General features: G+C 38.3%; 1 pseudogene; it reads left to right on the top strand.

Moving 5' to 3' along the window:
- The first annotated feature begins 24,210 nt into the window (after window positions 1-24,210).
- On the top strand, window positions 24,211-60,573 carry LOC141549018 (density-regulated protein pseudogene; annotated as a pseudogene).
- Window positions 60,574-72,089: the final 11,516 nt, after the last annotated feature.

Here is a 72,089-nt window from a genome sequence, read left to right as displayed (position 1 = left end):
CCAATATGTGTCAGAGGTGGGGCTTCTTGGTTTTGAAATCAACTCTTTACCCATTATACCCTGCTGCCTTTCTGGAGAGCATCATTGATCCACAGGACTGGAAACTTAAAGGGACCTTAGAGGCCGTGTGGTCTAAACCTGTAATTTGTCATATGAGGAAACAGGATCAGACAGGGCAGAGGTCTGCACAAGAGACACAGAACTAGAAGAGACCAAAGTCCACATTCCAAGTTAACCACAGAGCTGAAATTAGAACCCAGGTCTCTCAGTTCTTGATCAATAAGTATATTTTCCACTCTGCCAGGCTGACTGGTGCTCTTGCTTTTTCTTCCTCATAAATCCAAGCACCTTCCTTTCTTCAAAATTGTACTTAAATGCCCCCTATTCTGATTGCCTCCCTCCATCAATGACCTATTAATTGGACTATTTGATGCTCTCTCGAGACGAAGGAATTCATGATTTATTATTCATGCATCTCTACTTTGCTCTGTAAATATGATCTTACTGGTTTCTACCTCTATCTCCTCAAGATACAGATTGATTTTTGGATACTGTCAATATGGGATTTGGTTTTGTTTGATTGCGAATATTTTTTGTGAGGGTTTTCACTTCATAGAGCCATACAGTCACCAAATCTTGTCACTTCTACCTGTCCCCTTCTCTCCTCAAACAGCCACCGTCATCCACGCCCTCATCAACCTGACCCTCCATGGCTTTTCATTGGCCGTCCTCCATGCCTGGTATACACTTCCTTTTCACTTCCACCTTTAAGAACCCTTAATTCCTCCAGTACTCTCTCCAAACATTACTTTCTACATGAAGCCTTTTCTAATTCTTGCAGCTGCTAATGCCTTCTTCCCCAAATTACCTTGTATCTAGTTGGTCCACACCATGTCTGTACCTGATGTCTCCACTGGCTAGACTGTGTAAGATTGTAGATTGCCCCTGAGAGTAGAGACTGCTTCATTGTTTTCCTCCTAGCCAAGAACAAGAACTACTGGGAGGGGTATTTAGTACAATATGGTTGAGTGTTATGGCAGAAAGGAAATAATCAGTTAGTTAATAAACATTTGTTAAGCACTTATGGGCAAATCACTAGGCTAATAAGAAAGAAGGAGAATGTCTGATCACAAGAATATGACTCAGTGAGACCCATACTGTGCAAACAACTCAGAGCATAGGTCCTAATGTGTGCTCTACTGCCCCTTCCCATTATTAGCTTCCCCCCTATGAATTTCCCCTTTGGTTTTTGCACCTCTAGAGTACTATGATGTATTCAGGATAATCTACTTTTTTGTTTTATCCCTCTACTGGACTGTGAGTGCTATAAAAATAGGGAATACTATCTCTGAAGGGACCTAGCACAATTCTCTGCACATGATTTTGTTTTTCAATCATTTTGATTCCTGTCCAACTCTTTGTGATGCTGTTAGGAGTTTTCTTGGCAAAGATATTGGAGGGGTTTGCTATTTCTTTCTCCAGCTCATTTTACAGATGAGGAGCTGGGGCAGACAGGGTGATTTGCTGGAGAGACGATGGTATTTATGGTCCATTCTGATATTTCCAATCCATTGGTAGGGCTGAAGTGACACTTAAGATTGGAGGAAATCTCAGAAGCCATTTAGTCTAAATCAGACTTAACTGAGAATATCCTTTCAGGGATGCCTGACCCCTAGATTTCAAGTGATGGATAGGTTTCTCTCCATCTTAAGGTATCTTAAAGACAACCCATTTCGCTTTGATCTAACTCTCATTCTTAGGAAGTTTTGATTTAAATCAAGCTGACATTTATGTCTCTACTTCTTCCACCCATTGCTTTTAGTTCTATCCTCTCCTACATGAAGGTCCTTCAAATATCAGATGCAGCTTCACCCCTCTGGCCAAGTCTTTTATTTTTTTCTGGGGCAAAAGTACCTTATCCCTTCACTCATTCTTTATATGACTTGTTTTGGAGTGTCCTCATCAGCCTTCTCTAGATGCTTTTAATTCTGTTAACATTTTTCTAACATGGCCAGAAAAGAAGCCAGGGCTTCCAAAGACTTTGCCATTAGCTTTGAAGTCTGCCAGATCTCACCAAGTTAGAAAGCTTTCAAATATGGACCCAGGGATGAATTGTGTACCCGGCATTCAAGGACCAGCCTGGCTAAGTGTCGTAAGGCTCATCACTAGAGAAAGGCCAACCCCTTTGGACTACGGCACTTTTCTGAAACCTGCCCTGTGAGGCACCCAGAAGCAGAAGGCAACAGGATCATTACTTCTTCTGTCCTGGACCTTGTGCTTTTCAGAATTCAAATTAAGTTTGTGTCAGCTTATTTTGATTGCCGCATTACATTGTTGGCCTTCGAGGCCACTAAATCCACCCTTACGTTCCCCGAACCTTTCCACATGAATTCTTTTCTAGCACATTTTGGGAAGTACTCTCCCACTATATCTCCAACTATGCCATACTGCCAGACTTACAAATGATTTCACTCCATGCTGGTAATCCTGAAATTTTATGCAACACACATTCAAACACACATACGCAATACAGTCAAGTATATTTCTAGAAAAGAATCTGTATTCTTTGTGAATTATATTATATTTTATTATATATTATCTGAATTTTATATTACGTATATGAATATATATTATATTCTGAATCACAGAATCTCAGAGTTGGAAGGAATCTGAGCCCATCTACTCCAATCCATACCTGAATAAGAATTTCCTCTATAGTATATCAGGAAAGTAGGCATACAGCCTTTGCATGAAGTCCTTCAGCAATGGGGAGCTCATCACCCCCTGAGTTAGCCTATGCTGCTTGTGGATGACGGTAGGCGTTTGGAAAATTTCCCTTCATCTCCATCTCAGCCTCCACAACTGTACCCAATTATGAGACAATAAAATCAGTGTATACAGAGATAGGGGGCATGTAGGAGATCATTCTGTCCAGGTATTCTCTATCTCTTTTGTTAAGGACCCTTTAACTATATAGGTAAGTCTATATAGATGGACCCTTTGCAGAATACTGTTTTTAAATGCACAGGATCACAAAGGAAACTAAAGGTTAATGAAAACAAAGCTCTAATTCTTTTTCCTACCCAGGTTCATGAACCTTCTGAAACCTATATATGTTTGCAGGTTCCATAGGCCTCAGCTTAAAAAACAAACAAACAAACAAACAAACAAAAAAGATCTAGTTTGATCCTTCATTTCACAGATGAGGCAACTGAGGCTCAGAGAAAGGAAAGAAGGAAATTGCTCATGGTCACACAAGTAGAGCCAATAACATTATTCAGGTCAAATTTCTTTCCTATTGAAAATAACAACAAAAAAGAAACCAACTCTAGCATTTAATCTTAAATGTAAGTTTCTTGGAAGCCCACTACAAAAGGTGATGCATTTTTATAAGGTTTCTTTATCACAATAGCTCCTCTTTTTATATTAATGTATAGCTTGCAAAGTACTTTTCCTTCACAAGCTCACCACTCCCATAAAGGGGGGACTGCAAGTGTTATTCTTTACACTTTTGTTGTTGTTCAGTCATGTCCAACTCTTGGTGACCCCATTTGAGGTTTTCTTGGCAAAGACGTTGGAGTGATTTGCCATTTTCTTCTCCAGAAGAAAACACGTGAGGAAACTGAGGCAAAATTAGTTAAGTGACTTGCCCAAAGTCACACAGCTAATAAATGTGTGAGGCTAGATTTGAATTCAGGTCCTTTCGATTCTGGGGCCAGCCCTCTAACCATTGAGCCATCTACCTGCCCTACTAGCATTTTATAGTAACTTAAACAGGTTCGACTGACCAGCAACTGTTTTGAGGGCTCAAACCCAGGTCTTTTGGCTCCAGGCCCAAGCTTCCCTTTATTCTATCGTCTGGCTCTAATTTTGTGGTCTTTTTTCTGATACCATGTCCCCATCTCACCTTCCTCTAGAGGAAAGAGCAACACTCCTTACATATATTTCTTAAGTTGCTGGTGGATATTCCAAGGCAGCTGCCTCAATAATCTGCTTTTTAAAATTGCCTTAAAAACAAACAAACAGGCTTTAAGATGTCAAATACCAATTGAACAATTGTTCCCAGACTTACAGATCTCCTCTGGGAAAGGCCAAATGCCCAGGAAAAAAATGAAACAATGGATGAAGGTCTTAGTGATCTGTTCCCAAGGCAAAATAAGCCAAGGCAGGCAGACAAGCAGTGCGTGTCCGGCTGCCTTTCCTCTGGCCTAAAGCATCAGTGCTCTGCTCTCCCCAGGAGGCAAAGAGGAGCTTCTTATTCATTGGCATTTATACACAGCCATTTCCCCAGTGCCTGGAGAGCCACATAGGTCTCCCCAGCTTTCTAGGCCCAGGGAGTTGGATCCCTGAGTAGCATCAAAGGCTTGGAAGAAAAGAGGCAATTAAATCTCCCCCTTCCTCCCCTCCCCACCCCAGCCTTCTGCCACACAGAGTTAATTGCATAAAAATGGAGCTTCTTCATAATTTCTCACCCCCCCCAACAAACAGAAAACCTTCCCACAGGAAAAAGCTGGATTGACAGAATATATGATAATAGGGATGGGAGCTGGCCTGATAGCCTTGCACCAAATGTGAAAAACAAGTTTGCTAAACAAATTAACAGCATAATCAAGATGGAGAGGGCGAATGTTAACTCACCTTAAAGCTGAATGCAAACTATGGAAGCATCATGATGTATTAGACTAAAAGTTCTTAACCTTTTCTGTATTTTGGATGCCTGGAGCAGACTGGTAAAGTCTATGAATCCCTTCTCTCTCAGAACTGTTCTTGTAAATAAATACAAGAAAATACTTAAGAGACCAATTATATTGAGATGTAATCTCATATGTATATGTGGATATGGATATCTGCATATATATTTTAAGTTAAAAAACCCTAGATCCCAAATATTAATTATAAAGACCATGGGATTTAAAGAGAGAAGATCTGGATTTGAATACTGTTTATCTAAATCAACAAATGTTGGAGGGGCTGCTGGTAAATAGGCATACTGATGTACTATTGGTAAAGCTGGGAATTGGTCCAGCCATTCTGGAAAGCCATTTGGAACTAGGCCCCAAAAGTCACTAAACTGTATACGTTTTGACCCAGTGTTGTCATTACTAGATTTATACTCTAAGGAGATCAAAGAAAAATAAAAAGGACATATATGTATAAAAATATTGGTAATAGGTGTCTAGTAGTACACTAAAGAGCGACACATCATTTGGGAATTGATTCTTTGGGTAATTTAGTTCACTTTCCTTGGTCTCATTTCTATCTTCTGTGAAATGGGGGCTGAGAGGGTAGACTTCTAGGTAGAGAAGGCCTTTTCTAAAGTCCTTTCCAGGTTTAAATGCTATGGGACCTGGTCCTTTTTTGTTAAGCACTTGTAAAAACAATTTAGTATATCTAGTTTGCATACGAGATGTGTGTTAATGATAAATAATTCTTACTGAATAAGAGCCATTCCTCAATTGATAAATGATAAAAGGCCATGAACAGGTAGTTTTCAAATGAAAAAAAAAATCTAAGCTCTCCAAAGCCATATGTAAAAATGCTTCAAATGACAAATAATTAGAGAAATTCAAATTAAAGCAACTTTGAGTTCCACTTCACATTTATCTGATTGCCAAAGATGACAAAGAAAATGACAAATGTTGGAGAGGCTGCTGGCAAATAGGCCCACTAATGTACTGTTGGTAAAGCTGGGAATTGGTCCAGCCATTCTGGAAAGCCATTTGGAAGTAAGCCCAAAAAGTCACTAAACTGTATCCCCTTTGACCTGGTGCTGTTACTGGATTTATACTCTAAAGAGATCAAAGAAAAAGGAAAAGGACATATATGTACAAAAATATTTGTAATAGGTATTTTGTAGTAAGCTAAAGGGCTACCCATCAATCAGGAAATGGCTAAAGAAATTATGGTATATGAATCTAAAGGAAGACTAGTGTGTTGTACTATATGATGAAAGGAATGGTTTCAGAAAAATCTAGGAAGACTTGTACAAACTAATGCAGAGTGGAGTGACAATTTATTCAATAACAACAGGATAAAGGCAGAGAACTTAGAACTATCTGGGAAATCTGTTTAATTCAGTGACCAACCATCATCCCACAGGGCTGATAAGAAAACATATTACCCACTTCCTATCAGAGAAGTGATGAACCCCAAAGCAGAATGAGGCATATATATTTGGATATGGCCAATGTGGGCATTGTTACCAGGATTTTGTTTTTCCTTTTTATTTTCCAGTAGGGATGTGGTTGGGAGGGAAAGAAAATTAATTCCTGTTAATTTAAAAATAAGGTGAAACAAAAATTTCATTTTTAAAAACCAAATTAGTTTAATCTACTCCTGAAAGGCAGATTGATTTAGTGGTTGGAGGGTCAGGAAGATCCAAGTTCAAATCTGCTTCTGATACATACTGAGTATATGACTCTGGGCAAGTCTATTTATCTCTCAGTGCTCCGAACTCTCTAAGACCATAAGTTGCAGAGTAGGCGCCAACCTACATTGGAAGAGGGAGTTTCTTCATCAGAGAGTTCCTTATATCCAGAAACTCACAGGTCCAATCCCTATCCCTAATCCTTAAAATATCTGTACTGGGGAAAGCTTCCTTGGTCTTTTTTTTTTCTTTTACTTGTCACCAATTGTATTGAAATGCAGTTAAAGGTAGGGGGTGGATGTTGCTGGATGGAAGATTTGGGCTAAATGTTAAGAAAAACTTCCTAACAATTAGAGCTGACTCCTTTACCCTATGTTAGCTCTGCCTCCCCAGATCTGCCCATCGGATAAGCATGCCATCTCTGCCTTCATGTTAAACAGCACAGGACCAGGCACAGATCCCTAGAGACGTCCTTCCAAGTCAACACCAAATCATGACTGATTACTTTTGAGTCCAGTTATTCAGCAAGTTCCAAATCCATTGAAGTACACCAGAGGTCACATCTCTTCATCTTTTCAAATGCTTTACTAAATTTAAGTAAATTATATCCATGTATTTCCCCACTCTATCAGTTTAGTAATCCTGTCAAAAAAAAAAAAAAAAAAGGAACTAATAGCAGCAGCAAAATGGCACAGTGGGTAGAGTATCAGCCCTGGAGTCAGGAGGATCTGAACTCAAATCTGGTCTCAGACTTTTAATACTTACTAGCTGTGTGACCCTGGGCAAGTCACTTAACCCCAATTGCCTCACAACAAATAAAAATAAATTTAAAAAAAGAAATAATGTTCATTGGGCTGTGGCTTAATGGTCCTTTTCTTATTGTTCACTAGTCATCTATTTCAGGATCTCATTTAGAATTTTCCCTTGGAATAAGATCAAGTTCACTGGCCCAGAACTTGCAGATTCTATTCTCTTGTCTTTTTTTTTTTATTTGAAACCCCCCATCAGCATTTCTCCATTACTGCACTATAGATTTAATTCTCCATTATCTTCTAAATATTACTTCTAATTCATCTTTTTAAAAAATTAATTTAAAAAATTTTTAATTAATTTAATTAATTTTTAAACTTTTATTTTGAGTTCCAAATTCTTTCTCTCCTTCCAGCTTCTCTGCCACCCACTGAGAAAATAAGCAACATGATACAAATGAAATCATGTAAAACATATTTCTATATTAGCCACGTTGCCAAAAACAAGAAAAACAAAGTGAAAAACAATATGTGTCAAACTGCACTCAGAGTTCATCAGTTCTCTTTCTGGAGATAGATAGCATTTTTCATCATGAGTCCTTTGAAACTGTATTGAATCATTGTACTGATCAGAGTAGCTATGTCTTTCACCAGTTGAGCATCATTGCAACATTGCTATTACCGTGCATAATTTTCTTTTGGTTCTATTCACTTCACTTTGCATCACCTCATATGAGTCTTATTGGGTTTTTCTGAAACCACTCCCCTCATCATTTTTATATCATAATAGTAATCACTCATAATTTATACCTTCTGATTTGTCTTGTTTTAAGGAAGAACAGATTATTGTCAGACAGGCATGTCTTCCTAAAAGAGGTAGACTTTGACTGTATACTATTTTTTATAGATAATGCTTTCAAGTTTATAGACTACTTTTGTTACAATAAGATGAGTATTAAATGTATTATTATCCCCATTTTGCAGATGAGAAACTTAAGGTTGAGGGAAGTTTAATGGCTTGCCCAAGGTAACATAGTTGCTCTGAGGAGGAGGAAGGAGCTACTTGTCCTTTATGCAACGATCCAGTTAAACAACCTAAACTTTCAAATAAGAGATTGCCTAGTAAGAATCAGCAAGGAGAAAAGAATAGTAGTGGCTGGTGACTCCCCCGGTAAAGCAGCTACTTCTTGACCTGGTAACAACAGAGAGGTCTCGAAGGTACATGGGAATGGGAAGATCTTCCAAAGACTAGTCAGACTGACTGACTGCTATTTCATTTCTTGTGGGCACAAATGATAAAAGTCAAAAGGATTCTCAAAAGCATCGTCAAATATTATAAGGTATGTTATAGAATTTTGAGCAATGATCTAAAGCTCATGGGGCACAAGTGTAATTGTCATCATCAAAGCTCTTTGAAGAGTTGCAGAAGAGAAAAGTTGATTTGGGAAGTTAATCGCTAGCTGTTTAAGAAGCTAGTGCCCAAAATGTTTGTGGCAGTCCTTTTTGTAGTGGCAAAAACTGGATTAAGTGACTTGTCTAGGGTCATACTGCTAGTAAGTGACCAAAGCCAGATTTGAATTCATGTCCTTCTGACTCCAGGTTCAGCACTATATACACTGAGCCATCCAGCTGCCCTTGCATAGTGAAGAGCATTTTGTTTAAGAACAGTGAAGGAAGAAACAAATGACATTGTCAGAGTTTACTGTTTTATATACCTGAAAAGGAGGAGGAAACAGATAAGGAATTTGAGGAGAATGATCACAAGCCTAGTACAGGAGAATGATGTATTACTGATAAAAGTATGACATAGTACATATGCTAGTGACGTCAAATGTGTGTGTGTGTTTGTGTGTGTGTGTGTGTGTGTGTGTGTGTGTGTGTGTGTGTGTGTGTGTGTAAACAGCAGAGCACATAACAGTTTCATGACTTGCCTCAATAATAATTTCTGTTCAATGTAAGGTGAAGGAACCAAGAAAAGAGAAATCTTTTCTGCATCTTAATCTTGCCAGTTGGGCGGGTGGGCTGGTAACTAGCATGGAAATGATAAGATTCTTGGGAGGTTCCAGCTATCATCCTAAGTTTGTGATAGATGGGAGGAAATCCTGACATAATCTGGCATTTACCTAGCAGATAGTTGTCAGACTACATGCCATGGAGAATGGCTACACAGAAGAAAAAGAATATTGAGAGTCCTGGAAGTTGGGAAAAACACATTTCAAAGGGTTCTGAGGAAGGATAGGGTAGGATGCCCTGGATTAACATTCAGGGAAAGTCAGCCAAGGACAGATGGAAGACTTGAAATTCAGGAGGCAGAAAGAGAAATAATTCTGATGAGGAAGAAAAACAGAAGTTGTCTAAAGAGACTAATGTGCATGCCAAAGGAACTCGCCAACCAACTAAAATTCTTAGAAAATTGTACAAAAGTTGGAAGAAAGGGCAGGTAAAAGAGAAAGAATACAAAGCAATGACACTATACCATAAGGACAATGTCAGGGGTGCTAAATCTCAGAATGAATTGATTCTAGCAAGAGCTAAGGACACCAAAAAGAGTTGTTTACACTTGCCTTAGCAAAAAGTGGACAATCAAAGAAGGGATAGGATTGCTGCTCATGGTGGCTGGGGTGATGACAGCAGAGAGAAGAGCAGAGAGCTATTTTCTTCCTCCAAAGAGAATGATGATATGTGGGCTGGAAGGACAGAACAAAGACAGCAAACAAGATAAGCAAGGAGAAAATAAGAAAGTTTTAGCTCTACCTGATGAACTCAAGTCACCTGTCCATAGAAGGACTGAATCTTCCAGTACTAAAAGAACTGGTGGATGGGATTGAGCCTGAGAAGAGCAGCAAGAAGAGAGCAGTTTCAATGTGGTCCCAGTTTTTTTAAAATGGAAAATGGATAAAATCTGCAAACTCTAGGCCAGTGATCTTGACTTGATTCTAGGCAAAATTACATCACTAGGTGGTTAGTGAATACCTAGAAAAGGAAGTGATGATTACAAAGAGCCATCAAAGACAAATCATATCAAATTCACCTTCCTTTTTAAAAAAATTTATGGACAGGCTTACTAAAGCATAAATCAGGAAAGTGCCAGAGATAGTGTTTATCTGGACTTTAGCAAAGTATTTGACAACCTGTCCTATGTCATGCCTGTAGAAAAGATGGATTGAGCTGGAACTGATTGAAAGGATAGACTCAAAGAGTGCTAATGGATGGCTTGATGTCAGCTGGGCAACTTTCCAGTGGACTGTCCCACAGATCTGTACTGTTTAACATTTTTATCAATGACTTAGATAAAGGAAAAGATGGTAGGTTTATCAGTTTCAGGTGACAGATGGGAGACATGGCTAATGCACTGGAAGACAATCTATTCAAAAATGGGCTAGAACAGGGACTACAATATTGGGCCAGAATGAACAATAAAAAGCAATAGGGATAATTAAAGTCATAGACTTTGATTCCCACAAGAGACCTCACATTCAAGATTGGAAGAGGTACATTTGTTTAACAATTTGTCTGAAAAAGGTTCTGGGGACTTTGGGTGGACTGCAGGCTCAATATATAAGTCAACAGTGTGACTCAGCAGTCAAAAAAGCTAATGGGATTTTGGGCTGCGTCAAAAGAATTTTAACTCTTGGGAACAAAAAGCTATCTCTGTACTCTGACCTAGACAGGTCACAGCTGGGATATTATATTATATCACTTCTGGGTACCACAGTTTAAAAATGGCATTGTTAAGTTGGAGAGCTTCCAGACAGGGCAAAGGATGGTGAAGGAACTAGGGATGTTTACTCTACAGAAGAGAAAAGGAATATTACTAGACTTATTCATCTTGTCCCCAGAGAACAGAGCTAGCAATTACAAAGAGGAAAATATGGGTTTGATATCAGAAAGGGATAAGGAAAGACTGGATCTATGATGCCATAGGGAACTTCCAGGTGAGGAAGCTCCTTCTGTCAATGTAGGTTGGCAGCCTCTCTGAAACCTGTAAACTCAGAGAGCTCTCTAGAGTACTGAAAAGGTAAATGACTCACACAGCCACTATGTATCATAGATAAGCTAGCTTCAAAGTCCACCATATATCCACTGCTTTATGGTGCTTCTCAATGTCTGGGGAAACTTCCTAATCATCAGAGCTAGCCAAGAGTGTAATTGTCTGCCTTAGGAGTCACTTAGTTCTGCTCATTAAAGGTCTTCAAGGAAGGGCAGGGGGTGGGGTTATAGGGCAGATCATTTAGGGAGTATAATTTGAGCTAGATAGCCACTGATGGTCCTCCTTCTAATTCTGAAATTTTGTGATTCTGGCAGTTTATAAGGACAGTCTGAGGTTGGGTTTAGGGCTTCTTCTGGGATCAAAATTAGGCATCAATCTGGGTTTGGGGTTATGGCTCAGTTTGAAGCCCTAGGAATTGGGACGAGTATATGTTTGAGATTGGCCTGGGACTGGAGTTAGGATGTTTCTGGCCCGTACTAAGAATTAGTCATTGGCTGGTACTAGGTATTATGGGGTACCTGGTTTGGAGATTAACCCTTCAATTGGGTTTAGGCATCAGCATCAGCCTAATGCTGGATTCAGGTGACAATTAGGGGCAAGGTTATGGTTTAGTCTGTGAACTAGTTAGTATGAAGGATTAGTTTGTAGCCAGGGGACAGGGTTGAGCTTCAGTCTGTGTTTAGGGTGAGGATTCTAGAGCTGTGGTTATGGCTAGAGTTTAAGGTCAGACTTCATTTGGCACTGGATTTAGAAATTGGTCTTTGCCTACAGTTAAAAATCAGTTGGGATAATATTCTTTGGGACAGAGGTAGCATGGTGTATGGGATTGGGTACTGGGTTTAGAATCAGGAAGACCTGAGTTCAAATCTCATACCTAGAACTTATTGGGCAAATCATATAACCCCTTCAAGTCCCAGAGATTTTTTAAAATCAGTAATAAGCCCCCACAGGGGTTGTAGGGAATACACTCCACAGGGGTTGTAGGGAAGTAGAAATGAGATCATATCTGTAAAATGCTTTGTAAATGTTAGAGAATTATAGAGATGCTATTCTTAGCAGTCAATGAATAAGTGGGCTTAGGGTTCAGTATGTGCTCAGTTTTATGATTCAGTCTCTGATCAGACCTGGACTCTTTCAGTCTTCTTCAGCTTTAGAACTCTTTTGAACCTTCTCTCCAAGGTTGTACAAAATTGAATTCATTGTATCTTCCTCCCAAATTCACTCTTTTCCCAAATCTCCCTATTTTTATTAAGGGAACCACCAACCTTTGGGGGAGGCAAACTTCTGGGCTTACAAACTTATTCTTGCCCTCCCCATCCCATTTCTAAACAATTTTGATTCTGCCTACACAATATCTCTGAAATCTCTGCCCCCTTCTCACACAGCCATTCTTCTAGTTCAGAGCCTTATCACCTCTTAGCCTATTCTAATTTCCTCCTATTGGTCTTCCTCCTTCCATTCTGTTGTCTTCAACCTATTTTTTACACGGGTGACAAATGGATAATCCTAAAACACAGACCTGACAATGTTATTCACTTACTCAATCATCTTCAGTGGCTCTCTATTTCTCCTAGGGAAAAAAAAAACACCTCAACGTGGCATTTAAATCCCTATATAATCTAGCTCCCACTTACCTTTTTAGTTTTATTTCATGCACTATTTTCTCTAAGTAAACTGTTCCCTAGACAATGACATCCCTTCTCCCTTCTCCAAGACTTTTCATAGGTGGTCCTTCATGCATGGAATGTGCTCTCTCCTCACCTGACTCAAAATGACTTTGTCAAGACTTTTTCTTTACTTCTCAGTGTATATATTATAGACTGATAGAATACAAACTCCTTGAAGGTAGAACTATAATTTTTTGTCTTTTTTTATCCAGTGTCTTCTACATAGTAGGTCCTTAATAAATGTTTCTCTCTCTCCTTTCCAATCTAAAATAATCTTTCTAAGATACAGATACAACCACATTGTTCCCCTGCTGGAAAATCTCCCTGGTACCTTGAAGATAAAATGCAAACTTCTTGGCCAAAGGAGCAATGTAGTATCATACATAGAGGGAGCATTGAATGTGATGTTAGGAAGTTAAGAAGACCTGGATTCAAATCCCCACCTGAGATAGTTACTAGCTACTTAACCCTGGAATTATTTCACCTCTCTATGCCATAATTTGTCATCTGACAAACGAGGGGATTGAGCTGGATGACTGTCAAGGTTCCTTTGAGTTCTAGAGTTAAGATCCTATATCCAGAGGGGCTGAAAATATTATCCCCATGGGGCTCTTGATCATCTGCTTAATCTCCTGGTTCCTGAAACATAACATAATGGGAATGACAATAAAGACAGCACAACATCAGAGGAATTTTAATGACCAGAATCCCTCTGACCTCTAGAGAGTTTGAAGGGTTTTTTCCCCCAACTCTTATTGCCATCTTTCTGAGGAGGAAAAACAGACTCAAAAAAGTTTAGTGACTTGCTCCGAGTCATCCTGCACTAAGTGTTATGTCTAGGGCACTCAAATGGGCCCAAAGGTTGATGGGGCAGCGTCTCAGACAGCCACTATCTCAGACAGCCAGTTTGAGCTGTCTCGGGAAGATCGTATCATCACAGATTATTATAATGGCAGACGACTGATATTTGTTCAGTGAGTTATTTGTAACCATGGTGCACAAGACCCTAATGGCAGAGCTGAGACCCAAACTCAGAACTCTTCAACTCATATTAGACCGAAAGAAAATATTTACCAAGAGTCCTTTCCATTAGACTTTACCAAAGGAACTTTCTACTAGATGAAAGGAAAATACTTCTCAAATGCCTCTTAGTGGATTTCTTAGCCAGACTATATTTAATCCTTAAAAGGACATCTATTTTGTGAATTTTCTCATTCCCCATCTCTTAAGATACAGCTAATGAGGTTTTCCCTGGGAAATATCAACATGGAGAAAATGGACACTATTCAGGACAGATTTAAAGAGTGGCTAGATAGGGATTACATATCCACAAAAATGAGGGTCCCATAAAGGAGGCTGATAGCAGTCAAATGGGAGAAAGTGAAGAAAGCTTTGAATTTACTCAAAGTCAAGCGTAACCTCAGGATAACAACAATGACAATAATGAGAGCAAAATGGTCAGTGGGGAACTAATTTGAAAGATGCCACCAATGGAAAAAAGGAACTCATTTAGGTGCATCTGAGCAGGAAAAAGCCAAGAAGAGAGGGATGTCAAAGAAGTTTTTGGTGGTGACATTGAAGTTAAATAAAGAATAAATAAAATAGGAGAATCTAGGTGGTGCAGTGGATAGAGCACCAGCTCTGAATCAAATCTGGCCTCAGACACTTAACATTTCCTACCTGTGCAACTCTGGGCAAGTCACTATTGCCTCAGAAAAAGGAAGGAAGGAAGGAAGGAAGGAAGGAAGGAAGGAAGGAAGGAAGGAAGGAAGGAAGGAAGGAAGGAAGGAAGGAAGGAAGGAAGAAAGAAAGGAAGAAAGGAAGAAAGGAAGAAAGGAAGAAAGGAAGAAAGGAAGAAAGGAAGAAAGGAAGAAAGGAAGAAAGGAAGAAAGGAAGAAAGGAAGAAAGGAAGAAAGGAAGAAAGGAAGAAAGGAAGAAAGGAAGAAAGGAAGAAAGAAAGGAAGAAAGGAAGAAAGGAAGAAAGAAAGAAAGAAAGAAAGAAAGAAAGAAAGAAAGAAAGAAAGAAAGAAAGAAAGAAAGAAAGAAAGAAAGAAAGAAAGAAAGAAAGAAAGAAAGAAAGAAAGAAAGAAAGAAAGAAAGAAAGAAAGAAAGAAAGAAAGAAAGAAAGAAAGAAAGAAAGAGAAAGAAAGAAAGAAAAGAATAAATAAAATTGAATAAAGATGACATGGAAGTTAAATAAAAATATCAAACCTTCCAGGAAGATGAAAGCCTCACCTATGTAGAAAATAGCAAATACAGGCATTGAATACAACGTATCTGAGACATAGCAACACAGTAGTGACAGGTGGGTAACATAGTATACCATAGCAATCATACACCATGGAAGCCAAGAAGTAGCACTTGGTGATGGCAAAGAGCAGAAACATAAACAACTTTACACCATGCCAAGCAAAGGAAATAACCTTGTGCTTGACCAAGAAATCCTTTAATATCTTGAGGACAATAATGGAAGAGAAATGGAAACTTTGGTTAAGTTATAGAAAAACAAGCCAGTCTTGTCCATCTTTCAGATCCCGTCTGAAAAATGGCACAGAATCAGTGTGTTGACATTGAGCATGTTTGAAAAGTCATCACAGTACACAGTTGTCATGGTAGCTCCATTTCTTTTAACCACCACCAGTCACTATCATCCTCAGCCTCCTCTTCCAAAAAGCTCCCTTTTGAATGGCCTTGACCACTACTGAGCATATTTTGGTGCTACGTTCCACAACCTATTAGATAAATGCCTGCATACATAGATACATACCTAGATCTATACAGAGATAATTTGGACTCAGTGTATTTTTATGTGTAGTCTCTTTGATATATCTGGCCTCCCTGGTAAGAGTTTAAGCTTCTTGAGGATCCTGCTAGAGCAGGAACCCTGACTGTAGGATTTATCTGTCACTTCCACAATATACACACTTGGACAAGTCTTGTATCACTGATGTCACTAGTCCCCCAATTCCTTTACCCCAGTCCCCTTGCTTCAGAAGTACCACAGCGTTTCTTATGCCCCCTAAAATAACACAGAAATGTCTTAAGTGTTTAAAAAGGCATTTCTTATAAAGCCCTACAAAGAGAATCCATGGTATGGAGGAGTATTGCAATAGATGTAAAGGTTAATGATTTCACAGACAAAGGTTCTTGTCATTAATCTTGGGCTTCAATAGTTACAGAACATTTGTCTCTTCCTTGAGTTCCCTTCTACTCAACTTTCTTCTGAAGGGTCTTGACCTTAATATTAACTCAGTCCTTTTTCCTTGCTATGGATTTGACTGCTCTGGCTGCTGTTTTTCATCCTCTGGAATGTTCTCTCTCCCATCAATCAATATGGAGCATGGCTGTCTAGAGCTCAGGCCGGCCCTGTCTACTCATCAATCATGTCCAAGATACCTCACTTTAATCCCTGGCTGAAGCATGGGATAGTGACTCCAGCAGGCACAGACAGAACAACTCTGAAAGCTACAGGTTGAACTTATTAGATACTTAAAAAGAAAAGCAAGCTCTTGTCAAGAGAGTTTTGTGGGTTTGTGTGTGTTCCTCTATTACCGTGCTGCTGTATATAAGGAAGTGCTCGTTTTGTTGGGTGTTTTTCACTTTCAGAATAAAAATAAAACATAGTTTATTTAAGCTCTAAGGATTCTTCAGTCCTTAGCTCTAAGTTGGTATACCATCTCTCATTCCCACTAATGAGCCAGATCTCCAGAGTTTGGCTGTATCTCCCTCTCAAGGTTCTCGGGTTAGCTGTGCAGAGTCAGGATGTGAATCTCCGGTGTCATTGGAGATTCCCCCAAGATTATCACTTTAGAATCATTTAGTCAACTGGCCTTGAATAGCTTTTAGAAATGGGCATTTGCTGAGATGAAACACAATTAAAACAGTTTGGGTACAATATAACCCACACACACATACACACTATCACACAGTCACTCTCCAACAAATACATTCAGATTCTAGGGGGAAGTGGACTTGAGCTTAGACCACATATGTGACAAAGATTTAGGTAACCATTCTCAGTTGCTAGAAGACATTGTTCCCTTTTTTGGAGTGTTCAACAAGTTCCTCTTAGGAGCAGAGTAGTCTTTTTGCTGAATTCCTTGAAAGGCCATGAATCCAGTCTATCTTTGGCTCCCAGTGATCCAGTCACTGTCACCAACTTATTGGGGGAAGCCATTTAGGATACTGATGGGACAACAGTTCCAAATCCTTCAAAGATAAAAAGTACTCTGGTCGAAGTGAGGTGGAGTGGGGTGTGGGGTAGGATTTGGGGGTGAGAGGTCACAGGTTAGTGAGCAGGAAGAAGATTCAGCCAGATCTGAGGCCTCTCCTCCTCGCCCAAGGAGATTTTTCCTCAGTATTCTATATTGCCACATGCTCAGATTTCTAGAAAAACTTCTTTTGGTAATCTCAATGCTTTCACATGGGACCCAGCGGGGGTAATGGATCACTTGTCTGGGTCGTTTTGTCAAATGTCTTTCAAAGACTGTTCAAACTTCGTCTAAGTTCTTTTGATTGATTGAAATGTGAAAATATAGTTTTGACCTTATGTATACAAAATTAAAGAAAAGAAAGTGGCTCCTATTTTACCCATATCCCTTAAAAAACTCCCTACAATTCTTCCCTACCTGAGCCCCGAAGTTACTTCCTAAGTTTTGCGATTCAACTTCTCTCTCCTGAAGTGCACTCTGAGCTTTGGAAGTTATTTGACTTCTAGGAGTTTCTGTTGATGCCTCAGATAACTTGAATCTCATTTTCTAACTGCCTCTTGTTTCTTTTTTCCAAAAATTAAAAACATCTTTCTCTCCCTCCCACATCCCCACCCATATGGAAAAAAAGAGAAAAAGAAGATTCTTGTAACAAATACATAATCAAGAGAAGCAAATTCTCCCATTAGCCATGGCCAGTGATTTTTGTCTCCACATTTTGAGTCCTTTGCCTCTCAAAAGATGGTAGCATAGCAAGCTTCATTATGAATCTTTGGGAATCGAGATTGGGCATTGCATTAATCAGAGTTCTTCAGTCCTTACAATATTGCTGTCTTTATATAAATTATTTCCCTGGTTTTTTTTTCACTTTCCCTCACTCCATATCATAAACCAAGTCTTTCCTTGATGGATTAGTTTCCTCTTCTATCTAGACCTTGTGAGTTGTGGTTCTCATGGCCATGACTCAATAAGTCCCCTCTGAGCCTGTAATTCTAAGGCTGCACCTCCTAAGTGAAACATAGGGAGACCAACCTGAACTTCTTCAGGGCCTGTCCATCTGAACAAAAACATGTTAGGGCCAAAAGACTCGCCTTCTTTCTCTTGTCTTCAGTCACAAGTCTAATCTCCTGCCTACAGAGTATGTTTATTTCTTTTTTTGCCATAACTTCTCAACAGGAGCACCACCGACACATCCCAACATCCTCTCCTCACACCCAAGATTGGGAACAACATAGATTCTGGTGTGAACATAATATAGAGGCCAGATGATGAGAAATTACTTTTGGCTGCATGGTCAGAATTCATCATGTTCTCTTGAAGATAGCTATATAATATCATTATTATCCTCTGGAAAATAATATGTAACCAGGTATCTTCAAGAGGATATTGAATGGGGGGAGGGGCTTGTCAAGGATGCTGTGGACAACATTAGTATTCTGATAGGTCCCTTTTAGTTCTAAATCTAGGATCCTATGAAATGCTACCAAAGTAGATTAGAAACTTGGTCTACAACTTATGATTTTAAAGGACTGGCTTGGGCCCAGAGAAGTTAAGTGACTTGCCCAGGATCATGCCGTCATTGTTTGCATGTTACACCTAGGCAGCTAGGTGGTACAGTGGGTAGGGCAATGGGCCTGGAGTCAAGTGGATCTAGTTAAAATCTAGATTCAGATACTTACTAGTTTTATGTCCCTGATCAAGTCTCTTGACTGCTATTTGCCTTAGTTTGCTCAACTGTAAAATGGGGACAATAACAGCACCACAGAGTTGTTATGCAAATCAAATGAGATATTTGGAAAGTTTTTTAGCACTGTGCCTGGCATCTGATAGGTACTACTTAAATGCTGTTCCTCTCCCCTTTCCTGTGTCAAAGGTGGGGCTTGAACCCAGATTGATCCACTATACATCATTGTCTTTCATGCCAGTTTTTGCCTGTTATGATTATGCATTGGGTCAGTACATTTCTTATGTCTTATACAATGTTATGTGGTATCGTGGAAAGAGAATATTAATAGTTAGGAGACCTAAGATCTCGCAGCGCTGCCTCTCCCTCACTGTGTGATCTGAGTTAAGTCCTTTCTTCTCCTTGGACCTCAGTTTCCCCATCTATTAAAATAGAGGGACAGACAAGGTGATCTTGAAAGTTCTTTCTAGTTCTAACAAAATCAAACCTCTTCTATAATTAAAATGGATCCCAGGTTCTGAATATCTCTTGGCAAAAGCCTTCTTCTTTCTCCTCCTGATTGGGCCTGCTTTTATATTCATCTCAGTAGATACATTAGAGGTACAAATGATGCTTTATCTAATACTAGTCTTTGGCCTAAAGGTTTTGTACTTGGTAGATCTTGATAGATCACTACTTCCTCCCTTCCCCAAATACAAACACAATAAATGTATGACCTTAATAGGTACTTTAAAATCCTTCCTCTCTCCCTTCTCCTTCCCTTTCCTTCCCCTCCTTTTCCTCCCTCCTTTCCCTTCCTTTTCCTCCCTCCCTCTCTCCTTCCTTCTCTCCCTTCCTCTTTCTCTCTTCCCTTCCATCCCTCTCTCCCTCCCTCTATGCCAAGGAGATTTACTCTAGAGACTGAGAATGACTTGACACCCACCCAGTTCCACCCCAGGAGAAACACTTGAAAAAATCCATCTTGCCAGTAGAAGGTCACTGTTGTCCCCAATAGATAACATGTCCTTTTTATTTTTAAGTCAGACCTTGGAAAAATACATTAGTTCTATGGAATGCAGATGGAAAAGTGGGGCCAGTGCTTACTTACAAGTTAAATAAGAGAATGTGATCCATGCCAGCAGAATGCAGCAGAAATGGAAATTAAGAAGCCTTTGTGTAAGAATGGCCAGAATGAAAGAGGCCAACACTGCTGTGGCTACTTGCAACCACAGTCATTCTGGCGCTGTGTAATGGCCTAGTGTCCCAGGAATTTAGAGCTGGAAGGGATTTTAGAGGTCATCTAGTCAGAATGTCTCCTTTTAGGAAGGAGTGAAGTGACTTGCCCAAGATCACACAGCTGATAAGGAACAGAGTCAGAATACAAAATGTGTCCCCTGACTCCAAACCCAGGATACTTGCAATTGTACCTCACAAGTAAGCCATCTCTAAGCATTGCACATCGAAACCTTGGCAGATGTCTTGGTGTAAATTCTAGACATGACCCACCCAACACAATGAGTGTTCCTCATGGAATATAAGTACTGGAGAAGACCACAATAAAGAAACACTGTGCAAGACAAGAAGGTGAACACACAGTAGAATAAGGTAGTGATTTTTTTCAATTATGCTCTCTTGTCAAATATTTCAGAAAAATGAACCAAAGAAGAAACAGGGAAGAAGTCAAAATGACTTTGATTTGGGTTTCCAGAAAAGAAATGGAAGATGCTTAATTCTCCAGCTGCTTAATTTGTGCCTTTAACCCAGTAGGATTCCTGGTCAGGATCAGTTGCAATGTATGTAGGGAGTGGGGAAAGCTGAGATGGGTTAGGACAGATCTATCCTTTCCACTCCTGACACATCCTCCAACTCTGTATTCCTTGTCTTGTGCTCTTCCAGAAAATCCTAACAAAAAGAAGGCATCTAAGTATCACAGTGGATATATTTGGACTTTGTTAGGAAGTCCCGAGTTCAAATGTGGCTTCAGACACTCATTAGCTGTGTGACCCAGGGCAAATCACTTCACCCTGTTTGCCTCAGTTTCCTCATCTGCAAAATGGAGATAATAGCACCCATTTCCCAGGGTTATTATAATAGTCAAGTGGAGATAATATTTGTAAAGCACTGTGCAAATCTTAATGCAATATATAAATGCTAGCTAATATTTTAATTATAAGAAGAGATCATAAAAATAGCATTCCCCTGTACCCTGTCTTGCAGTTCAGTACAACTTCATCTGCCTAGTCACAAAAGGATTATCCCAGCCCCAGAGGTACCATTTCACTTCCAGTAGGGGTACAGAGGTGAGGAGGGGATAATTGCACCTCAGTCTACTCCACAAATGCTTTTTCTCATGAATCATCCCAGACCCGCAGGCAGTGCACAACTGGAATGACAAAAAGTTCTATTAAAAAACACTCACTTCAGGATCATGATGCTGCTAAGACTTGAAATCTAATTGTTGGGATGTTTTTTATTATTATTAACAGGAATACAAGCATTGTTCAAAATTAACAACACAATTAGTATAGTTGTGTTAATAATAGAAGTTATAAAAAATGAAATGATAATATCAGTAGATACAGAAAGGTCTTTAGAACTATAGCACTAATTTGTGTTAAGAATTTTAGGAAGCAAAGAGATGGAATGACCTTTCCATAATATGATCGAAAAGATTTAATTAAAGCTAAGACCTATCATTATTTGTAAAGGAGAGATTTTGGAAGCTTTCCAAATAAGATCAGGAGTGAAACAAGGATATTCACAGTCTCCTTTTTGGACTACACTAAAAATGTCAGCTGTATCAATAAGACAGGAAAATTAAATTAAGGGAATGAACATTGCCAATGAAGGGGAAAAAATATCTCTTTCCGAGGATAATCTCAACCAACTATTTCTGTGTTTTTATAGATAATATTAACTAGCTAATCATAATCAACAAGTTTTAATTAAGTGTTTACTATGTTCCAGGCACTGGACTAGAAACTGGAGATATAAAACAAAAGCATATCAGCCCCTGACCTAGCTTTCTAAATCAGAAGTAACAATATTTACATCTGTGGTGATGATAATGATAGCAGCAGCAGCAGCAGCAGTAGCAGTAGTAATAGTGGTAGTACTAGTAGTAGTCTTAGTAGTCATAGTAGTCATCATCATTGTAGTTGTAATCATCATAGTAGCAATAGTAGTTGTAGTAGTAGTAGCAGTAGCAAAAATATATTGTACTTTAAGGTTTGCTGAATGTTCCATTCTATATTATCTTATATGAGGGAAATGCAAATAAAAATTCATTTGAGGAGGCTCTAACAGTCAGATGAATCAGAAAAGACTTCCTTTAGGAGGTAACCCTTGAGCTGAACTTTGAAGGGAGCTAAGAATCCAAGAGGCAGATATGATAGAGTAATACATTTCAGAGAGATGCCTTGAAAAGGTCCAGAGATTAAATTTTGTATTAGGAAAAAACTTTGTAATCCAGTTTGACCAGAGTACAGAGGAAATGAAGGAAAGTAAGGTCTGTGCAATTCCTTATGTAAGGGAGAGTAATCATTCTATGCAGGCTTTTAATTCAAAATGGGGATTGGTATTTGATCATAGAGGCAATGGAGAGCTACTGGAACTTTTAAGAAACTGAGTGACAAAGATAAACTTGTGCTTTAAGAGCATCGCTTTGGCAGTAGTATAGATTGGGGAAGATAGGGGTTGATTGGTAATAAGGAGTTCATTTAGGAGTATTAGTACAGGTGAGAGAAGATAAGAGTCTGAACTAGAATGGTGTTTATGTGAGTAGAGAAAAAAAGGAGATGAGATCAATGTTGAGAAGATAAATAAAGAAAACTTAGCAAAAAGTGGGGGGCCACATTGGTCAGTGGAAAGGCAATGGCTTTGAAATCAGAGGATATGGGTTCAATTCCCAACACTGATATGTTCTACCTGAGTTACATTGTCCAGCATCTCACTCACCATATCTGGATCTCACTTTCCTCATCTTTAAAATAATAGTATTGGACTAAATGATCTTTGAGATGCTTTCCAATTCTAGATATATTATGTGATAATTGGATATGAAGAATTAAAGAGAGAAAAGAGTTAAGGATTAATCCCAGTTTGTGAATGTGAGATTCTTGGAAAGACAGGCATAGAATGTATAGACAGAAATGATAACGGTCTACTTAGAAAACCCTAGGAAATCACTCCCCTCCCCAATGCAATCGAGACAATAGCTTCAAACAAAGCAGGAGACACAAAATAAATCTACAAAATCATTACCTTTTCTGTGTATTATTATTAGGAAGATCTAGAAAAAAAATTCCACTTAAAATAGCAAAAACCATTATATATCTGGGAGACAACCTACCTATATATACATGATTTATAAAACTACAAAACAATTTCTAAAAACATTAAGGAAGACATAAATGAGCGGAAAGGTGTTCAGTGTCCATGAGTGGGTCATGCCACTATGTGCAAAAAAAATTATACAATTCAAATCATGCCCCCAGTAAGTCTTCCCTTCTCTATGTTGAACATCTTCAATTCTTAAGCCAGTTTTCATAGGGTATGAACATGAACTCCTTTGCCATCCAGTTTGTCTCTGCCATATGTTATAGATTCTAAATTGGGGTACTCAGAACTGAACATGGTACTTAAAATGTGATTTAAATCAAACAAAAAACTTTGAGACTGCCCTAACCCTAGTCCTCAATATTATACTCTCTTGATGTAGCCCGAGAATGTGTTAGAGCATCACAGTAAGCTTTGGCTTCTCCAGATCCACCACACTACCTCCTAATCATGTCTCTCCCATTTTAGATGAGTAAAATAGATTTTTTGAACTGTTCTTACCACCGTGTTAATTACTTTCTCTATTATTATCATGAATTATAATCAATGAGCTAAAACTGGGTGAAGATATAACAGTTTGGGTCTTAAAAAAGGTCCCTTTTCCTTGCTTAGATATAAATCAATGATTAAGCCTGGAGAACTGGGCCCTTTTATAGGATCTTATATAGGATCTTCTTCAGTGCCTGTTTCACTTCCTTGTTCCTCAGACTATAGATAATAGGATTCATCATGGGAATGACCATTGTGTAAAAGACGGAGATCACTTGGTCCTGATTTGGAGCAGAGTTGGAAGTGGGCCGTAAATATATGAATATAAGTGTCCCATAGAACAGACTAACAGTAGTCATATGGGAGGCACAAGTGGAAAAGGCTTTCCGTTTGCCCTCAGCTAGACGGATTCTCATAATGGCAATGATGATGAAAGTGTAGGAGATCACAATCACAAGTAGTGAGCTCATCTGAATAAAGGCACCAAAGGCAAAGACCAGGATGTTACAGATCTGGGTGTCAGAGCAGGACAGAGCCAGAAGCGGGCGGATGTCACAGAAGAAGCTTTTGACCATGTTGGCCCTGCAGAAGGAGAGCTGTGAGATGGAGCTCGTAACCGTCAGAGAATTGATGACCCCAGCAGCATAGCAAGCAACCACAAAGGAAGTACAGGCCCTAGAGGACATGAGTACAGGGTAAAGCAGTGGTTTACAGATGGCAACATAGCGGTCATAAGCCATGGAGGCCAAGAGGTAAAGTTCTGCTGAGGCCAAGACAATGAACAAGCCCAACTGTGTCATGCATCCAGACCAAGAGATTACTTTGTTCTCTGACAGCAAATCTTCCAGCATCTTGGGAGCCGTGACTGAAGCGTAGCAGGAATCAAGGAAGGAAAGGTGGCTGAGAAAGAAGTACATGGGTGTGTGGATCTTGGGGTAGATTCTGATGAGAAAGATGAGGCTCAAATTGCCGACCAAGGTTACAGTATACATGAGCAAGAAGAGAACAAACAGGAGTTTCTGCTGCTCGGGGTCTTCTGAAATCCCCCAAAGTACAAACTCACTCACTGTAGTTACATTGCCACCTTCCATGAGGCTAAACTGCATTATCTAAGAGAAGAGGATCCAAGAAATCATCAGCCATGGTTTTTGCTATCCAACTTCTCATACTCTTCCCCATCTTGTTCCTAGTATCCCAAACAAACTGGATTAACCACCATCCAAGAGAGGCAGCAAAGTTTAGAAGAAAGAGTTTTGGTTCTAAAGTCAAAAAACCTGAGTTCAAATCCCACTGTGTGATTTTGGGCAAGTCAATTAATTTCCTTAGATCTCAATTTCCTCTACTGTAAAATGAGAGCCTCTGAGGTCCCTTTTAGCTCTCAGATCTATAATCCTATGTATGACCTTGGACAAATCACCTCTCCTGGCTGGATCTCAGTTTCCTCCTCTATAAAATAAGGTGTTGGGATTAGGTGGTTTCTGAAAGCCCTTCTAGTCCTAAAGATAGGATCCCATGATGCTTTCTTTGTCTAAATCCTACTTTCCTTTTAATTTTTTTTCATTTTTCCCACTTTTCTTTTTATGCTTTTTTTCTCTCCCAGTTTCATATCTCCTTTTAGCTATCTAGGATACTCTGAACTTTCTTGGGTGCTTCAGTTCCCAGCAAAACAAACTCCAGAATTTGGTTCTTGATCTGCTTGGCAATTTTCCCTTTTTCAGAGTTAAGGTTAAGAAGGCCCATCAAGAGTTCCTTTGTTTTGAAACATAACTTGCCTCACTCCCACACATGCACACGTACCATGTACCTTACTCTCCAGGAATCTACAGTTCCCATGATATAATCCTGGTCCGTAATCTTCCTTCCCTTTGCCCTGCTGAATTTGGAGGTCAACAATATCACCAAAGCTCACTGTTAGGTAGGCCATGGGCTCAGATGTGGCTCAGTTTCTTCATAATAGGAGCAGGTACTTTGGGATACCTAATCAATATTTGAGAGGCAGCATGATGAAAAGTGCTCCGGAATTCAGAAGACCTGGGTTCAAGTTGTACCTGTGGCATTTACTGTGACCCTATACATGTCTCTTCCCCTCCCCAAACCTCAGCTTTATTCTCTGTAAAATGAGAGTGGTATATTAGATAACCACTGTCATCCCTTCCAGCTCTAGAGCTCTGATGTTATGATCTGAAGTCCCAGTTTTCCTACCTCTGCAACTTTGTTCTTAAAGGCATGCTCAAAGTATACCCCCATATACTCAGAGGGATCTCTTCTTTCCACCAAGCTCATCCAGAACTGATTTTTTTCCTCTGGTCACTTTGCTACCTTTCCTGTGCTTATCATTTATCCTGCATTATCGTCACTATATTATTATTATTGGATTTGCCAGCAGACAGCCTTGGTATCTTGAACTAGGTGACTGGGCATGGATATGGCACCTTAGTGAGTATTTGCATTGTCTACTTCAGAGTCATTGTGAAGAAAATACTTAGTAAACATTAAGTCTATGGAAATTGTGTTTAATATTGTAGAGAATTACATATTTGTCTATGTGTGATATCCCCCTGTCCTGGAACTTTTTCCTTCCTCCCTCCTTCCCCATCTCTGTTTTTCCCTTCCCTCCCCTCCTTCCCCTCCCTCCCTCTCTCCTCTCACATGAGTATAATTATCATCTCCATGTTGAAGAATCTCTCTCTCCTTTCATATCATCTCACCTGAGTATAATTCTCCATGTTGAAGATTTTCAGATCTATTTCTCCACCCCTAGTCTCTTTTCTGTGTCCTATGTCATCAAATGTCTGGTGGTCATTTAGAATTGATTGTCCCATGTCATTTAGTCATTTTCAGTCACATCCAATGCTTTCTGACCTCTGTTAGGGTCTTCTTGGCAAAGATATTATGGTGGTTTGCCATTTCCTTCTCTAGCTCATTTTACAGATGAGAAAACTAAGGCAGACAGAGTAAAAAAGACTTGCCCAGAGTCACACAGCTAATAAGTATCTAATGTCAAATTTGAACTGAGGAAGAGGAGTCTTCCTCATTCCATTCTCAGTGCTCTATACACTCTACCACCTAGCAACCCAAACATTTATTTACTGAGTGGCTAATTGAAATCCCCTAAGACTGCATCTGTACCTCTGGTGGGAACAAACATTGACTGGGGCTAATATCTCTAAAATAAGAAATGACCAAAAGTCTATGTGTGTTGTTTCCCCCATTAGAATGCAACCTCCTTGAGAGCAGGGTCTATTTTCACTTTTCCTTTCTATCTTTACTATCGTGCAGTAATCACTTAACAAACAAATGTCTATTGATTTCCTGGTTCAGTAGTTGCTCCCCATACCTCCTCCAGTGTCAATTCTAATCGTCTAATTTCTCACAAGATCTTCCTGCCTTCAACCTATCAAGGGCTATATAAGTTGTACATAAGTTAAAGTAAATACAACATATACAAATCGATTTCAAGGAAGGAGTGTGAATAGTTGAAGGAGGAGATCACCAGGAGTGAAGGTGTTACCTAAACTGTGCTTTGAAGGAAACTAAGAATTCTTGGTGGTGAAGGCTAGACTGGAATTTATTCTAGACATGGGGACCGCTTGCATAAAGACATGGAGGTAGGAGATAGATTGTCCTGTGTGGAAAACAGCTAGCAAGCTAGTTTGACTGGAAAATGGTACCTGTGAAAAAGAGTAATATAGAATTAGGAGACTGAGTCAGATTTTGTGGACAATTTTGAATACCAGAGAGTACCCCAAAGGTAATAAGAGGAAATAAAGAATTATTTTAGAGCAAAAAATTTGATCAAACACTAATCCTCAATTTTTTCATCTGTAGAATGGAGATACTTCCTGCATGGAAATGTTAAAATTAAAACACTTTGAAAACTTTAAATGCTAGTGAAGCATTTACATTATGAGTCCCATCTCCCAACATTGTTGTCGTTATAAAGGGTTTTCCCCTTTTTGGCTCTCTATCCACTGGCTGTTTTGGGGAAATAAAAGGAAAACATAGTGGTTTTGGTTTGGCCAAACTGGTTTTATCTCTGCTGCTGCTGGTCTGTGAGCTAAGGAATTCTCCTTGGGCAGGGCAGGGCAAGACAGGGGAGAAGAACCCCAAACATTAGACAAGTCTGACTCGAGTTGGGGATGATCTTTTAAGAATCATTTCCTACCTTCCACTCCCAATAATTCCAGCTCCATCTTGGGGTCATCTTTGGGCTTCATTTGGCTGACCCATTTCCTTGCGCCCTCCCTTTCTGTATTTCTTGGGCCTCCAGTAAGGGGTGAAAGCTCCCCTACAAAGGGACTTATTATCCAATAACTCATTTGAAAGAAAACTAACCAAATTGAGGCCAAATCAGCTTTTTAAAGTAATTTTCCCTTTTCAAAAATATATTTATATATGTTATACTTATATATTTTGTTGATGTTATATATATTCTATATTTTACATGTTTATATATATTTACATAGTATATACATTTCTATTTTTAAAATATTTTAATTCAACTCCTTGTTTCCTTTAAATAACAATAAGCATAAACCAATAATCCTTTTGGGTGAACAGAAGTCAGTCAGGGTGGTAGTATTCTTTTTCACTCTAGGACCTCTCGCCAATATGTTGTTGGTCAGAATAAAATGTGCCCTTTTGTAACTGACTCCACGTAGGAGTCCTTTGTCTATACCTGCAAGTTGACTTAGAAAATGAAAATAATAATCCATACGACTCCCAAAATTACTATTAACTGAAACATCCTGGCAACAGAGAGATTTAAGTAGTCATTTAGATGTTTCTCTTCACACATGTAAGGGTTAGAGGGTAACTCAGAGTCCATTTAGTCCAATCCCTTCGTTTTACAGAATGGACAGCTGGGGATCTGCCAGGATTCTTTCCACATTTGCAAAGTACTTTCTATTCAATCAGTCTTTGAAGTAGGGAGTGTATTAACCCTCAGAGAGAGCCAAATGAGGAAACAAACCTCATAGAGGTCATGGGATTAAATGTGAAAGGGATGTTACAGATTTGCTAACCTCATTTTAGATCTTAGATCTAAGATCCTTGTCTTAGGGTTTTGAAAAAATAACTATTTCACTTTAATGGATATTCTTTATAATCTTAAGTATTTTATAAGTTTACAAACATTATTCTGCAAGGGGCTACAGGATTCACCAGAATGCAAAACAGGTTAAGAAATCCTGATCTCTTCCAACTCCCTACCTACTCACAGACAATTCTTTCTAAGATAAGCAAATAGACAGCAAAAGTATAGCATGGCTTACCCAAAGTGGCAGAACTTGCCCCTAGATCTCTTTCCTTCCAATCCAGAGGTCTTCCCCAATACCATTCCATCTAGAGAAATGTATCATATCAGTGTGTCTCAGCCCATAAAGGCATGGACTGTTCCTAGCTGGGGTTCAAATACTCCTTCCTCAAAAGTGAAAAAGTCTGGTAGCATTGGGATTCCAGAAATGACTTCATTGAATTTCAGGTTTTTCTAAAATTGATACTTGCTTATACATAGACTTGTTCAGTCATTCAATCACATCCAACTCTTTTTGACTCCATGTACCATGACATGCCTGCCCTTCTGTCCTTCACTATCGCTATAGTCTGTCCAAGTTCATTGTCATCACATCTCTGACACTATCCATTTCATGCTCTGCCATGCCCTTCTCTTTTTGCCTTTCAGACACACTCTAATTTGTGGGAAAGACCTATTTGGATGCTGGTGAATTTTTGGGAAAAACCACATATGTGATTGAGATCCACAGTTTAAGAAGCTGGGGACTAGAGCATCTCTAAGTCCCTTCTGTCTCTATTCCTGTGACCTCTCTGACTTCCACTTTCCTCCTTTGGACTTCTCTAGACCAGAGAAAAATTGGGAATTATACATTCCCTCCCTTACAGGTTGGTTGTACAGAAAGAATTCTGGCAAAAGCCTGGCTTTCAAGTCAGAGGCTCTGGGTACAAACCCAGTACATATGTTCCTCATTCCTACATGACACTACCTCAGTTTTTTCATATATGAGATGAAATTTCTGGACCAGATGACCCTGAAAAACCTTTTATTCCTTAAAGCTTATGAAATAATAATAAAAGACAGTCAAAAGGTACCTTTTCTAATGGCCTTGGATTTTCCAAAGAGTTCTTGTAAATTCTCAGCAAAGAGAATTATAAAGGAGAAGGTCCCCCTTGTGAAATTATTTTAAAAAGCTGGGTAGCAGTTCAGTGGTCAAAAGGTCCTTAGTGAGTATCTTGTTAAAGCCCCAGATTTTAGAAAGGAGGCAATGGATGTCCAAGGAAGGAAAGTGATTTGCCCAATTTCACATAGGCAGGAAGTGTTAGAGGAGGAGGACTTTGAACCTAAGTCCTCTGATTCTAGAATCTGTTTTTTCCACTAGATAACAGTGATTTCTATATCACGCATTCAGTTTTCAGATAAAAAACACATGCCCACTTACTGAGAGTCTCTGGGAGCATTCCAAGGGAAGTTCTTTAAAGATAGCATAAATAAAGCTTCATAAATAGAAGATGCTCAATATGAAATGCTCATTGAATTAATGAATGAAAGAAAGAATGAATGAAAGAACAAAGTAATAAAGAAAAGCCCACAAGTTGGAAACTTGAAAGCTTTGGAAACAACTTTCAATTCTGAAAAATTCTTCTCTGGTTCAATTTATACTATGCAGGGGTGTGTGTGTGTGTGTGTGTGTGTGTGTGTGTGTGTGTGTGTGTGTGTGGAGACAGAGAGAGGAAATAGGGAGGGCTCAAGTGTGTATTCATGTATGCTTGACCTTAATGGGGGAAAATGTGTTGACAACTTTCCCTTTTGTCCTTTGGTATTGGCAGAGGGGAACATGTCCCTGATGTCTTCAGCCCATAGTTTGAGGCCATTAAGGGAAAGTCTAACTGTGTCAGGCTTGGTCTCTTTGGATTAAAAGCTAATTGCCTTGATGGCAATAATGAGCCAATAGCAAAAGGGGGGAGATTTAAGTGGCTTCATCAGTTGCTGGGGACAAATCTATTCTCTGGTGGCTAGTCTTCTGGTGATGAGCCACTCTGTGGGTATCTGGGCTTACACAGACACAGGGATGTTGACAGCCTGTGCTCAAAGCCTTGCCAGCTTGGCTAGAGCCCAGTTCCAGGGTTCCATACCGGGGAGAAGCATTCTTGGAATCTAAACAACCACAACTACAACCACCACCACCACCACCACCACCACCACACACACACACACACACACACACACACACACACACACACACCAGCTGGAAAAATGCAGGATCCAGGAACTCCTAGATAAATATGTGGATAATAAATTAATAAGAGGTGATTAAGACAGTTAATACTCTAGTATGAGCATGGGAGAAAGCCCATTTCAGACTTTGCCCATTTCAAACTTTGAAAGGCCACCAAGAATACTAGATCCAAACTGTAAGGGATACAAAATTTTGAATGGCCCATTCACAGCTTGTAAAGGGTGTGAAACCTTGGTTGACTTATATCCCAGAGGCCTATTCACCAATTATAAAGGATGTGAAACTGGGAGGGGCCCATTCACAGCTTGTTAAAGAAGTGTAAAGACAGTCACTTTTAGAGCTTTAGGAGGCAACTGGAATCTACTTAATAGAAAGAGTCTGGACCCAGAATCACTAAGACCTGAGTTCAAAACAACACTGACTTGCTCTGTGATTGTAGGCTGGAAAGTCAATCTCCTTCTGTCTCAGTTTCCTGAACTTTAAAATGGGGATAATAATAACACCTAACTCTCAAGGTTGTTGTGAAGATCAAATTTTACATCTACATCTATCTATATCTATATTTATTTACCTGTCTATCTATATGTGTACATATGGACATAAATTCATATACATACACACATATAAGATTCTGTGTGTATTTGTGGGAGAGAATACATACTTAAATATATATACACACATATATGTATATATTTATATATACATATATGTGGATATCCCCAATACTACAGGTCTATTAATGTCTTTGATCTTCTAGTCCTGATGATCTCTGTTGTACAACTCTGGAAGAGGCACAAAAGAAAGTGATGCCGTCTTATGAGCTAGATTCTACCTCCATAGTTATTTACACACACACACACACACACACACACACACACACACACACACACACGCAACCTAGCTCATCAAAGATAGATTAAATATATATGGGAGAGTTTACTCTAGGTTTTTGTGATGAGAAGTGAATTGTGTTTCTATTCTTCATTTTATTGCATTTCCATAAATACCTTTGCTTTGCATTAATTTTGTTAACTGACTAATGAATAAATGCATGAAGCTCAGAACCATAAAGTACCTTAAATCTGGGAGGTGTTGTTTTTGAGTCATTTCAGTCATGTCCAACTTCTATTTGATTCCATTTGAGGTTTTCTTGGTGGTCTACTGGATGGGTGTGCCATTTCCTTCCCCAGCTCACTTTACAGATGAGGAAACAGGGATAAGTAACTTGCCCAGTGTCACACAGCTAGGAAGTGTGTGAAGCCAGATTTGAACTTAGTCCTTCCTGACACCGGGCCCAGTGCGTTAGCCACTGCAAGTGCTCCCTAGTTGGCCAAAGCCTGGAGTAGAAGTACCCTAGAGCAGAGATGTCAGCACAGCCTATGACACTTCCAAGTGCTGCCCAAACCTCATTAAAATGTCAAGGGAAATATTTAACAAAATAAAAATATAATGGAATGTAGATGATGGCAATGCATGATTTTCTAAATCAATATGTACCATCAGGGATCTTTGTGTACTATTTAGTACCATTTCTATTTGAATTTGATACCATTGCCATAGGAGACTCAATTCCCAAGTGAAGTAGGGGGAAGGTACCCCCTTCCCCCCAAAGCTAGAAGTATCTTTAATCTCTTGAAGCCAGGGTCCCATAGGCCAATTTCCAAGCTCCCCCTCAAAATGATTCCATGGTAATCCTGTCAGGCAGAATTTGGGTGTCAATGAACCATAGGACTAACCTAATGTAGCATTTCTCATGTTTTTATTCAAATAATGGAATGAAATTAAGATATTCCAAAGAAGGTGAATTCTGTGCACTTGTTAGAATGCAGGATGTCAGAGCTTGATGAGACTTTTGGACCCATTTGGTCCAACATCCTCATTTGTCAGAGTAGGAAAATGAAACCCAGAGAAGGTAAGAGACTCAGAATAAACATATAACATAGAAAGGATAGATTGGAAAGATTCTCAAAGAACTGTCTTGTCCCAGAGGAGGCAAATGACTAGCCTAAGAGCACACAGTGTATCTGTGGCAGAGCCACGTCATCACCTTAGACCTTAGGCCTGAGCAGCATATCTTTGTTTTAAAAGTTTTCTTGCTTTAAAAACATCTTTTGAAAAACTTGATGCCCAAACTATTTTTTAAAGTTGGATTGATGCCATTTTTTTCTTTTTATACCAGTCATCCTTCGATCTAGTTTCTCTCCTCATTGAACCCTATCTTGTAACAAATTATAAGAGGGAAGCAAAGTGAAGCAACAAAATGACCACATTTAACAGTATTTGCAACGTTACATTCAATTAGTCTCCTGCATCTCTCTCCTGAGCCCCAGTGCCACATCACGAAGCACTACCTAGCCCTCATCATGTGGATGATTTATAAGCATCTCAAATTCAATATGTCCAAACTAGAACATACTCTCTTTCTCCCTAAACTACCACTTTTCCTAATTTTGTCATATTTGTTGAGTCTACTATCATCTTCACGGTCATCAGGCTCACAGCTGTGGAACCATCCTCAACTCTTTACTGTCCTGTGTTCTCTATATCAAGCAGTTGTCAATTCAACTTTAACATCTCTAAAATTACACAGCCATCATCCAAGTTCAGATCCCCATCACCTCTTACCTAGCCACTAGCAAATGCCTCCTAATTGTGTTCTCTGCTTCCATTCCTTCCCCTCTCTAATCTGTCTTCCACACAGCTGAAAAACTGATATTTCTAAAGTACAGGACTCACCATATTAATCTTCTCAAGAAGCTTTAATGTCCCCTTATGGCCTCTAGGGAAACAAAATCATATTTTTTTCTCTTTGTTATATAAATCCCTTCACATTCTGGCTCCAAACTAATTTTTTAAATGTTTAATTTGCTTTTCAATTAACAAACATTTTTCCTCCCCCTTCCACGTGAACAACAAGAAAAATACGCATACATAAATGAATGAAGCAAATTCTCTCATCGATCACATCAAAAAGGCATGACTTTTCCTGCATCTAAAAGTGGAGGTGGATAGCTTGCTATTTTGTACATGGTTGTTATTTCCTCGCTCAGAGCTCTCAAGTCTTTCTTGGGAATGGTGTTGCCACTCTATACACTCTTTTCCTGCTTGTACTTACTTGGTGGGGTATCAATTAAGGCAAGTCTCATCTGAAACTGTCCATTTCATATGGTTCATACTCTAACATTCCATTGTATTCCTATGCCATCATTTGCTAAGCCATTCCCTGATATATGGGCCCCACTTTGTTTCAATAAGCTATCTTTCCAGCTTAATGTCACATTTTCCCCTTAACAGACTCTATTGTCACCAAATAAGTCTTACTTTTTATTCCCCATATATAATATTCCAAGTTCTTGCACATGTTTACCTCCCTCCCATGCCTAGGATACTCTCCCTCCTCAACTCCACCTCAATGGAATCCTCAATCCCAAGGCTTAGTTCTGTTGCCAACTCCTACATGGCAAATTTTGTGATAACACTCCCCGTCCCCCATGAGTTCATTGGTGTTCTTCTAACCACTGATCTTGCCTCTCATTGATTTTATGTTTATGTGTTTATTGTCTCTCCTCAGTAGAAAGTAAAATCCTTATGGGCAGGGATAGGAGGTTGAGGTGTTGTAAGTCTGCAATTGTCCCTGGCTAATAGAGCTGAGGACAGTAAAGTGAAAGAAAGCCATAACAGAAGGGGAGGGCCAGGATATGAAGGTCTCTAAATGCCAAATAAATGTCTTTCTGTTTGCTTCTGGAGATAAAAGGAAGCTTGTAAAGTCCTTTGAACAAGGGGGTGACATGACCAGACCTATGCCTGCATAAATCCCTTTGCCATTGGGCGGAGAATAGAATGGAGTTAGGAGAGATGAGGCTGGCAGACTCATGAACAGACTATTGCAGTAGCCTGGGTTTGAGATGATAAAGGCCTACCCCAGATTTATAGGTGTCAGAGGAGAGAAGGGCACGTATTTGAGAACTGTTTATGAAGGCAAAATTGATAGGTCTTGGCAGTATATTATTTGGGGGGAGTGAGAAAGAGTGAGGAATCGAGGATGTCATCTAGGTTACAAGCCTGGGTGACTGGGAGTATGATAATACCCTCTCCAGTTATAGGGAAGTTAGGTGATGAGGGCCTGAACAAGGGTGGTGATACTATGAGTGGAAAAAGGGGGCCTGTGTGGGAAATATTGGTAAAGGAGAATCAATAAGATTTGATAATGGAGGCTCCAGCACATTGGCTCGGTCATAGCTGTGGATTATTTTGGAAGCTGTATGGCAACTGGATGGTAGAGAGACAAATTGGAAGCCAGAAACCCAACCAAGGGACTAAGAGACTCAACTCAGAGGTGATAAGTGCCTGATCTGAAATGGTGGTTATGTGAGCAGAGAGATGAGGGAAAGAGAAGAGTTAAAGCCCATAACATGGCTGCAAACCTGCCTGACTGAAAAAAAATGTTAGTGATTTTAGCAGGAATAAGGAAGTTTGGAGGAGGGGAGAGTTAAGGGGAGGGGAAGATAATTAATCTTTTCAAGTCAAATTGCCAATAGTTAAGTGGGAGGAAAGTAGAGGAAATGAGTATAGTCAGCTTTTTCTAGGAATTTGTGAAAGGGAAGAGGGATATAGGATGATTTCCTGCTAATTTAACCAATCTTTCTGCTAATTAGCTGCTAATTGGGCAATGACTGGCCTATTGAAGGGCCTTGAAATAGTGGTATTGGTGGTAGTGGGGAGCATGTTGGTCCATTTCCCTCAGTCAACACCATCTTTATCTATTGACCCACTGTGATATTGTATCTCACCTGGCCATAGACATGGGGTGGCAAAGGACTCGAGGCCCCCATTGATGTGTGAAGAGATAAGAACGAGAAAGAATGGGGTTTTTGGCCAGGGTAAGCAGAAGCATGTCCCAATAGTCTCACCGCACCACACCATCTCCATCTCAGGGAGGAGGAAGTCACAGAAAGCGGCCTAGTCTTCCTGGGCTCCATGTTATTTTACGCTTTTCCCAAAGCAGCTATATCACTGTCCTCCCCTTTGGCAGATCCAGCACAGAAGGAAAGAATGTAGATTCTCCTGAGTTAGGCACTTATGGTGGACCTCATCTATGCTGTCCCTCAGGAGCAATTGCCACCCTTCTTTTTCAGAGAGGTCACGGGCTAGCAAGGTCAGAGCGATGGATTGCAGGGGCTTTACTTGGAGTTAATCTATTGGAGGAAAGACAGTCTCATGTTCTCCACTCACCCTTCCCTGCCCCTATGCCAGTTAACCCATGGTCCTCCATGTGGATGTTCAAAGGCCTCCCAGCCTCATCTGCTCTCTGTAAATTGGCCATTCAACTGAGCAATGTGCATTCTGTCTTCCTTATCTACTTTTATTTTCCTGTGTGGATAATTAGGGTGAACTCATTAGTGTTATAGATCTCATTTAGGAGGCATTTTGATGTTGAGGCACCCAGCACAGTGGAAAGGAGGCTGAGTTTCCAGTCAGAAACAACTAATGCTTACTCTGTCTGTGACTTTATGCAAATCCCTTCCCCTCCTTGGGCCTCGGTTTCCTTCTCTATAAAATGAAGGAGCTGAATTAGATGACCTTCCAGTTATAGAGCTATTAAAAAATGTGTAACTTTGAGCAAGTCCCAGGGAGGGCCTTGGGCTTCAGTTTCCTTCTTTGTACTCAATAGCTTCTCAAGTCTTTTCCAGGTCTCAGTCCACAATGCAAACAGAAGGATCTTACTGTTTATAAGGAATAATATACTGACTTGCCTCTGCACTGGATTTCTTCTTTGACAGAGGTATCCTTCTCCCTATTTGGTGTGTCATTTGATACTAATATTCATAGGATTATCAGAAAAGGTTCTCTATCTTTTTATATCTTTCAAGAATTTTTTTCTGATTTTTGACATATTCTAGGAAGCATTTTGTTAGAGTCCTGCCATTAAGGCAGCATTTTTGTTCTCCTGGATCAAATGTTCTTTTAATCAATGAGCAATCGGGATCATTGAATCCGGAATTTGCCACACCATTCAGTCGATGCCATGATGTGAAAAAGAATAATCAACAAATTCTTATTAAGTCATTCAGATGAGTCTTCTACATGTTAAATGCCAGGAATATAATAAAAATGAAATCCTCCATCCTTTTCAAGACCTTATATTCTATTTGGAAGAAAGAATGAAGAAACAGCCTATATAAAAATATAGAAATAAATAAAACTTACAGAGAAATATAAAATAATTGGGGTGGAGAGAAGAACTAACAAGGGAAGGAATCAGGAAAGACTTCTTCTACCAGGTGGCATGGGAACTGAGCCCTTATAGGAGTGAAGATTTCAAGAGGCAGGAGTCAAGTATGACAACCTCTAGAACAGAGGTACTTTCATAGCAGTCTTTGTGTAAATACTAATTGCATAGGTCATGACATAAGATGACCAAATGTCCCATTGGTGACAGTGGATAGAACACTAGGAAGGAAGGCAGAAAGACCTAAGTTTGAATCTTGCTTGAGACACTTACTAGCTGTGTAACCCTGGGTAAGCCATTTGCACACACACACACACACACACACACACACACTCACTCATGTGTGTGTGTGTGTGTGTGTGTGTGTGTGTGTGTGTGTGTGTGTGTGTGGTATTTCTCTGTCTCTTTCTGTGTCTCTGACTCTGTCCCTGTCTCTCTCTCTCTGTGTCTCTTTCTGTCTCTGTTTCTCCATGTCTCTATTTGTCTGTCTTCCTGTCTGTCTCTCTCTCTCTCTCTGGAACTCGGGGTTGAAAAGGCTTCCTGTAAAAGATAGGATTTTAGTTGGGGCTTAAAAGAAGGTAGGGAGATCCGTATTGTTGATAAGGGAGGGCATTCCAGGCATGAGCCCACAGCTCAGGAGCCTAGGAGATATATGTAAAGTGCTTTGCAAACTTAAAGCACTATATAAGTGCTAACTATCATCATTATCATCATCATCATCACCGCCACAATCATAATTTTTGATAAAAATAGCTCTGTCAATACTTTTGCTTGCCTCTCCCTGGAGAACCTGTGAGGAAGCATCTTTCCATGTTGCTGCAACTTTCTTCTATCTTTTGATTTGGTTTATAGGAAGAATGTCAAGATGGATATAATTCACCTCTTCAGCCAAACATCTGCTCCTTGGTCATTGGACAAGGTTCTCACGTTTAGAGTACCAATGGCCAATTTCAGATTCATAGATGATCTATAAGCTGTGATTCTTAGTATACTCTGCCTTCTTTTTTGGCATCTACTACCCATCACCACAGAAGACTGGCCATTTTGTATTATTCTTTGTTCCACGGGTTGCCATAAACCAAAGAATTTATTACCATTTGCCCACCTATAGAGAATTGTTGAACTTTTCTGTTCTTAGAAAGACTAGTCCTTGGAAACCAGACATGATCTGTTCCCGAAAGCCTTTCTAACATCAGAGTCTTCCAGAACTTACACTTCTTTGGCATAGTGTTTAAAATACCCAGCTTTACCTCCATGACCCTTTAAGGCATTAGAGTAGGAGTTAATGGAAGATTCCATATAGTGGTTTCCAATCATTCTTTTTATTTCCTCTGTAATCAATATAAATTCAGCTTGTTTATTTTTTTATTTTGCTAATTTGATTTTCTTCTCTTTTGGAAATCAAGTTTTTTGTTAGTCTTCAAAAAATAGCTCTGTTTTTATCACTTCTCTCATCTTTCTGTTATCAATTGTTATCTAATTCTCTTATTTTCATTATTTATTCTTTTATCTCTACTTTGGATTTGTTTGCTTTATAACTTTTAAAATCCTGTGCTCAATTCATTAACCCTCTCTTTTCTATTTTGTTGATGTATTTTAGAGATATATTTTCCCACTAAAGACAACTTTAGTTGAATTATAATTTTTACTCCTTTCCACTTACTATTTCCTTGTATTTTAACACAATCAATTTTTGTAAAAATTACTTTCCACATTGGATCCTCTAAGTGGCTCCTTACTTTTCTCCAAAATGTGATGACCCTGGTTTAGGCAAAGGGATCTCTTGAGTTTCCACTACTCCACCCCCTAAAATTATACCCACTGTTTACCCAAATGCATCTTAAAATGCCTCCTCTGATTCCCCCTCTTAGAGTGAGACCTAACTCTTAGGCTTCTCCGACCCTCCTTCCCATTGTTTTTAACATTTCTCAAAGCTCCTTAGACAGATACTTACACACTACTCACCTTTCTCCTCTTGAGTTTAACAGATGGGAATATATGTTCTACTCTCTTCATCTTTCCCTTCCTTTCTCCCTTACTCTTTTCTCCATGCATTGTTCTCTCTGTACCCACAAATATATTGATTTGCTTATGAAGGAAGCTGTATTTTAGAATATTCACTAAATTCTTCTTTTCTTCCTCCTGACCTAACTCCAATAAATCTTTAGACGCTTAGATAATTTCTCTTCTCTTTGTCCTCTCTGTGGTACTCTACCAGTGTGTGTGGTTAAAAAATGTTCTGTCTTTAGAAGAAGGGAAAATTGATTTTATTGTTTAATCTTTTCTTATTAACAGTATTTGCTTTTATTGAATTTCTCTTGTTTGAAGTGTTTGCATATCAAAGACCCTGATCACTTTTAATTTCTTGTAAAGGGCTGCCTTGAATGATTGGGTTTTTTTGAAATTCATTGAGGATTATTCACTGAGGATTAGATTCAGTTTTACAGGATGTGTTATTATTTTCTTGGAATATCTGATTCCAACCTCATATTTAATATTTCATATATAAGTTCTAGGTCAGTTCTAGGCTTATAGTCCTAAACTATCAGAATTAATTTTCTTTGACATCTGAAAGCCTTTCTCTTGGTTGCCTACAAGATTTATTTATTCAGTGAAATTCTGAAATATAGCTGAAAAATTCTTTAGTGGTTTAAATGTATATTTTTCACTATTTCAACAATCCATCTTCTATCAATCCTTACTTTGTCCATTGTATCCAGTATTTGGGGGAAATTTTCTTGTGTTTTTCTTTAAGCATCATTGTGGTTTTTTTTCTTGCAAACCTATAATTCTTTAATTATCTCTATACAAAATATCTCCAGTTAGTCACTCGATAGAACTTGTTTTTTTCTAATATTCTTACTTTTTGATTCTGTTCTTTCTATTTTTCTTCTACTTCTATATTTTTGAATTCTACTTCTACCATTTTCCTTTTTCAGAGACTCTTCTGTTATATAGCTATTCTTAATCATCTGTTCTATTTTCTCCACTCTCCTGTTGTCTTCTTTGTCTTTCTTATTCCTTATCTGAAAGCTTTGATTTCCACCCCAATTTCTTCTTGTGATTCTTTTATCTCTCTTCTGAGATAATTCTTGTTGGTGTATCGAAGTCTTATAAAATTTAGTTATTACCTGGATTTCTGTTTCATTTGGATTTTAGGGATCCTTTGTGCTCACTGCACACACCCCTTGTACTACTCGTCCCCTACCTTCTCCATTGTTACCCCTTTTATTCTGTCCAGGCTGAGAAGTCCTTACTGATCACTTTGAGCTTATTTATGCATGTGGGCACATGTATCAGGAAAAAGGAATTTTGCCTAGATCTTTGACACATGAAAACTCCATAGACATATGACTGAAACGGAATCTGTACCCTTCCCCTTTCCTTTAACAGAAAAGTCTTCTAATTCTACAATGCTGAGTTTCTATCCTCTCCATTATTGCCCACCCTTTCTATGATAAGGTTGAGTGAATTCTGTGTTCTCCTCCCCTGAGTAGTGCAGGATAGTGGGGATCATTCTGAGCTATAAAAATAATAGGCCACCACATACAAAGATGCAGAATTATTAGGGTTGGATACTCTGGGAAAGCTGGGTGAGAGACAAGCTAACGTGGGTAGGAGGAGTGAGTCATTCTTGTACTTTTTTGCTATTATTTTTGAAGGATTTACATTGCTTGAGGTGTTTTTCCTCATCTCTTCTTGTAATGTTAATTATTTTATTTGGTTAATTTCTTTTTGCTCTATGGTTATGAGTGGGGTTTGGAGTTATGCTGAAATGCAGTCAATTACTCACTCTTCCTTCTAACAAAAGTTTTTCAAACTATTTTTCTAGAAGGATTTTGCTTAAGCTCTAATTCTGACAGGGTGGGCACCTAGGTGGTAAGGCTTGACTTAAAAGGCAAGGGAACCGACTTCTGAGCTGGAACCTTCAGAGACTCAGAAAAAGTTGCAAACATCATGGAGCCTCAGAGAGGAGACTATTACTGGTATAAGAGCCTAGATCCCAAGATTCCAGTCTTCAGATCTCCACTATCAATGGGGGCTTTCTTCTTTAGTGTTTCTGAGAAGTAAGTCGTGACCCGTCCCATCCAGCAGAGGGTGATGTTGGCTGCAGAATGGACAGTTCTAGCAGTTCCCATTTCTAGGATGCCTTGAATTGCACCAAAAAAACCCATTGCTCACCATCCCTGGCATAGGATCATAGCTCCACGGCTTGAAGGAACTGCCAAAATCATCTACTTCCAACCACCTTATGCTACAGATGAGGAAACTGAGACCCAGATAGGAGAAGTGACTTGTCCAGGTTAACAGCTAGTATTTGTTTAAGTAGGATTTGAAAGTAATGAATTTATGACTCCAAATCCAGTGCCCTATGGATTAGGCAGCTCATATTTAGAATGCTTTTTAAAAGTTTTTTAATCTCCTTTTTGAAGATAAGGAAACTGAGTCTCAGAGTGAGAAAGTGGACTTATCCAAGGCAAAATGACTAGTAAGTGCTTAAGTGTCTCCAGGCCAAGCTCTTTCCTCTATGCTAGTGTGTCACAGGTAGAAAGGACTTTAGAGTTCATCTTCTTCACTCCCTCCCCTACTTTAAAAGTGACAAAATCTAAACCCCAGAGCGAGGGAAAAAAATTGTCCAATACAATACAGAGTAACTCCCAATTAAGTGCTTCAGATCCTTTCAATGTTCTCCACTTTTTAAGAATCTCTCATGAAATATCTCCACTTCGATCTGGGTCCTCCCCATACCTCAGCCCACCTCACCTCATTGTGAGCTGTGCTGAGAACCTGTCACAATCTTTTTTTTTTAAGTGAGCATGTTCCCCTTATTATATATATATTTTTATTATATATATTTTTATAATATTATCCCTTATATTCATTTTTCCAAATTATCCCCCCCTCCCTCTACTCCCTCCCCTAGATGACAGGCAATCCCATACATTTTTCATGTGTTATAATATAACCTAGATACAATATATGTGTGTAAATACCATTTTCTTGTTGCACAATAAGCATTAGATTCCGAAGGTACATGCAACCTGGGCAGACAGATATTAGTGCTAACAATTTTCATTCCCCTCCCAGTGTTTCTTCTCTGGGTGTAGCTACCTCTGTCCATCATTGATCAACTGGAAGTGAGTTGGATCTTCTTTATGTTGAAGATTTCCACTTCCATCAGAATACATCCTCATACAGTATTGTTGTTGCAGTGTACAGTGATCTTCTGAACCTGTCACAATCTTCCCAAAAAACACACAACTTACTCATATATTTCAGTACATCAATAAGGGCAATGATCTTCTCTACCTTCATCTTCCTCCAAAATGGCATAGATCACCATGTTTGGTTCAATGGAAATACCACTGCTCTTAGAACCAGTAAGACTAGGATTTGAGCTCCATCTCTCACATTTATTAGCAGCGAGTCATATACAATAATTGCCCTGGACCACTGGTTACTCATCTATAAAATGGGAGTGATAGTATGTGCGCTACTCATATCAAAGGTGAGGGAAAGCTTAAGTCCTATACCCAGAGATTCCATTGGGTCTTAGATCTTGTCAGTATAGACTTTCCCTCCATTGATACAACTAGCAACGCATCCAAATCTGCCCAGTCTACCTGACTGCTCCCATAAAGTCACCAAAGGAGGAGCCTTTCTTGTTTTCTCTTGACATCATTACTGATTGCCCATGGGCTACTTGTCACCCTTGCTACAGGACCAGCCTATCTTTTGAACTCACATATTCACTTTATAAAATATTTTGCTCCAGTTTTTCCTATTTCCTTGCATGTTGTAGCTAGTTCCCATTCATCTGGTGGATGTCTCACCCTGAGGGTAAGGGAAAGATACAATGAATATGCTAACTAGCTTTGGAATGAAAAGATGGCTTTACTACTTAGTAGATATGTGATCTTGGACTTTATTTTTTTTTTTAAATATCTTAGATCCTTTCAGAGAATAGATGGTCTTATTTACAAGCTGAGTCAGCTAAATGGTAGAGTAAAAGGGGAGGTAGGAAGACCTGAATGCAAATCTTGCCTCAGGCACTTTCTAGCTGTATGATCTTGGGGAAGTCATTTAAATGTTCACAGCCTAAGTTTCCTTAACTGTAAAATGAGGATAATAACAGTCCCTATTTTGCAAGGTTGTTGTTTGGATTAAATGTTGCTTAGCCATTTTTCAGTCACATCCAATTCTTTGTGACCCCTTGTGGGGGTTTCTTGGTAAATATGCTAGAATGGGTTGCCATTTCCTTCTCCAGCTCATTTTACAAATGGGGAAACTGAGGCAAACAGGGTGAAGTGACTTTCCTAGAATCACACATCTAAGAAGTGTCTGAGGCCAAATTTGAACTTGGGAAGATGAGTCTTTCTGTTCACTGATCAGTGAACAAAAACATCATAACTAAATTCCAAACCCCCCAAATCAAGGAGAAAATATTACAAAGAACAAGAAAAAAATTAAAATATGATGGAGCCACAATTAGAAGCACACAAAACCTAGCAGCAGCTACATTAAAAGACTGCAGGTCTTGGAAAGCTATATATTGAAAAGCAAAAGAACTAGGGTTGCAGCTGAAAATATCATATTCAACAAAGTTAAGCCTAATACTGAGTGGAAAAAAAATGGACATTCAGTGAATTGTCAGACTTTCAGGAATTTGAACCGGAACTTAATAGAAAATTGAACATATAAGATCTATGACAAATATAAGGTAAATACCAAAGATTAATTTCAAGGGACTCCACAAGCAAAAGCTGTTAATACTTTATACATGAAAATATAAACATATGTCTAAGATTGTTATTAATAACTGGGTGGTTCAAAAGAAGGATTGAGATAGAGCTGAGTATGATGTGATAATAAAAATGCAAAACCATATAGGAAAAGTTATTAGATTACATGAAGGAGATTTGAGAACAAGAACTGACACAAAGGAATTAGGTGGGAAAAAGGGCTGCTAGTTCTGGAATCCTAGTCACATGGGGAATGGATTAAAGAGGGAATAATACATATCTATATATCTATATATCTAGGGGGTATAAAAGTCTTCTAAATTTCTTAAATAAGAGCAGGATGGAATAGGATAAGGAGGGGCATAGAACAGAATGTGGTGGAGTATGGGGTAAGATATGTAGGTTAATAATAATGGGATGAAGAGGAGGGAGGGAAAGGATGCGGGGGATGAGGATAAGAGAGAGATCCTTGGAGGGAGGATAGGTTAAGTAATAGTAAGGCAAGGTAGCAGGTAAAAGTAAAGTAGAGGAGTCAGCAGAGAGGAAACAAGAGATACAAATAAACAATAATAATAATCAGGAGTAGAATTTGTTAGAAAAAAAGAGCAGGGATAGTAATCATTGATCTCAGACAAAGTTAAGAGTAAAATAGATTCAATCAAAATAGAAAAAAATAGGGAAACTATACTATATGTCAGCCATATTAATCAATATTGTTTTAGACTATTTAAAACAACTAGATAGTATAATGTTGAAATATTGTCGTGGTGTAGGAAATGATGAGTTGGTGGATTTAGAAAAATGTGGAAAGACTTGGATGTTGTTATCCATCTTCAGCAAAATAGAATAAACAACTGAAGTACAATCTTACATACATGTATATTAATATACAGATGCATGATTGTAGTTAGTTATATACACATGTAAATATATATGCATATCTGTGTGTGTGTATGTGTCCATGCTTAACTGTATAGCCTGCTTGGGGAATGTGGGGGGAAGGGAAAAATAATAAAGTAAAAACTACACAGTGGAGAACAAAAGAAAACCTACCAGGAAACAAAAAAAAAAGATGGACAGTTATGAATACAGTGTTTTCTATTATTATATCTGCTTTCTTGAAATGAAAATTTGTTTTTTCATATTTTGAATCCTCTGTTATGTTCTGCTGTGCACATAACAATAATTTTTTCCTTTTTCTATTGTATTTAAGTTTTAAATAAATAAATACATTAAAAAGTAAAATAAAATCTTCTAATTACATTTTAATCTGGTTCAAGCCACACTAGGGAGTTTTGCTTAATATCTCTGCCAAAGATCACTGAGCTTCTAAGTCAGAGCTATTATATTATTCCCCATCTCTTGCCACCGAACAGATACAACATATTGTATCATTTCTGAAGCTGTTATTTAGAATAATCAAAATGATTGCTTGTTCTTCAGGTGAGACTCAGAGCTAGCAGCTGCCAACCTTGCTTACAGTCAGAACATCCTTCTAATCTCTGGCTAGAGATTCTAGGATTCACCTTTGGGCCCAAGATGGGCTTAGGTTTCACATAAGCATAGTGGAAAGGAACTGGATGGACAAGTGCTGGCCGGCAGTGGTGAAAGATATAGCTATTGGCTATTGTGGGGAGCCTCCTAATTCCTTTTCACTCTTCTTGTCCATTTCCCAAACTCACACATCTTGAGTGGGAGTGGAGACCCAACCAGAAAGATTCCTGTTCACTAGAGGTCTTCAAGAAGAGGCTAGAAGAACCCTGGTTAGTGATCTTGATGGATTCCCCTTCATGTCCAGGTAGGATTAGAATGCCCCTGGGGACCTTTCTATTTCTGAGTCTATTATTGGGTGAAGGAACCAAGGCAAGTTCCAGTATCATCTGAGTTGGTTCCCTCTCAGGTTCCCCCTGAGGCTAAAGGGCAGCTGTTTGCCAAGCCCAGATGTCAGCTAGATTTTATTTTATTTTTTTTTCACATTCAGTTTTTTTATTCATTTTTCCAAATTATCCCCTCCCTCCCTCCACTCCCTCCCCCCGATGACAGGCAATCCCATACATTTTACATGTGTTACAATATAACCTAGATACAATATATGTGTGTAAATACCATTTTCCTGTTGCACGTTAATTATTAGCTTCCGAAGGTATACGTAACCTGGGTAGATAGACAGTAGTGCTAACAATTTATATTCACTTCCCAGTGTTCCTTCTCTGGGTATAGTTATTTCTGTCCATCATTGATCAACTGGAAGTGAGTTGGATCTTCTTTATGTTGAAGATTTCCACTTCCATCAGAATACATCCTCATACAGCATTGTTGTTGAAGTGTACAGTGATCTTCTGGTTCTATTCATTTCACTCAGCAACACTCAGCAACAGTTGATGTAAGTCTCTCCAGGCCTCTCTGTATTCCTCCTGCTGGTCATTTCTTACAGAGCAATAATATTCCATAACCTTCATATACCACAATTTACCCAACCATTCTCCAATTGATGGACATCCATTCAACTTCCAGTTTCTAGCTACAACAAAAACAGCTGTCAGCTAGATTTTAGTAGGTTTAGTTAGTCTAGGAAATAATACAGGATCTAACGTTAGAAGGCCTGTGTTCAAATATCAGTTCTTTTGCTTCCTAGCTGAGTGTGATCTTTGGCAAGGCGTATGACCTTTCTAGGCCTCAGATTCCAGTCCTGTAAGCTAAAGAAAGTTGGACTGCATCATAGCTGACATTTATATAAGATACACTAAAAGACTGAGTGATTTTAAGCTTTATTACTTTGTAATATATTCTCATTTAAGTCTCAAAAAAACGCTATGGGATCAATATATTTTGCAGGTGAGGAAACTGAAGCTCAGAGAAGTTAAGTTACCTGCCCAAGATCACACAGCTTCTAGCAAAGACAAGATTGGGTCACATCTCCCTCACTCCTAGTTTAGCACTACCCACTGTGTAACATCACCTCTCTGAGATAGATATTCTTTCTCTTACTCTTCCTTTCCTTCTCCTGCTCTCCCTTTTTTCCTTTCCCTCCTCCTCCCCCTTCCCACTTTTCCTTCTCTCTCAGACATAGAAAAGGGAAGCCAGGAAAATAACATATATAATTACTACAACAATGTAACTGGAAAAAAGTCATAACACAAATGAAACCTGTGGCAATAGAAGGATCAAGCTTGACACCTTTCCAGCTTGCTTCTAGACGCAAGGGACTATGAGTGTGTGGGTAATACCACATATAATAGCTAACTTTCTTATATGTTACTTAGTTTTTAAAACTTTTTTTCATACTCTATTTTACCAGATGACTCCATATAAAGTATAAGGGAAGGAGGAAGAGCAGAATAAAAAATATAGGTGATAAAAAAACAAAAGCTTTCAATAAGGTTTTATTTAAAAAAAAGAAGAAGAAGAAGAAGAGGGAATCTATTGGTAGTTATCTAGATTACTGCCATGGCCTTCTTATCAGAATTTTGGCCTTTAGCCTCTCCTCCCTCCAACTCAAGCTGTCAGACTAATTTTCCTTAAATATCTCTTGCATCCTGTCATTCCCTTGTTGGAAATCTTATAACGGTTTTCTACTACCAACAAGTTAAAGGCTGACCTCTCATGTCTGGCCTTTCAAGGATCTCCAGAGTCTGGCTCCATTCCACCAAGTTTTCTACCATCCCCAATTATCTGGGCTCTTCTTTCATTCCCTTCCCCCATAAAAAGCCTGTCTATCTCCCAAGAAGGCCACGTCGGATAGAAAAAAGAACAATGAATTTGGCTTTAAAGGACCTCTATTTGAACACTTGCTTTTGCTGCTTACTACGTGTGTGTGTGTGTGTGTGTGTGTGTGTGTGTGTGTGTGTGTGTGTGTGTATGAGAAAAGATTAAAAATAGACTTCTTCTGGGAGTGGGAAGGAATGGGACTAAGGACACCTATGGAAGGACCAGTAGTAGTAGTAGGAACGCATCTCCCTATTAGCCTGGCATTAAGGGTGGCTAAGGGAAACTAGGTGGTGAAGTGTCTAGAGCACTGGGTCAGGAAGACTCATTTTCCTGAGTTCAAGTCTGGCCTGTGTGATCCTGGGCAAGTCACTTAACCCTGTTTACCTTGTTTTCTTATCTGTAAAATGAACTGGAGAAGGAAATAGCAAACCACTACATATCTTTGCAAGAAAAATACCCAAAATGGGATTGCAAAGAATTGAGTATGACTGAAAAACAATTAAACAGCAATGACAAGAGGAGGGAGAGAGAAAGGGAGAGGGAGAGGGAGAGGGAGAGGGAGAGGGAGAGGGAGAGGGAGAGGGAGAGGGAGAGGGAGAGGGAGAGGGAGAGGAGAGAGAGAGAGAGAGAGAGAGAGAGAGAGAGAGAGAGAGAGAGAGAGAGAGAGAGAGAGAGAGAGACAAAGAGACAGACAGAGAGGAAAGTTTAGAAGTAAAGATACAAGTAATTTATGAATTCTAGTCACATGATGGTCTTCATCAGCAGAGTGAAGAGTGGGTGTTTTGAAAAGGTTCATACCCATCACGTTTTTGTTAATTTAGTCATATCTTAAAAACATTTGAGCATCACCCTCTCAGAAAAAAAGGCCAGTAAAGAAGCCTTCTGTGATGTGAGTCACTACTCCCACCCCAATTTATTTGGTGTGAAATTCAAATTGTCTTGTGACTGGTTTTCTTATATTGGTGTCCACCAATGGCATGGATATGGCTGCCAATGAAGATCCAAGAAAAGGGCATGAGGACAGAGGGTCAGGATGCAGGATATGCTTTATTTGGGAAACATGGATCCGTGGCTTGAGTTTCAGGAGACTAATTCAGCTTCTGATAAGGTCTAGGCATAAAGATGGGCTCTCACATAGTGTTTCCTGTTTTCCAAGCTTGTTTACCTCAATACTGGTCCAAGGTTATCTATTAGGGAAAAGGTGCTATAGTTGCTTTAGTAGAGGAGATTTCCTTGTGGAGAGCTCCCTACTTATGCAATCACAGGTACAAAACACAACAACAAAAGATGGGCATGATAATCCCTGTCCTATCAGTTTTCCTGTATTGAGGTGGACAGCTAAGTGGTGCTGTAGTGGATAGGGTTCCCAGTCTGGAGTCAGGAAGACCTCACATATTTACTAGCTGAGTGACCTTGGGCAAGTCGCTTAACCCTGTTTGCCTCGTTTCCTTATCTGTAAAATGTGCTAGCAAAGAAAATGGCAAATCACTCCAGTATCTTTGCCAAGCAAGCTCCAAACAGGGTCACAGAGGGTGGACATGACCGAAAAACTGAAACCTAGCATGTACTTCAATGATTTCAAATATTCAGAAAGAGGCCCATCCACAGGCTTCAGCAGATGGCCAAAGGGGTCTGTGATGACACCAAAAGGACTAAAAGCACTTGATCTTGAAGATCCCTTCCAATTGTACCATTTTAAGATTTGATAAGTTGTCAAAGTTAAAACTCATCCTTGGATGGGGTGGGGTGGGGGTGAAAGGGAGAAATTGGGTTTGCATTTGTTTAAAACATCTCCTTTGTTCTAAGTCTCCAAAGTTTCTCTTCTCTCTTTGCCAAGGAAAGTTCTAAATTTCCCCCACTGGTTACAATTAGCGAGTCATTCATTACTGGGCTAAAAGTTTCCAATGAAGCCCAGAGCTATGCCTGCCAACCTACTTAACAATGCCCGGTGTGGCATCTTTGGGGGTTTGCAAGAAAGTTGCTTTTAATTGCTCAAGTTGGAATTGCATGCCAAAGCTAACAAAGCCCCTTGAGCCTGTTCTAATCTCAGAGCCGCAGAGTGATTAGGAAAGTGATTCTTTGATTGTTTGTGTCCAACTTTTACATCAACAAACATAGTCAGGAACTGAGCTCATCAGCCCAGGAGCATCCCAATCTGTAGCCCATCACCTGGATAGTGATGCTAACTTTATTCGCTATTGGAACCCAGTGCCCTGTACTCACCTTTGCTCAGTGTTCATTTCCTTCTCCCCTTCCCTTGGATTAGAAACTTCTAAGATAGATTTATGGGTTTGTATCTTCCAGCTCTGAGCTCAGAGCTTTACACAGAATAAGTATTTTTTGAAGTGGATCAAATTGATTTTAGGCCCAAAAAGCAATCGGAGTCGTCTTATACCCAATCTAGCCAGAGCACAGCAGAGCAGTCCACTAAGCCTTTCCTAGCTACACATCTCATTTGAATTTCAGGTAAAATAGTGTAGCAAAGAGCAGGTTATTAAGTGCTTACTGTCTGCAAGATACTCTGCTAAGCATAAGAGGAAGTTTAAAAAAAAAAAACTGGTCCCTGACCTCAAGGAGCTCGCATTCTTTTTTTTTTTTTTAAGTATTTGTTTCAATGTATAAAAATAATTTTGCTTTCCTCCTCACCCCTTTGGAGAGAGGAAGAGAAACACCAAAGCTTGTAACAGATATACACAATTAAGCAAAACAAATTCTCAGATTGGCCACATCCAAAAAGATCTCAATTTTCACTGCCAGTCCATCTTTTCTCTATTAGGAGGAGGATAGCATTATGGATTTTCTAGAATCATGGTTGGTCATGTCATTGATCAGAGTTCCTAAGTCTTGCAAGGTTGTTTGTCTTTATGATAGTGTTGTTATTGTGTAATTGGTTCTCCTGGTTCTGCTCACTTCATTCTTCATCAGTTCATACAAATCTTCCCAGGTTTCTCTGGAACTGTCCCTTTTATCTTGTCTTATGAATTAATAGTGTTCTATTACCTTCATGTAACATAATCTAGTTCAGATTTTCCCTAATTTATAGTCACACCCTTAGTTTCTGGTTCTTTGTCACTACAAAAATCTGCTGTAAAGATCTTGTCTTCCTATAATCTCTTTTGAATTTAAGCTGGGTAGTGGTATTGAGTTCACATTCCAATGAGAGACAACATGCAAACAATTTTACACACAAGATATAGGCACCATAAATGGAAGATAATTACACAATGAGAAGAACATTGGATAGGAGTCAGCTGAGATTTAGGTTTAACTCCTAACTCTGCCATTTATTAGCTAGATGATCTATGCAGAGTCACTTCTCTGAGTTTCGATTCCTTCTATAAAATGAAGGAGTTTGACTCAGAGGTCTCCTAGGATTCTATGGGTAACTTTGGACAAGTTATTCAACTTCCCTGAGACTCAGTTTCCTCTTCCATAAAATGAAGGGTCTAGATTCAAGGATCTTTAAGACCCCTCTCATCTGTAAATTTTCCTAAATCTTCCACTTTTATTCAGACTACAGGAATTAAGATAAATCCCTTACAATAATGCAGTCCTTTATATTTTCATGGACATTTCCTCCTTTGATTCTCAGAATAGCAGGTAAAACAGGGATTATTATTCCCATTTCATAGCAAAGAAAACCAAGGCTTGGAAAGGTAAAAGGAGTTAAGTTCATACTTATTTCAGAGTCTAAACTAGAGGTAGAGCTCAGTTATTTAATGTCATTGGCCTTCATACTAGTCTTACTAAGTATTGAGTGATACAATGGAATCAACCATACTTGGATAGTCAGAGGACTTGGGTTCAAATTCTGTTTATATCATTTACTGCATTACCTTGGGCCTGTGCTCAATCCTTAATTAATGTCCTTCTCTATAAAATGAAGTGGTCACAGTAGATCTAGGGCTGTTTACTTAGGGAGCATGAGCTTAATTTTAAAAAATATTTTGATCTCTATTTCAATGGCGTTATCAAAAAAAGATAATTTTGTAATTCCTCTGTATTTTATTTTATCATCTAAAAACATGATTCTGAAAATGAAATCCATAGGATCTACTAGTTTGTCAAAAGGGTCCAGGACACAAAAAAAGGTTATGAATTCCTAGACTAGATGGGGGCAGCTAGGTGGTGCTGCTGGGCTTGGAGTCAGGAAGATCTGAGTTCAAATTCGACCTCAGACACATTAGCTGTGTCACCCCAGCAAGTCATTTTACCTCAATTTCTTCCAAAAAAGTTATTACAAGAAAAAAAGAAGGAAACCCTAAATGGGGACATGAAAAGTGAAATAGGACTGAAATGACTAGACAGCAACAATGGTCTCCTAGGTCCCTACTAGCTCTACATCTAGGCTCCTATACCTATGTGATCTTGGACAAATCAGTCTTCCTCTCTAAGTCACAGATTTCTCCTCCATGAAATCAAAGTGTAAGAAGATAGCTTCTGAGTTATCTTTTTGATCTTATTCAGCAGTTGTATATATAGCCTTGGGAAAATCCTCAGTTTCTTCACAAATAAAATGAGGAGGTTGAACTAGATGAGCTTTGAAATCGTTCTAGATCAAGAAACTGTGCTATTAAAATGTGTGTAAAAAAAAAAACAAAAACCTTGGCCTCAGTTTCCTCCTCCATAAAATAAGAAAATTGAACTATATGGCCTCTGAGGTCCCCTCGAACCTCAGATCTATGATCCTATGACATCAGCCCTGAGCTGTGGCATTTCCAAGTGTTTCTCTCCCTACTCCTATCCTCTGCTTTTCTTCAGCTCATGTTTTTCTCAGGCTAAAGCTTACAAAATATTGTCATCACTTGACAGTATTCATACAGGAACAGAAAAATTGATTCTGTATCTTTGACCTTTTAAAAAAAATGTCCAAAGTAAACTTAATAACAGCTCAAAACAAAGACAAGATCAACCTTAATAACACTAATACTTTTCTTTCTTTGACTACTCCCACACACATCTTACCTCCCCCCAAACATTCTGTGTTCAAGAGCCACAAAATTCATCTTTCATCTTTTACTTCTCTCTTTTAAAAATCAAATTGATGTCTTTGTTTTAGGGATCACATCCATTTTGGATAATACCATTCCACTGTAACAAAGATAACAAAACACAAATAATAGTTCAGCCAAACAGATTGATACATTACCCATCTGACAACACTTGGACATCCCACACCAGTGGGCTTCCAACAAAGGAATATCAAGAGGATGAAGGAGCTTTTTAAAAATTTCTTCTTCAGAGCAAAGTCTTGTCATTTTAATTGCATGACATTCAATTGGGGTTTATTGGTTTTTCCATTTACGTTATTACAGCTATCGTGTATTTTGTTTGCTTACTTCACTCTGCATCATTTCATAGAAGTCTTTCCACGTTCCTCAGAATTCTTTACATTTATTTTTTCTCATAATGCAATATGATTTCATTACATTCACAAGCTGCAATTGGTTTAATCATTCCCCAGATGATAGCACCTTGGATTCCGATGGATACTTTGACCAACAGTGCTGCTATGAATATTTTTATATATGTGGGCTTTTTATTTATCTTTTATTTCCTTGGGGTATGTATGTGGCAGTGGGATTTCTGGGTGAAAAAGTGTGAACATCTTAGTCACTTTTAACATAATTTTAAGCATAATTTCAAATAGTTTTTCAGAATGGTTGGACAAATTTGCAGCTCCAAAAGCGGTTCCTCCTTCATCAATTATTTATATCTATGTCATCTTTGACAAGCTGCTGGCTATGAGATGAAGCCTCATGGTTGTTTTGATTTTCATTTTTTCTTATTAGTTATTCAGAGCAATTTTTCATATAATTAAATTCTTTGAAAACATTCATTTCTTTTAGCCTTTTGAGTGATAGCTGTTGGTCTTCTATATTTGTATTAATTCTCTATGTAAATTGAATATCAGACATTTATCAGAGCTATTTGTTGCAAAGAACTTTTTTCAATTTATGGTTTCAATTCTCATCCTAGTTATCCTGATTTTGTTAGTTCATAAGTTTTTCATTTTCACATAATCATATTGTCTATTTTATCTTTTGTGGTATCTCTCTTAGTTCCCTAAGAATTCTGCCTTAACTATAGTTATGAAAGATGCCTCTGTAGCGTAAGTATCCATTTGGAGCTTGTGACACATGATTTGAGATGCTAGTCTAAACTTTCTCCTAGTTTACCAAACTGGGAACTCTCCTGAAATTCTTATCAAATAGGATGTCCTTGTATTTAATGGTAGTTGTATTTAATTTATATTTTAACATATTTAACATATATTGGTCAACCTGCCATCTGGGGGGTGGAGAGAAGGAGGAGAAAAATTAGAACAAAAGGTTTGGCAATTGCAGTGCTATAAAATTGCCCATGCATATATCTGGTAAATAAAAACTATTTAAAAAAATAGGATGTCCTTCCCCAAGCAGTTTATGTCTTTGGGTTTATCTGTCACTGAGTTATCTTCTGTTTCTTACTTATCTAGTCCATTTTATTCATTTACATTTCTATTTTTAACCAAATGTCCATTTTATTAATTTACATTTTATTTTTAACCAAATGGTTTTGATGATTATGCTTTATAATGTAGTTTGAGGTCTGGAGGGGTTACTCTCCCCTTCACTCCTACTGTTTTTTCCATTTCTTGTACCATTCTTGCCCTTCCCCAAATGAATTTTATTATTGTTTTGACTAGCTCTCTAAAGCAAACTCTTGGTGGTTTGATTAGTAAATTATCAAATTTGTTAAATAACTTTAATAATTATCATTTTTGTTATTATTGTCCTGACCTAGTCATGGGCAAGCTGCTTAAACTCTGTTTACCTTTATCTACTGGAGAAGGAAATGGCAAGCCACTTCAGTATCTTTGCCAAGAAAACTTCCTGGATGGTGTGGCCTAGGAATGACTGAAAAGCAGCAATAAGCCATAAAGAATAAATATCTTTCTGAATCAGTTCTTCTTTATTTCCTGAGTGTGTTGACTAATGAAGATCAGTATACATAGCTCATTTCTTGGGGAATTTACTCACTTCTTTCTAGTGCAGGGGCCTGTGGATATGGTTTTGAAAACATTTTGCTAACCGTATTTCATTACAGTTCATTTACTTTGTAATACTATCATTTAAAATATGCATTTAAAATATTATTCTCAGAAAGGGTCCATAGATTTCATCAGACAGACAAATGGGTTCATGAAGCAAAAAAAAAAAAAAAAAAAAAAAAAAAATCCCCAAAAAACCCAAAACCTTCTCCTCTAGTGGGCAGAGATAAAAACCACAACAAGTATGTCTAGAGGTATTGAGATTGGCTCTGAGATGGGTTTAGGGTAAGATCCTAGTTCCATGTGGCTTCCTTTGTCGCAAAGCTTAAGAAAACCTTAAAAGCAGCAAATTAAATTCATAAAATGCTCTGAGCCCCAGACAATCTGTTGATTTCCAAGCTGGAATAGTGAACTTCTAGACAGTTAAATTTTTAGTGCAATCAAATATCCACAGGTTTCCCTTCCATCTGTCATGTTGTCTACAATAAAACACAAAGTCAGAATGTTGTTAAAATTATCTGTCTTTATTTAGCAAACAAGCATTTAAAATAAAGTAAATAACCAGTTGGCACAATTTTGAAATAGCAAAGTAACCTTTAGTAATTCACCTTTCCTTCAGATGCTACAGCAATAAAATAAAAGGGGGAAATGGAGAGTGGGGTAGATTCGCCACTTTTCCAGTGGCAACAAGAAGCCAAAATTCACTGGCTCTCTGTTGAGTGTATTGGATTCTCTTAAGAAACTGAGCTGCAGGCCATGGAAAGGGAAAGGCTCTAGCCACTAGAAGAGCCTGTCTCTTAGGAAGAGTTGTCCATCTGCCAATATTATTGCCACTGTGCTCTCACCAACTCCTGCCTGTTTCCAGAGAGATTTTTCAAATTCTGTCATCCAGTCCCAATCCCTTGATAAGAGTCCTTTCTTTCTCTTTTTGAAGGTTTGAAAAAATATAATTCCCATGGTCTCTAATGACTTAGGCCCCCTAGGAGGCAGTCAACTCAGCCATACCAGAAAAGCTGTCATAAGAATTTTGTAATTGTATTTATGTCTCAAATGTATCTTGGTAGATTTACTTCCAGATATTTCATGCATTTTATTGTTATTTTAATAGGCTGTTATTTTTTATTTTTCTTGCTTCTTCTTATTACTGTAAAGAAATACTAACAATATTGGCAAAAATTTTATATGATACTACTTTGCTATAATTATTAAATAGCTTAATTAATGTCTTTGCCAATTTTCTGACATTTTCTAAGTAAACTTGTCATCTATACATAGGGATAATTTCATATCTTTGCTGACATTTGAGCCTTTAATTTCTTTTTCTTCTCTTATTGCCATTTCTAGAACTGTCAGATAGAAAAAGATAATTTAAATTGATGGTAGATTTATTGCAAAATTTTCTTGTTTCTCCCTTGCAAGAGCTTAAAAGATTTTGGTTTTAAACAAACACTTTATAATGTATTAAAAATCTTTTCTATATCTTTCCATTTTAGGATTTTTAACATGTTAGAATTAAATTTTATTATAGGAATTTTCTGCCTCTGTTCTGCTGGCTATGAGGTAAAGCCTCATGATTGTTTTTATTTAATTTTTTTCTTATTGATTATTCAGAGCAAGTTTTCATATGATTGTTAGATATTTGCAATTCTTTGAAAACTGTTCATTTTCTTTAGTCTATTGAGTGATGGATGTTTGGCTTATGTATTTGTGTGAATTCTCTATATAACCTGAATATGAGACATTTATCAGAGATATTTGTTGCAAAAAAATTCACAGTTTCAATTTAAAACTACCCCTTTTAGTTTTGTCTTAAGTAGGTAAGAAAACTTTTTGATTGAATTAGATGATCAGAAATTAGTGTGAAGTAACCTCCAAATGGGGTCACAGAGGACTAAAACAAATGAACACCACAAGTGTTTATTGTCTTTTAATCAATCAAAGCCATTATGTAAAATTGTGGTGTTAAACTCAAACAGGGCTAGGGACCACTAAACTGTACCTAAAGATCCCTATGGGCCACATGCTTATTAGAAAACCATGTGTTAATAGCATCTATGTTTCATAGTGTTTTTATTTATTTTGCTAAATATTTCCCCTAAACATTTTAATCTGTTCCCCAGAACATTTAATCTGAACAGCCTGCTTTAGGCTGTACTCAGGAATATTGTGGGCTGCATGAAGCCTGTGGGTCAGGCTTATACCTCTGAATCACTCTAAGAAATTTATATAGAATATGGAAATATGTTTAGAAGAATTGCAAATGTTAAGCTATATCAGATTGCTTGCTGTCTAGAGGAAGAAGGGAGAAAAGTTTGGAACACAAGGTTTTGCAAAGGTGAATGTTGAAAACTATCTTTGCATGGATTTGGAAAAATAAAACATTATCAAAAATTTTAAATGAAAATGAACAAAAAAAGAAATTTGTATAAAAGGAAGAGGCTATCTCAGAAGTGAAGGCAAAAATTCTGAGTGTCTAGTTAGAGGTTTAAGTAAGCATGACATTTTCAGTCCACCTTTGAGCAATAAAGAGAGAAGAAAACAGATAATGAAGATATTTTCTGGCTTTATTGGCATTTCAGAACAGAGAATCTAGACTAAGGGAAGTCCTAAGCTAATATTAACTCTTTCCCCAATTTCTCCTTGTGATGCCTGCCTATCCACCTAAAATATAATATAACCTGCTATTTCATTACCCTAATATTTCTAGTCAAAACAGATTTTTTTTTGCCTCATCCACAAAGAGAACAGAGTTAACTAGAGATAGATACAGATGTAAAATGAAATAGAGAACCTAACCTCTTCTTAAATGTTAAAGATTTTCCTCCCTGGGGACTTCAGATGATTATGACTGAATTCAAAGCTTTTCATCTAAAACAAAGTCCTTTAATTAAATTGCACATATTTAACCTACTATCAGATTGCTTGCTGTCTTAGAGACGAGGGAGGTAAGGGAGGGAGAGAGAAAAATTTGTACCAAGTCTTACAAAAATGAATGTTGAAAATTCTCTTTACATGTATTTGGAAAAATAAAATACTGTGAAAAAAAATAAAATAAACTCCTTTAAATGTTTTGCATGATTTCACATGGGCCTTCTCAATGGAATATGAGAGAGGGAAGGAGGAAGAGAATCTAGAACTCAAAGTTTTAAAAACAAACATTAAAATTGTTTTACATATAACTGAGGAAGATGAAAATATTAAATAAAGAAAAAAAATTAAACTCCTTAAAGCCAAAGAGAAGGAAAGCATATGGATTTGGATGATAGGGGCCATTTTAAACAAGCTAATTTTAACAGATTTGCATTTATAACCATGTGATTTGGGTTCTTTTCTGTGTTTAATATAATTGATTATGTTCATTGTTTTCCTACTGTTGAACCACCCTTGTATCCTTGCTATAAATACAGCAAGGTCATTGTGAATAACTTTGTTGTACATATCGCTACAGTCTTTTTGCTAAGATTTTATTTACATTGTTTGTATCAGTGCAAATACAATGTTGGCTTATAGTTGCAAAATCACTGAATTTGGAAGTTGGTAGGGACCTCAGTAGCCATCTAATCCAACCCACTTAATGATATTCTTTACCAGTGGCAGCCCAGCTAGAAGGCTTCTGGGGAGAGGGAACCCCACCCTTGCAAGGCCTCTTCTCAGATTCCAGTTCTTTGATCCTGATTCTGCATCTGGGCCCAAACAAGACATGTCTAATCCTCCTTCTACAGGACAATCTTTGAAATACTGAAGACCAATGTCAAGTCTCCTTATATCATCTCTTTTCCAAGCTAAATACAGCCAGTTTCTTTAACTGATGCTCAGATAATGTGGACTCAAGGCCTTTTGACATCCTTTGGGTACTCTCCAGATTATCAAAGTCTTTCTCAAGGCACGTGGGCCTGCTACTCCAGATAAGATCTGATGAGGGCAGAGTATAGTCCAGTTGAGTCGATAAACATTTCTTAAGCACCCTCTATGTACCAGGCACTGTGGTAAGCACTGGAGGTACAAAAGAACGAGCAAAACAGTCTCTCCTTCTTCATAGTCTAATGGAGAAAACATACAACTATATATGAACCAGATATATTCAGGACAAATTGGAGAAAAGGTTAAAGAGGTTTGGGAAAGGCTTTTTGCAGAAGATGGAATTTTAGGTGAGCCTTAAAGAAAATTAGGGAGTGGAGGTGGGGAGGGAGAGCATTCTAGGCAGGGTCTAGGGGGTCAGCCAAGAAAAATACAAAGTCAGGAGATGCACGAAGGCCAGTGTCACTGGATCACAGAGTAAGTGGGAGACGAAGAAATAGAAAGAAGATGGAAAGGTAGGGAGGAGTCAAGTTATAAAGGCTTTTAAAAGCCAAAGGATTTTTCTGTTTGGTCCTAGATGTAATAGAGAGGCACTGCATGTTATTGAGTAGGGGAGTAATAAGATCTAACCTGTCCTTTAGAAAGATCTCTTTGATAAGAAGATGGGCTAAAGTGGGAAGACTTGAGACAAGGATACCAGCCAGTAGGCTATTGCAAAAGTCCTGGGGAGAGGTGATAAGGGCCTGCACCAAGGAGGAGAGGAGATCTATGAGAGAGATGTTGTAAAGGCATAATCAACAGGACTTAGTAAGAGATTGGCTGTAGGTGGGATGAGAGAAAGTGAAAAGCGGAGGATGACACCTAGGTTGTGAGCCTGGATGAGTAACTGGGCAGTAACATAGAACACCCTCTTCATGGAGACCAAGATTGCATTGGCTCTTTTTTCATAGCCATATCACACTGGTGACTCATATTGAGCTTGCAGAACTTTTTTCTTTTTTTATGATCATGGGACATTTGAGAGCTTTAAAAATTACAAAATGCTTTACATTTGAATCCCCCAATAATCCTCAAGAAATTGGTTATGTACTATTTAAAAAATTTTATTTCAAAAAACATGCAAACATAGTTTTCAACATTCACCCTTGCAAAACCTGATGTTCCAAATTTTTCTCCCGACTCCCCTCCCTCCCCTAGGTGACAAGTAATCCATTATAGGTTAAACATGGGCAATTCTTCTAAACATATTTCCACATTTATCTTGCTGCATAAGAAAAATCAGATCAAAAAGGGGAAAAATGAGAAAGAAAACAAAATGCAAGCAAACAGCAACAAGAACAGTGAAAATGCTATGTTATGATCCACATACAGTCCCCACAAATCCTCTCTCTGGGTGCAGATGGCTCTCTCCATCACAAGTCTATTGGAATTGGCCTGAATCACCACATTGCTGAGAAGTCCATCCCAGTTGAGCATCACATAATCTTGTTGTTCTCTTGTTTCTACTCACTTCACTCAGAATCAGTTCATGTAAGTCTCTCCAGGACTTTTGCAGAACTTTTCCCAAAACGATGGCAGTTTATCTAACCATGCTTCCTTTGTCTTATATTTGTAAGTTTAATTGTCCCAGGTGTAAGACTTTCTATTTATACCTTTTGAATTTCATCTTATTAGATTTAACCCCTTCTCCCAATAAACTTCAGGAAGCCAGTGTGAACAAAGCAGCAGGGCATCTGGGACCTTGTCAAGAAGCACAAGAGGAAAGATGTATGTGGAGTTTCAATAGAATCCAATGGAGTTTATATTTGTGTGTGAGTTTGTGTGATGGCTGCAGACTTTCCTGAAGCCACATTACTTACTTAGGATTCTTTCTTGGGGAATCTGTTCATTACCAACAGAGTGCTGTGAATATATGTCTGCTGTTGCTAAATGTAGTTAGTAGTTAGAAGGGAATCCTCCCCAAAATTTTATAAAACTCACAAAATTCACCAAAACAAGAACGTGGACTTGAGGAACGTCAAGGAACAGCAGGAAAAGAGGAAGAAGCAAGAGAAGTATAAAGGGTCAAAACAAGGAAAGGAAGAGTTCAAATTCCTAGAACAACAAAGAAATATTTAACAGGAATGTGTGATCTTGCAACTTTCAAAATTGACCCTAAAGGATCAATAAGTTGTTTTTTGCTCAGAAATTCTTCTCTGGTACCTCAGTTATAGGAGATGGAATCATCATTCAGAGAGACTTGACAAATGACATTTAAAAAAATTAATTTAGGATAAGTGGCCAGAAGTGGGTGATGACAGCTTTTAACATCTTGGAGAAGTAAAAAATGATTATTAAAATTTGTTACTAGTTAATGACTTGGAGTTATAGTTGATATAGCTAGAGTTTCCTGCAGTAAAACTGTAAACTCCCCTTATCTTCTGTTCTTGGTGTTTCACTGTTCTTTACAAAGCTCTTTGTTATTGTTATTGCTGTCATTTTTAATTGCCAAAGTCTAATAAACTGGAGAAATCCATCATGTTTGCACAAAAAAATAGATATTTAATTAAAATTTAAAATTGGTTATGAAAAAGATTCATTCCAATATTCTAGCATATTGGTATTAAACTCAGCCTCAGGGCTATAATGAGTAGACAAAACCCACTAGATTAAAATGTCATTGAAAGATGTTTAACAAAATAAATAAAAATACAAAACTTATTTGCTAATTTGTGGTTTTCAAAGTCAATATCCCTATGCAGAGATAATTTTCTCTTTGTGATTGACACTATTGCTCTAGTCTGTCAAGAACCTTTTGGATCCTGACTCTAGAATCTATTATTTTTACTGTGATTCTCAACTTTTTGTCATCTACAAATTCAATGCACATAGCATCTATGATCCCACCCTGCATGTCATTCATAAAAAAGGCATAGATCTTTGGGACCTCCTGCCACATTGTCACTGAACCATTGATGTCTACTCTTGAAGCCAACCACTCTGCCAGTTATTCATTCAAATCATAATAATAACTAATTTTCTATAGCAACAATATATCTGGTGCTTTACAATTATCTATTTTAATAATAATAACAGCCTGGGACAAAAGTCTTTATTATCTTCATTTGTTCTTGTTAAGTCATTTTTCAGCCACCTACAACTCTCCTTCCCTCCCTCCCCTTGTCCAACCCCAAAAATCTATTTGCTTCTGACCATTGCCTTCCTTGATCTATCCTCCCTTCTGTGAACTTCTCCCTTCTCTTATCCCCTTCCTCTCCTACTTTACTGTAGGATAACAGATTTCTATACCCAACTGAGTATGTATGTCATTCCCTCTGAGTCAGTTTTAATAAGAGTAAGGTTCAAAGCATTGCCCACCATCCCCTCCTTTCCCCTCCACTATAAAAAAGTTTTCCTTTCATACCTCTTTTAGGTAAGATAACTTTTTCTGTTCTTTCTCTCTCTTCTCCTTTCTCCCAGTGCTTCCTTCTTCCTTACCTCTTAATTTGAAGCATCCCATCATAGTCAACTCACATCCAATCTTTCTGTTTATGTATACAACTTCTAACTACCCTAATGAGAAAGTTCTTAGGAGTTCCAAATATCATCTTCCCATATAGGAACACAAACAATTTAACCTTATTGAATCCCATAGTATTTCTCTTTCATGTTTTCCTTTTTATGCTTCTCTTGATGTGATTCTTAGTTCTAATCCTAGTGTCTTTGCCTTCTGAAATATCACATTCCAAACCCTCCTATCCTTTTTTGGCTAGGCAATTGGGGTTAAGTGACTCCCTCAGGGTCACACAGCTAATAAGTGTTAAGTTTTGAGGTGAAGATTTAAAGTCAAGTCCTCCTGACTTCGGGGCTGGTGCTCTATCCACTGCACCATCTGACTTCTCCTCTCTGATCTCTTAATGTGGAAACTACTAAATTTTGTGTGATCCTGACTGTGGCTTTCCAATATTTGAATTATTTCTTTCTGACTGGTTGTAATATTTTCTCCTTGACCTGGGAGCTCTGGAATTTGGCTATAATTTCTGAGAGTTTTGATTTTAGGATTTTAGGATCTTTTTCATAAGGGTATCAGTGGAGTCTATCAATTTCTATTTTACCCTCTGATTTTAGGATATCAGGGAAGTTTTCCTTCATAATTTCTTGAAATATAATGCCTAAGCTCTTTTGTTTTATCATGACTTTCAGATAGTCTCATAATCCTTAAATCATTTATCCTTAATCTTTTTTCCAGGTCAATTCTTTTTCCAATAAGATAGTTTACACTCTACTCTGCCTTGGAACTCTAACCAAGGCCTCTGTTCCCCTGTAGTCATCCTTGAACTATAACCAGAACTTCATCTGGACATTGCAACAGGGTCCTGACCAGCACTAGCAAAGTAGCCCCTATGATCTCTTTTGTAATCTCAGTTGTCTGATTTTCTTACAATCTGTAGGCTGAGTTCCCAAAACTATTGCAAAGTTCAGGTGAGTTCCTGCCTCTACTCCACCATCTTGCTTCAATGCCCAGGTCTGATATGTCCTTGATGAAGCCAGACCAGTTCTTTATAATTACCACTTCCTTGTCTAGCTGCACTCTAACAATGTCTTCTACAATTTGCCCAGGAATTGACGTCAAAGTCACTGGCCTATAGTTTTCAGACTCTGTTGTCTTTTCTTTTTTGCAAATTAGGACATTTGCCTTTCTATAATTTTGTAGTACATCTTCCATTTTCCATGACCTTTCAAATATCACTGATAGTAACTCAGCAATTATATCTTCTAGTTCTTTAAGTATCCAAGAATATAGTTCATCTGGATTAGGTGACTTGACTTTGTTAAGCACAACTGGGTGTTCTCTCTATTTCCTGACTTATGTTTGGTATCACTTCCCTGTTAGCACAATACCAACATTGAAAAAGAGTCCAAAAGAAGGAGGAGGGGTGGATGGATCTCCCAGATAAGAAGTCCATTGGTGCAAAGGTATAAAAGTCTGGTGTCAGAAGCCAAAAGAGAAGAAAAGAACTTCATCATGCTTCTGAAATCTTCACTGTTATCTAGGTATGAGAAACTTCTTTGATTCAAGCCATCATTCAGAAACATGGCAATACTCTTCTATGTCTCAGACTCATTAAAATATTTGTTTTGGTGTCACATTGTCAGGTAGAGTGACTCCAAATGTCAGTCACAAACTTTCATTGTTGGCCATTTCAAATGCATAAGTATGTTCCTTCCAAAGTATAGTGGATGTATATTCACAAAGTATATAGGATGTAGATAGTGGTCCAAAAATGTAGAACTTACAGTAACACATCCTGTGCCCCCTTTTCATCACTGTTACTGAAGAATCAAAGAGGGGTCTCCCAGGACTGAGAGTCAATTTTTTCTTTGTTTCCTAGATGGTAATGTTGGAAGTTATCAGCTAGTTGCCAATTGACTGGTGACAAGCCTCTCTGAATTTAGCTAAGCTTGCTCTCAGAGAGCAAAGTAAGTCTGTCATCCATAGTCAAAGTCTCTCCCGGCACAGTGGAACCTGCCAGACTTTATACTTTGCTAGCAAAACTACAATGAAACATCAAAGTAAGACTTTATGATTATCCTCCTTTATCTCCTTTCTTTCAAAAAAATTTTTCATTATAAACTTAATCAACAAATGCAAATATGAAAATATGAAAAACAACATATATGCTCATCTCCAAACTTGTTACATATGGTTTGTGTTTTTTATATGTATATTAAATAAGATAGGAAGTAACATAATTACTTCCTATCTCCTCTGAACCTCTCTGTTTTGGCTTGTGTATTTTAAAAAAAATTTTAATAATGCTCTTTTCTTTTTTATATTTCTATCACTCCTCATTGAATCATTCCCCTTCTCAAAGAATCCTCCCTTCATTGTAACAAATGGAGAGGAGGCAAAAGTGCACTGGATTTAGTGTTAACTGACTTGGGATCAAATCTCACCTTTGACTTGCATTAACCATGTGACCTTGGGTAAAACACTATCTCTCTGGACCTCAGTTTCTTCATTTATGTAATGAGAAGGTTGGCTTAGATGGCCTCTAAGTTGATGATCCTATGGGTTTATGGAATAAGGATAGTGAAGCAAAACAAATGTACATCTTGGCCACGAGTGAAAATGAATGTCGCATTCTGTGCCTGCCAAGAAACAGGAGACATGATCCATCATTCTTCTAAATGATACATCACTGCCTTTATTGGAGTTTCTAAGGTCTCTCGAAGTTGTATTCTTTTACATTACTGTTGACTGGTTTTGCTCATATTTTCTGCATCATCCATTTACATGAGTCTTCTTTAAGTTTCTCTGACTTCCTTATAGCCATTGTTTCTTACAGCACAATAATATTCCATGAGATTCATCTACCATATCATTCATTTATCCCTTCAAAACAAAGGTGTTCAATTCTTTTTTATTCTGTTCTATTCCTTGATTAATTGTTTTCCTTAAAAATCAGGGTTTTTTTGAGATCCCTGACTTTTCCACAAGGTTGAAAAATAACCCCCAAAAGGAATCTTCTCAGCAAGTCATGTCCAATGTACCAGAATACAAAATCTAATGATAATGATGACACAACATGAAGACAGGGTGTATTCCCAAAGAGATCATAAAAAATGGAAAAGGACCCTCGTGTGCAAGAATGTTTGTGGCAGCCCTTTTTGTGGTGGCAAGGAACTGGAAACTGAGTGGATGCCCATCAGCTGGAGAATGGCTGAATAAATTGTGGTATATGAATATTATGGGATATTATTGTTCTATAAGAAATGATCAACAAAGATTATTTCAGAAAGGTCTGGAGAGACAGGAAGTGATGCTAAGTAAAGTGAGTAGAACCAAGAGAACATTATACACAGCACCAACAAGATTATGTGATGATCAATTCTGACGGCCATGGCTCTTCTCAACAATGAGGTGATTCAAGGCAATTCCAATAGACTTGGGATGGAAAGATCCATTTACATCCAGAGAAAGAATTAGGGAGGCTGAATGGGGATCAAAGCATAATATTTTCACACTTCTTGTTGTTTGCTTGTCTTTTCTTTCTTATGTTTTTCCCTTTTGATATGATTTTTTTTTGTACAGCATGACAGATGTGGAAATATATTTAGAAGAAATGCACCCATTTAACCCATATAGGATTGCTTCTTGTCTTGAGGAGGGAGAAGGGGGGGAAGAGAGGAAGAAAAATTTGGAATAGAATGTTTTGCAAAGGTGAATGTTGAAAATTATCTTTGCATGAATTTGGAAAAATAAAATACTACTTCAAAAGAGTTAGAATGATGATGGAATCAAAACCAAGCAATAGTAGGAAATGAAGACTTGGCTGGGCTTCTGAACCCTCTTTAAATGGGACCTTGGATGTCTCATATTTTAGTACTATTTAAAAAAGTAGGATCCTTGATTTTGGGAAATCAGATAGGGAGTTACAGTCCTGAAATTCAGGGAGCCCCTTTAGTGGAGAGACACTGTGCTTAACCTCAAGGAAGACTCAACTGATGGGGAGACAGTTTTCTTATCCTCAAGGATCCTCTGGTTATATGGAAGTGACAGAGTCCCTGCTCTCAGGGAATCCTTATCTTGCCTGAGGCAGACGTTGTTCTAATGGCAGAAATACAGCCCTGCCCTCAAGGAGCCCTTGGTCTGTTGGTCACCTAGGTGGCATAGTAGATAAAGCATCGGGTCTGAGGTCAGGAAAGACCTGCGTTGACATCTGACTATAGAAACTTGCTGGTTGTGTGACTCTGGACAAGTTACTTCATTTCTCTTTACCTCAGTTTCTTCAACTGTAAAATGGAATAATAATAGCATCCAACTTGCAGGGTTATTTCAAGGATCAAATGAGATAATATTTGGAAAGCACCTAGCACATAATAGATGCCCTATAAAGGATTATTCCCTTCCCCTTCCCTGTTGGTGAAAATACTATCCTAGCATTGAGGAAACTGTGAACTAATAAGAAAAACAGTCATAGAACAATAGATTATAGGATCATAAATTTTGAGGAAGAAGAAATTATAGAGATCACCAAGAGCAACCTCCTCAGTTTTTAAATGAGAAAATTGATACTTAAGGAGACCGAGTGCCTTAATCAGGTACATTAATAAAAAGGAGGGGGGAAGGTGATGCAGCATCCAAGAGAAATATCAAGGCATAATTATACTCATCAGTACAACTCGATAATTACATCTGTCATGAGTTAATTACCTTTATTCAGTCCTCATCAGAACTAAGAGATAAGAGTTGGAAGCAAGGAAGATGTGAACTTCTGTGTTCTTGTCTTGCCTGTTGTGTACTTTAAGTTAGAGTAAGAATTAAATCAAAGTTGCAGTGGATGATGCATTCCATCAGTGCTCTAATGTTAGGATTACAGCAGGGTTGATTAAGAGCACTCCTGCCTAATTAGATAAATCCCCTAATCCACTCAATGAGATTACAGGGCATGGACCTTTGTCAGAAGAAGAGGCACTTCCCATGGAGCTGGACATGCACTAAGGTCCCTTGATTAGGGACATGCACCTTGCTGAGCAGACACAGTAAATTTCTCTGATTCATCTGCTTCTTTAGGATGAGAAGATGGACTTCTGTTGCTAGGATCTTTGCACTCTGTAATCTATCACAGCAAAAAGAAATGGTTCTATTCTCCCTTTTTTGTCAACTTTCTATCCTCTTTTAGGAGAAGGGGTGACCTTAAAGGGAGGACAATTCCTGAAGTTAAGGGCTTGACATGCCAGATGTGACCCCACAATTCTTGGCAAAAGAATCCTCCCACATCTTTCCCCTCATAAAACAAAAACAACATTGGAATTTTTTTTTAAAATTAAAGATTTGTTCATTTGTTTTTCAAGGAACAGTTACCCTTAGAACTTGTCAAAACCTTTCTGAAAGTCTAAGTGTTTCCCTTGGAAAATCTCTAAAAGATAATCAAGCATGATTTCTCTTTTTTCATTACATAAATTAGATTGCATTTCTTACAATTAGTTATGTTTACTTCTTTCTGCATTCAGTGATACTTCTCCACTTAAGAGAGCAGCTTGCTTGATCTCTGAGCACCCAGATTCCCTCTGGAACTTTTTCACAGATGTGGGGGGAGGGAAGGATGTGACAATTCACCTGTCTTCCACCACAGTGGCTATTTGTAATTTGTATTTTCCCAATAGTGGTACAGTTTCATTAGAAGTTCCTTCAGTTCCTCTTAAGTGGATATCAAACTGTCTTAATAGCCTCAGTTTCTATATTTAATAGATATCAGGGTTGGGTTATGTGATTATTATGGTCTTGTCCATCTGTAAAGATCTAACAAGACTTCTTTTTATTATTATTATTATTATTATTATAGCTTTTTATTCACAAAACATATGCATGGGTCATTTTTCAACAATGACCTTTGCAAAATCTTCTGTTCCAACTTTTCCCCTCCTTCCCTCCACCCCCTTCCCTAGATGGCAAGTAGTCCCATACATGTTAAATATGTTAAAGTATATGTTAAATACAATATATAACAAGACTTCTTAAATTGATTTTGATCCATTTTTTTCAATTAGATCTAGATTCAACATTCTCAGCCCTTATCATTGTAGGGTTTACTTCGTAACTCCTAAAGACAAAGGGAAGAGTACATGTATCATACATCCTCATGGTATATACTGGACTGGACTCAGGAGGCCTGAGTCAGCATCCTGAATCTACTATTTAATAGTTGTGTGAAGTTGAGAATGATTCTTCCCTGGGTTTCAGTTTGCCTATAAAATTGGGCAATCGGTTAGCATAAATGATCTCTAAGTTCTCTTGTAGCATTGACATTCCATGGTTCTCTGATTTCTCTACAATTTTAGATGGGTCATCCCTGTAACTGAATCTGCTGTTTGTGCATCCAAGATGGTATTATCTCACTTATTCTCAAATCAGGAAGGGACCTCTGAGGCCTCCTAATCCAACCTGTACCTGAAAAGTCATCCATGTTTGTAGGCAGGGAAGAAAACAGTGAATGAAAAGTTGAAAATTAGGGAAGAGGTGAGGATCAAATAGGCAAGCTTATGGAAGAGATGGAATATGGAATCAAGAATACGAGTACTCTCAGCAAGGCTGTGAATTAGGTAGTGCAAGTATTATTATCTCTATTTTCCAGAAAAAAAAGAGACTGAGGCTCTGAGATTTTAAGTGACTTGCTTAGGGTCACACAGCTACTAATTAGCCAAGGCAGCATTTAAATCTAAGTCTCTGCTGACTCTAAATCCAGGGCTTTTTGTATTTTGCCATTTGTCTCCTAGAATATAAATTCCTTGAGGTCAGGAGTCATTTCCACATTTCTTTTCTTCAGTGCTTAACACAATGCCTACCCCATAGTAGGCACTTAATAGATGTGTATTGACTGACTGATTTGCTCCTTCAGCTTCAGTTCTTTCCTCTATGAGATGAGCTGGGATTGGGCTAGATTTTCCCCTAAGGTCTCTGGTAGCTCCAAAGCCCTCTCTTCCTAGAACACTTGTTTGGTGAGGTTGGAAAGGAGAAGCCTTCTTCTATTCAAAAAGGTAAAAGAAAATGTGTGTGCAAGTGTTATCTCTCCCCTCTTCCTGTCTCCCTGTGTTCTCAGGTCTTGTATTTCCTTGTTTTTGAACAAATCTATTATTTTAAGAAACTCCTTCTGTCAATATAGATTGGCAACTACTCTGTCTGCAATTTATCATTTATAATCTTAGAAAGTTGCCTGGAGTTACTGAAATGAAACCTAGCCAATATGTTTCAGGACTGGGATTAGAACTCAGGTTTTGACTTCCAGGCTGGCTATCTGCCCTATCTATTAGGCTACACTGCTATCTTTAATAATACAATGGTTGGGAAAGTGAATATTTAACATAAGTGAATTTTCCAGATTATAATAGAAGTTGTGCATAATCTATAGCACTTTAAGGTTTACAAAGTATTTTATATATATTATTTATAATATATATTTTACATACATATATAATTTGAACCTTATATATTATCCTCATTTTACAGATGAGGAAACTTTGAGACTCAAGGAGGTTGAATGATCTGGTCACATAACTAGTAAAATGTCTGAGACAGCTAGGTGGCCCTGCAGTGGATAGAGTGTCAATCCTAAAGTCAGAAAGATTCCTCCTGAGTTTAAATCTGGCCTCAGATACTTACTAGCTGGGTAACCCTGGGCAAGTCAATCCACCCTGTTTGTCTCAGTTTTTGCCGCTATAAAATGAGTTGGGAGAACAAAATGGCAAACCACTCCATTATTTTTGCCAAGAAAACCCCTAATGTGACTTTGGGCAAGTTCCTTACACTCTCTGGGTCTCTGTTTCCTCTTCTGTAAAATTAGAGAATGGGACTGGATCAGATAATAGATAGCCTGAACCAGATTAAAATGGAATTGAGATCTAATAGATTTGTGATGGAGAAAGCCATCTGCATCCAGAGAAAGGACTGTAGGGACTGAATATGGATCACAACATGGTATTTTCACCTTTTTTTATTCTTGTTTCCTTGTTTTTTTCTTTCTCATTTTTTTTTCCTTTTTGATCTGATTTTTCTTGTACAGCATGAAAAATATAGAAATATGTTTAGAAGAATTACACATGTTTAAATTATAGTTTTTCTTAGTCAATATATTGTCAGGATCCTGATATAGGGATTAGTGATTTTGTTTCTATTTGAATTTGACACCACTGTTTTAGATGACTTCTTTGATGCCTTCCTATTCTGTATCTATGATTTTAAGTTACTTTTCTTCTTTGGGCCTCAGTTTCTTCATCTGTCAATTTAGTGGATTGGACTAGATGACCACTAAGTTCCTTTCCAATTCTAGGTCTTCGGATCCTAGGAATCAAGTCAGTCAATCAACAATCATTCATTAAGCACCTATTATGCCCATCAGTTGGGGAATGGCTGAACAAGTTGTGGGATATGAAAATAATGGAATATTCTTGTTCTATTAAAGATGATGAACAAGCTGATTTTAGAAAGGTCTGGAAAGATTTATATGAACTGATACTGAGAGAAACAAACAGAATCAGGAATACATTGTGCATAGTAATAGCAAGAATGTGCAGTGATCAAGTATGAAAGACCTGGTTCTTCTCACTAGTTCAGTGAGCAAACCCAATAGACTTTGGACAGAAAATGCCATTGGCATCCAGAAAAAGAACTAAAGAGACTTGAATGTAAATCAACATATGCTACGTTCACTTCTTTTTTTCTTTTTCTTTTTTTAATCTCTCCCATGGTTTTTTCTTTTACTTTGATTTTTCTCTTCCAAAATAATCCAAAAAGTAATGTGTATTAAAATAAATAAATAAATAAAAAAGAAACATTAAGCACCTACAATGTGTTGAGCACTGGCCTAGTTGCTGGGAATACAAAGCCTGGCAAAAGACAATGGCTGCTCTTGGGCAATTCACAAATGCACAAGTATGGTCATAATTCTTTTCCATCAATGCAAAGCAGGGGTTCAGGTCACTGTCCCATGGCTTCTTCTCCCTTTTGTGAGCCTCAGCTTCTTCCTCTGTAAACTAAAGATAATAAAACTTGCTTAGCACTCTCTCTCCCTCCCTCTTTTTCTCTCTCTTGGGGTTTGAGCAAGGAAAGAGGTTGCACATGATAACTCACGACATCAGTGTGGGCTGCTATTCTTGTCCTCTGCATTGAGCACACTCTGAACAGGCAGCCACCTGCCAGCCATTTCCCCAGTGAGTGTGATCCCTGTCATAGCACTTGTTTAACAAGGAAAATGAGTGGAAAAATCTCTAGCCCACGCTCAAAAGAAAGATTTCTCAACTCCCTGGAAACCCAAGCGGAAGGGTGTACCAGTGTCCCATGGTCTCTTAGGTCTCTTTTCTTCCCAAACAAAACTCCACTTTGTTTTCCTCTAACTCAGCTCGGGTTTGGCAAAAGCTAATTACCTGCTTGGGACGTTGTTCCCAAAGCTCTCCAAAGATAATTATTTTCTTCCTGGTAAGATCAGAAATTTAGAAACCTACCAGTGAGATAAATGGCATGGAGGCCTCTTGAAGGCTCTGCTTTTTCAGCTCTCTACCTGAATTGAGTGAGAAAAATAGACCCCAAAGTCTACAGATGAGATTTATAGATGGGGCTGAGGATATTATATACTTCTGGAAATCCAAAGTCCTAGACCAAAGAATATTGAAGCCAGGGAGGATCTTAGAACATAAAATGGTAGAGTTAAAAGGCACCTTAGAACAAAGAATATCAGAGTTGGAAGGGACTTTGGAACAAGGAAGTCAAATATGAAAGGAATCATAGAACAGAAAATTTCAGTGTGAGAAGGACCTGAGAATATGAAACAGGATGTCCAAACTGGATGGGACCTTAGAGATCATCTGTTTGAACACCTCATTTTACAGGTGGGGAAATAATTTACCCAAAGTCATACTCTTAAGTCAGCTTTTGGTTAAACATTCAATGAATTGAAACTAAAATAGGGAAAAATAGTCAAACCTCTAATAATCATCCAAAATGCTTGGGGGAAGGAGTATAACGGTTCGATTAATTGAATTTTCTAAGCTTAACTCAAGGGTAACCTGAAAATATATTTTTGTTTGGTCTGTTTATGATATTTTCCCCTTGTGTGTAATTTTGTTTTTCTACCTAAGTAAATAGAATTGAATGGCTGTCATTATCCATCTCTGCAGATTTCCAAGAGTCAAGAAAGAAGGTCACAGATCAAAAAACACTGGGCAGTGGAAAGAGCTCCAAGCTTGGAGTAAGGAATCCTGGATTGGGATGCTGCTCTGCAACTTCTGAGGGCAGTGACTCGTGGAGGCCACTGCTTCTTTTCAAACACCAATTTCCTTCTTTGTACAATGGTGATTACACTTGCATTGCCCAGTCC

This window comes from Sminthopsis crassicaudata, chromosome X (genome assembly GCF_048593235.1).
Source record: "Sminthopsis crassicaudata isolate SCR6 chromosome X, ASM4859323v1, whole genome shotgun sequence".
NCBI classification, from domain to species: domain Eukaryota; kingdom Metazoa; phylum Chordata; class Mammalia; order Dasyuromorphia; family Dasyuridae; genus Sminthopsis; species Sminthopsis crassicaudata.
The sequence above is the reverse complement of the archived record's forward strand: the minus strand, read 5'-3'. Positions and strand labels throughout refer to the sequence as shown.